Source organism: Ranitomeya variabilis, chromosome 2 (assembly GCF_051348905.1).
Source record: "Ranitomeya variabilis isolate aRanVar5 chromosome 2, aRanVar5.hap1, whole genome shotgun sequence".
In the NCBI taxonomy this organism is placed as follows: Eukaryota; Metazoa; Chordata; class Amphibia; order Anura; family Dendrobatidae; genus Ranitomeya; species Ranitomeya variabilis.
The window spans coordinates 361,858,462-361,930,550 of NC_135233.1; the positions used below are offsets into that span (position 1 = coordinate 361,858,462).

General features: G+C 42.5%; 1 protein-coding gene across 2 annotated transcripts; it reads right to left on the reverse strand.

Annotated features, from left to right (window-relative positions):
* Positions 1-40,394: 40,394 nt before the first annotated feature.
* LOC143805943 (homeobox protein otx5) lies at positions 40,395-54,653 on the reverse strand. Of its 2 annotated transcripts, XM_077285708.1 has the most exons (5): positions 54,383-54,653; positions 50,668-50,716; positions 43,638-43,863; positions 42,829-42,980; positions 40,395-42,125 (listed from the first exon to the last, which is right to left on the reverse strand). In XM_077285708.1, the coding sequence occupies exons 3-5, from the start codon at positions 43,732-43,734 to the stop codon at positions 41,502-41,504; spliced, it is 873 nt and encodes a 290-aa protein (XP_077141823.1). In that variant the 5' UTR covers positions 43,735-43,863; positions 50,668-50,716; positions 54,383-54,653; the 3' UTR covers positions 40,395-41,501. The 2 variants fall into 2 exon arrangements, with proteins under 2 accessions (XP_077141823.1, XP_077141824.1); XM_077285709.1 differs by lacking the exons at positions 50,668-50,716; positions 54,383-54,653 and having other exon boundaries at positions 43,638-43,934.
* Positions 54,654-72,089: the final 17,436 nt, after the last annotated feature.

Here is a 72,089-nt window from a genome sequence, read left to right on the forward strand (position 1 = left end):
GCAGAATTCCCAAAAATACCATTCGCACCCACAGGATGGAGCCCAAGAACGGAATTCACAACAGTTTGCACCTTCTTAAAGGTGCTCTCTACTGGTTTTACAAAGAAGAGCTTTTTGAAGAAACTGTTCCTGATGACAGCATGAAAGTTCTTGTTGTTTTACAAGATAATAACTGACTTGCAAGTTGATTGTTTGCACTACCTCAGAAAGGACTTGGTTTCCTCTTAAAGGGAACCTGTCACCTGAATTTGGCGGGACCGGTTTTGGGTCATATGGGCGGGGTTTTCGGGTGTTTGATTCACCCTTTCCTTACCCGCTGGCTGCATGCTGGCCGCAATAATGGATTGAAGTTAATTCCCTGTCCTCCGGAGTACACGCCAGCGCAAGGCAATATTGCCTTGCGCTGGCGTGTACTCCGGAGGACAGAGAATGAACTTCAATCTAATATTGTGGCCAGCATGCAGCCAACGGGTAAGGAAAGGGTGAATCAAACACCCAAAAACCCCGCCCATATGACCCAAAACTGGTCCCGCCAAATTCAGGTGACAGGTTCCCTTTAAAGGGGATGCTAGTTGTTGCACTTCGCTTAAAAGTGATAATGTTGCCTAAAATAGATAGATAGTAATAATTTTTTACATAGTAATAGTATGTAGTTAGCAAGCTAGTGATAAGAAATGTTTGATAATGTTGAAAGTAAAATGTTTACTGATGTACTTTAAATAAAATGGAGGACAAGAGAAAGTTGAAAGCTGAATTTCAATAAAGTGAACCTGTAGGGGTTAGTGAGTCCTCTAGAGAGCCATAGATAGATGGTTGATAGACTTTGTACTTAGAGAAAGAAAAATGTTAAATTATTGTTATAGCACTTAGTAGATAGAATACCTGTACGGGTAATTGGTTCCATAGATAGATAATAACTGTTTTCAATTTGCTTATGCACAATGTAAATATGTTCTTGTTTGTAACGTTCAAGTGTCCTCACCTCCCATAAAGGGAAGCACTGTTAAATTAATTTGTTTACAGCATTCCAAAAATTTTGTATGTCTTTTGCTAACATATATTGTTGTTCTTCTTTTCCCAGTCCCGGAGTACTGGATTTAACAGGGGGGAGGGGGGAGTGCAGCGCCCCAGAGTCCTGGTTGCTGCAGTAATGTCGCTCTCCCACCAGGGAAGTGATATTACGTCTGATGGTACTAAAGGAGTTCACCTGACCAGGTATCACAAGTCACACACTACACTTCACACTCCAGTCCACCAGGGGGAGCCTTGCTTCTATCTATTAGGGCACTCCTCACACATGGGTAAAACTGGTGGGTTGGATAGGAAGTTAGTCAGAAACTACCTGGGTTTGACCCAGAGAGGACCTGTCAGGCAGACAGGGGGAGAAGGAGGAACATCTGAGCTGCAGACAGAGGGTCCATCTTCAGCTTGGTGAGTGCCCAATTACAGTTCCCCTCCAGCTCCTTTTTTCTCCTGTGCTTCTCCCCTCTCACACTTGCTATCAATGTAACCCTTCTTTTTTTTACGTTTTATCGCGGTTTTTGTTTCCAGGTTTTCATGCGTTTTTTTCATCCATCCAAATGCAATTCTATAGCGGCAAAATCGCTGATTTTCCGCAAACTTAATGAACATGCTGCGTTTTTTCCCCAATGCGTTAACGCCGCGGAAAAAAACACAACATGGGCACAACAATTGCAGAATGCCATTAAAAATAATGGGATGCTTTATGTACGGGTTTTTTAAGCGTTTCCGCAGCGGAACAAATGCCGCAAAAACGCTAAAAAAGTTCAACGTGGGCACATAGCCTTAGATGTCGTCTGAGTGCGGTCCGATTGTTTTTTTTTTCACAGACCCATTGACTTGCATGTCCAATTTTGATCCGACATTCCCATCAAAATCAGACATGTGTCAGTGATTTTCCGGGAACCAAGAAATCAGGGTCTTGTGAATGGCCCCATAGACTATCACAGGTACAAGGTCTATCTGTGAAAATCGGACGTGTGGGTGAAATCTTAGGCTGGATTCACACATATGTATTTTGTGGTCCATGTACAGCACGGACCGACCCAGGTCTCCTGTCCCAAAACTTAATAGCCTCACATAAACCTAAACATGGAAATGTGAATCCAGCCAGGTCCCGTTCAGATGAGCTAATTATACGTATGTGCAGCGCCCCTGAGTCCTGGTCGTTGCAGTACTGATGCTCCACCGCTAAGGGGGCCTATGGTAAGTCTGATGGCACTGAAGGAGTTCACCTGACCAGGTATCACAGACACCAATACACTTCACAGTCTGGCCTCCAGGGGGGGCTAAGGGTGCTATGTATTAGGCCACTCCTCACAATCTGGTAAAACTGGGGGTTAGGTAGGAAGTTAGTCAGAAGCTGACTGGGTTGGAACCAGGCAACATCCTGTGGCAGAGGGTGTTGCAGGGGAAGATTCAGGGGGGTCCCTGTCAGGGGTGGGATCCTGACAGAGGCCTAGCGAACAGGAAAGAACGTTATGGGTCCGCACCTGCACTTCATCGCGGCGGTACCCCAAGAAAGGACAAGAAGCGAGGTTTATTGTGCTGAGTGAGAAACGAGATCAACGCAACAAGGAGAAACACCAGTAGGAGTCGTGCTGTAAGACGAGGCAACATCCTACTGAGGCGCGTAGCCGGTGGCCGGAAACGCCGAGTATTAAGCTCCAGGCCTTACTTCAAACCTACGGCAGGACAGTCAGTTATAGGCGGGCTGTCTCACTCAAATCACCTAAGAAGACATAGGGGGCAACAGTTGGAGAGGGGCGACACTAGGGTCCCGGAAGAGCTCCGAGCCTACCCGTCATACGGGTGCGTCCTAGCCATATCATCTGGGGGGACGAAGAAGAACATCAAAATCGAGTTGTGAGGGAACTTCAGAAACAGACACAACAGTTGTGGGGACTATCCCGTAAGCACAGCAGGGGAGGACCACAACACACAAGCGCTAGAAGGTAGGCACAGATTTCCACCTGCAAAGGGAACTCTGGAGGTGCCATCGGACCGGCCGGACTCACGCAGCCCGGTTAACCGTATTCCGGACTGAGGATCCTGAAGCCTTCAGTAAAGAGGTAAAGAGACTGCAACCTGGTGTCCTCGTTATTTACTGCGACCTGCACCGCACCACAATCTCATCACATTCTCAACTTTCACTGGACGCCCCTCAGCAGGGTCACGGACCGGGCCCAGCCACTGTGACAACCCCAGAACCGAGACGTAGAGGCCCGGTACCGGGTGCCCCTCGGCCCTGCGGCAGTGGGGGCGCTCCAATTTGGCGTCACGAACAGGATCTACTTAAGCCTGAAGAATCAGGTCATGTGTGCCTTGGAACTGTGACTTATTGTAAAGACTGTGTATTGCCACTTGCCACCAGAAGTTCCCGCCAAAACCGCCGCCATTACAGCGCTGAGGAGAGCGCAGGAGAAGAAGAGGGGCGTGGAGTAGGCGTGGACAAGCTGAAGAGCGCGAAAGACAATGGCCGCCCAGTCTAAATATGTCGACCCTTTGAGGACGTGTCCGTCAGCAGCCGAGATCCGCCTCCTGATCCTCAATGGTGGGCAGAGACAAAGAAAGCGAAACCGCCCACGAAGGAGAGAGCGGGAAAAGGACCAGGAAGAAGGAGTCAGCGACATGGAGGACGCCATGGCGAGCCACCCGGAGTCGGAGCGTGGGGTAGGAGCAGAGGACTCCCCCAGCTACCCGGAGGGGCTCCACAACCAGGCCTCCACCGCTGATATTGACTTCCTGCAGGCCGGAGTAGATGAGCTCGGCGACCAACTCCGGCAGACGCAGCTGAGCACTGAGGCCGGGTGGAAGAAGACCTTCATCGGGAGCCTCATCAGACGTCTGTTGGCAGCCTCGTCTGGTCCGGAGCAAGAAAGAAGCTCCAGCGCTTTGAAGCCAGAAAGCAAGGCCCTGCCGGAAAGCGAGGTGCTGCAAACGGGGATGACAACGCCGCAGCGCAAGGCCCTACAACTAGCGTTCCAGACCCCAGCAGAGACGGAGCAGATCGGCACCGGAGGGACCGCATCTGATGCAGGTATGAAGAACAACCCTGCCTCGCCGGCAGAGGACTTGCTGGTAGGCCCCGTCGCGGTACCCCCTCTCCCTGGGACCTATAGACTCCGGCTCATTACACCCTGGGATCGGGCCACGGGTATGGAGCACTTCTTAAAGGCCCCGATCTCGCCGATCACCTTGCCGAGTGAGGTCTATGCAGAGCTACGGCTGCCAGAGCGAGAGTAAACCTCGATGCCATGGATATGTAAATAGTTAACTGCTTGTTTCCCTGCTTTTTGCTGCTTTAAACCGGACTAGGGTTATTCTTAAAGGGATCCCTTCGTTTACCCGGGATCCCTATTGCTTTAATTTTTGCTTTTATTTTCCTTTTTGCTCCCTGTTCACCCATTATATAAAGACTACCGAATCATGGACGGTGAATGATTCACAAACTGTTTTGTAAATAGTTTGCACCTTCTTAAAGGTGCCCTCTACTGGTTTTACAAAGAAAAGGACTCTTTGCGAAGAAACTGTTCTTGGAAACAGCACTGGAGTCCTTGCTGTATACGGACTTGCAGCTTGAGAAGTTGCACTACCTCATAGAGACTTGGTCCCCTCTTAAAGGGAACGTTCATCAATAGCACTTAAAGAATGATGATGCTTTAAAAGGAAGTACTAATAATGCTTACATATAAAAGTTTTATGTAGTGAGCTTGTTAATTGTGAGAAATGTTTAATGATGTTGCTAGAAGAATGAGGACAGGAAGTGAACCCGTATGGGGTTAGTCGGTGAGTCCTCCTAGGAGCCATACCGAGATGGCTCAGTGATCTTGAACTGAGAGAAGGTTGATAAGTTCTATACTGTGTATAGTAGCAGAAAGGCAGTAGGCCCGGGCGGAAAGGGGCGGTCCTGCAACAGAACGAGAGGCAGTAGGCCTGGGGCAGATAGACAGGCGGTCCTGCAGCTGTAAGGATGGAAAATGAAGAAAAAGTTGATTAGCCTTATAGTGTTTTATAAGAAGGTCTTTAGTGGATTCAGTGTGTACGTCCTTAAAGGCAACGTTAAATTATTGTTCAAAAATTTGCACTTAGTAGAATACCCGGTTGGGTAAGAAAAGTTATTTATAGTATGTTATTTAAAGTATTTAACCATGTTTGTAACGTTCAAGTGTCCTCACCTCCCATAAAGGGAAGCTCTGTTCAAATTTGCTTATTGTTATTGCATTTCAAAATTGTATGTCTTTTTGCTGACATGTATTGTTGTTTTCTTCCCAGTCCAGGAGTACTGGATTTAACCGGGGGGAGTGCATCGCCCCAGAGTCCTGGTCGTTGCAGTACTGATGCTCCGCCGCTAAGGGGGGCTATGGTACGTCTGATGGCACTGAAGGAGTTCACCTGACCAGGTATCACAGACACCAATACACTTCACAGTCTGGCCTCCAGGGGGAGCTAAGGGTGCTATGTATTAGGCCACTCCTCACAATCTGGTAAAACTGGGGGTTAGGTAGGAAGTTAGTCAGAAGCTGACTGGGTTGGAACCAGGCAACATCCTGTGGCAGAGGGTGTTGCAGGGGAAGATTCAGGGGGGTCGCTGTCAGGGGTGGGATCCTGACAGAGGCCTAGCGAACAGGAAAGAACGTTACGGGACCGCGCCTGCACTTCATCGCGACGGTACCCCAAGAAAGGACAAGAAGCGAGGTTTATTGTGCTGAGTGAGAAACGAGATCAACGCAACAAGGAGAAACACCAGTAGGAGTCGTGCTGTAAGACGAGGCAACATCCTACTGAGGCGCGTAGCCGGTGGCCGGAAACGCCGAGGAAGTATTGAGCTCCAGGCCTTACTTCAAACCTACGGCAGGACAGTCAGTTATAGGCGGACTGTCTCACTCAAATCACCTAAGAAGACATAGGGGGCAACAGTTGGAGAGGGGCGACACTAGGGTCCCGGAAGAGCTCCGAGCCTACCCGTCATACGGGTGCGTCCTAGCCATATCATCTGGGGGGACGAAGAAGAACATCAAAATCGAGTTGTGAGGGAACTTCAGAAACAGACACAACAGTTGTGGGGACTATCCCGTAAGCACAGCAGGGGAGGACCACAACACACAAGCGCTAGAAGGTAGGCACAGATTTCCACCTGCAAAGGGAACTCTGGAGGTGCCATCGGACCGGCCAGACTCACGCAGCCCGGTTAACCGTATTCCGGACTGAGGATCCTGAAGCCTTCAGTAAAGAGGTAAAGAGACTGCAACCTGGTGTCCTCGTTATTTACTGCGACCTGCACCGCACCACAATCTCATCACATTCTCAACTTTCACTGGACGCCCCTCAGCAGGGTCACGGACCGGGCCCAGCCACCGTGACAACCCCAGAACCGAGACGTAGAGGCCCGGTACCGGGTGCCCCTCGGCCCTGCGGCAGTGGGGGCGCTCCATATGTATGTTAATATCAGATACCACATTGACTGATGTCATTTAGTCAGGAATCAGATGTTCAGATGAGATTATTTTTTACATGGACCAAAAAAAATTTCAGCATGCACTAGTGTCTTCTGTTTTTTTAGATAACGCTCAACCTTTCAAGCCTATGTGTGCATGAGAAAAAAAAACCTATATGGATCATAATGCTTAAAAACAGATCCTGTATGTGCAGCGCCCCAGAGTCCTGGTTGCTGCAGTAATGTCACTCTCCCACCAGGGGAGTGATATTACGTCTGATGGTACTAAAGGAGTTCACCTGACCAGGTATCACAAGTCACACACTACACTTCACACTCCAGTCCACCAGGGGGAGCCTTGCTTCTATCTATTAGGGCACTCCTCACACACGGGTAAAACTGGTGGGTTGGATAGGAAGTTAGTCAGAAGCTACCTGGGTTTGACCCAGAGAGGACCTGTCAGGCAGACAGGGGGAGAAGGAGGAACATCTGAGCTGCAGACAGAGGGTCCCTGTCAGGGGTGGGATCCTGACAGAGGCCAAGCACGAGATAGAACGTTACGGAGCTGCGCCTGCACCCATTGCGGCAGCTGTTATGATCCTTAGTGGTTGAGGATCACAAATTACTCCAGCTAAGTAACAAACATAGGACAAGCTCTAGGGAGGTGGCAAACTGGACTGACCGCAAATCTGAACCTATCCAAACACACTAGAAGTAGCCGGTGAACGTGCCTAAAAATCCTAGACGTCTCGAGCCAGCCTGAGGAACTAACTACCCCTAGAGTGAAAGAAAGAAAGACCTCTCTTGCCTCCAGAGAAATAATCCCCAAAGATATAGAAGCCCCCAACAGATAATAACGGTGAGGTAAGAGGAAGGCACATACACAGGGGTGAAAGCAGATTCAGCAAATGAGGCCCACTAATACTAGATAGCAGAAAATAGAAAAGGGAATCTATGCGGTCAGTAAAAAACCCTTACAAAATATCCACTCTGAGATTTCAAGAACCCCCACACCAACTAACGGTGTGGGGGGAGAAACTCAGTCCCCTAGAGCAACCAGCAAGCGAGGAAATCACATTTTAGCGAGCTGGACTAAAAACATAATGAACACTGATAATCAAAAAATGATCAAACAAAAACTTAGCTTGTCTTGGAGAGACTGGGAGCAAGGTAGCCACAAGGAATCTGAAGAGCACTGAATACATTGATAGCAGGCAAGGAACTGAGTCTCCAGGTGAGCTAAATAGGAAACCAAGGATAATGAACCAGCTGATGCAGCCAACCTGCAGAAAGACAACACTACACAGTACCACTTGTGACCACTAGAGGGAGCCCAAAAATAGAATTCACAACAGGCAGCATCCTAAGAAAGGACTCGAAGAGAAGTATATTGTGGAGAGTGAGAAACAAAGTCACAGCACAGGGAGATAATACCAGGAGGAGTTCTGCCCCAAGATCGTCAGCCTCCTTCTGAGGCGTGGAGCCGGTGGCCGGAACACTGAGGCAGTAATTGACTCTACGTATTACTTGAGAGACCGGCAGGACAGTCAATTCCAAGTTGGTTGCCCGACCTTAATACCTAAGAAGACACGGAAGCAAATTGTGGGAGAGGGGCGTCACTGTGTCACTAGGGTCCCTATAAATAAGCTCCAGGCCTACCCCGTCATACGGGTTGTCCTATCCATACCATCTGGGGGACAGAGAGAGGGAAGATCAGAAACATCCACGAAAGTTGTGAGGACTATCCCGTGGTGCTCAGCAGGGAGGTACTACAACACACAGGCGCTAGTAGGAAGGCAACAAAAAACAACAACCTATATAGAAAGAAACACCAGTAGCTAGTAGGAAGGCTACTGATTTCCACCTGGATAAGGGAACTCTGGATGTGCCTTCGGACCGGCCGGACTCTGCTTGCCCTGTGAACGGTACTCTGGATTGCGGACCCTGAAGTCTTCAGTAAAAGGTAAAGAGACTGCAACCTTTGTGTCCTCGTTATTCATTGCGCCTTACATCGTCCACCATCACTACACATCTGGGAAGCCCTGGGGACATACTTCGCCTCTTCTGTCAAACACTTTAAATGCCGCGGTTGCTATCGAACTTTGGTGCCAGCAGTTATGGCTGAAACCTGAGTGCTCGGAAGATCATCATGACGAATATATCCATGATGGTGTGGAAAATAGCACCCCACTCATGATGGAAATATCTGTCACTGGGTGATAAGGGGTTCACATAATACAACATCAAAAATAACTGCGATCGGGCCTATTGTAATACAAAGTCACACTTCCTGGTGGATCGCCCCCGTAGGGCAGTGGGGTACTCAGTACCGGTCCCTTCGGTTCTCAAGGGGGATGTCACGGTGGCTGACCCGGTCCGTGGCCCTCGGGAGGTCCGTTGTAAATGGGGGAAAGGTCTTTAAAGGGATATTGTTCGTGACGCCACCTGTGGTAATCGGTCAGGGTGACCGACGCTGCTTAGGGGTCCGCTGGGGTGATGTGATGGCAGCTAGATGGTATACCTTCCCACAGGTGAAGTGTGTCCCCAGGGCTTCCCAGAGTGTAGATGGTGGATGGTGTGAGGCGCAGTGAAGAACGAGGACACAAGGTTGCAGTCTCTTTACCTTTACTGAAGACTTCAGCATCCACAGTCAGAGCACCAGATCACAGGGCAGGCAGAGTCCGGCCGGTCTGCAGGCAAATCCAGAGTCCCCTTATCCAGGTGGAAATCAGTAGCCTTCCTCTAGCGCCTGAGTGTTGTAGTACCTCCCTGCTAAGCTTCTCGATAAGGTCCTCACAACTGTTGTAGGTGTTCTAGATGTTATGTCTCTCTCTGTCCCCCTGATGGATAGGACAAACCTGTATGACTGGTGGCGTGAGGCTTTTTACAGGGACTCTAGCACGCCCCGGCCCCCACAAGTTGCCATAGTGCCTCCTGGGTATAGGTTGGGCAGGTAATATGGAATTAGCTGTCCTGCCGGTCTCTGGAGCAAGGCTTGGAGACGATTGCTCCCTCGGTGTTCCGGCTACCGTATCCTGCGCCTCAGAAGGAGGCAGCCTGTGTAGGGCAGAACTCCTTCTGGTTTCCTCTCCTTTTGCTATAACTTCGTTTCTCACCCTCTACAATACAATCCGCTGTTCTTGACTCTTTCTTAGGATGCTGCCGCACGTGGGGCAGGCGCAGCTCCGTGGCCTTCTGTCTAGGCCTCTGACAGGATCCCACCCCTGTCAGGGACCTACTACCTGAGCGGAGCTCAGATAGCAGCTCACTGGGTGAAGCCCAGCCAGCTTCTGCCTAACTTCCTATCCAGACCACCAGTTTTACCTAATTGTGAAGAGTGCCCTAATAAATAGGAGCATAGCTCCCCCTGGTGGACTGGAGTGTGAAGTGTGTTGTGTGGTTTGTGATACCTTGTAAAGAGATTAAAGAGATCTCCTTTATTGCCTTCGGATGTAACATCACTCCCCCTGGTGGAAGAATGACTTTCCTGCAACGACCAGGACCCTGGGGCGCTGCACTGGTATTTATAGGGGTTTTCCAGGACTAAATAAAAGGATAGATGGACACAAAAAAGTGAGTCCTAGCTATACCAGTCACATAGCAGCTATTCGTAGGCAGAGCTTGTGTAAAGCCTCATCTAGGACACCACAAATTTCCCCAAATCTGAATAATTGTGATAGTCAGGACAGTTCGCATGTATGCAGTCATTGGGGTTCATCCCAACATCGATGAGGGTGTGAGAGTCCCCACGGGGTCACCACTATCCACGGATTCTTGGGTCTCGTACATGGTAGATAAAAGTCGGCTACATCCGGCAGTTTTGGCAGAAGCGGTCGACCGTTTGATGTTTCGGGGGACAGTGGGATCAGGCAGGTGGTATTCTCCTCTTTCCCCATTGAAAACACATGAACGCTTGGCCGAGCTGAGTACCAACGTGTATGTAGGAGTGGGGAGAGGTAGCTGTCTGCCGTCCGTCCTTTATGGCCACCTCTAGGTTTTCTTTTGTGACCTTCATTAAATATTATTGCTTTATATTTTATTTTTCTGATTTGAATGAATTGGACAAGTCGTGATTTGCTCCACATCACAGAATTATTCTAGTATTATGTGGGGGGTTCATAGACCCTGTTCTGCTCAGAACCAGGAGTTATGCACCTTCTGTGTATTTTGAGTATTTTTCATCTCCATGTTCTACCCACGATTTTCAGGCATCTTTCGGTCGTCTCTTTGCCGCCAGCAGTTTTCTTTTTTTTATCACTTTTATGTATAAAATGTTGAGAGACTTCCAAGTGGAAACTACATGAAGAATGGACTGGTCACTTCTTAACATCTTTGAAAACATTAAGTGGTTTAAAGAAGCTCCTTCAGTGCATACAGTGGCATGCAAAAGTTTGGGCACCCCTGGTCAAATTTACTGTTATTGTGAACAGTTAAGCAAGTTGAAGATAAAATGATCTCTGAACCGCCTAAAGTTAAAAATACAGGAAAGAAATATATCTTGGTACTGTGTTAGCCAGTAGATAGAAAAATATTTAGAATTAAAGTTAAAAATGACACATTTCCTTTGGATTTTATGGAGAAAAAAAATTATATATATATATATATATATATATATATATATATATATATATATATATATATTTACAAAAAAATTATGAAAAGGAAAAGGAGCTGATGCAAAAGTTTGGGCACCCTGAACTCACTATATACAACAGTTCATGTTATGTTTCCCGCCTATCTACTATTCCTCCATTGTGGAGAAATTACACATAGTATCCACTAGATGGCGACGCAAAATAAGTAATTTCTTCTACTGTGATCTAAAAAAATGAGCAATGGCGATTTGGAATTATCTAAACGGTTTCTCCAGTGCTCTTCATTGGTCAGTGTAGAAGTAACCCTTTAAACATGCATATATGAAAGCATGGTATGCGGTAATCAGGTATTAACTTAAAGCGTTATTTCCATCTTCATAAATTGGTACTGTTGGATAGAGCTTGTATATATAAACAATTTTTCAATTTACTGCTTTGTAAAATTTTTAGCCGTTCTTGAGATATTAACACTTTTCTTTTGTTTACTGCTTCATCAGAACAAGCGCAGTGCTTACAAGATCTTTTCTACTGAGATTGTAAGCACTGTTTTGAAACTGAAACTTGCTGTTATTTATTGTTATCTATCAAATAAAAGAGAGTCCAATATATCAAGATAATTGTTACAGAATAGGGAGCAAATTTTTAATTGTATTTAAATTATTCTTTGTGGTCTTAAAAAAAATTGAAAAAAGAGACTTACTTCCTTTATATTATCGAGGTTGCCTAATATCATTAAAAAAAATTGGAATATGGCAGTAATAAAAAATGAAGCTCCCGTTTGTCACGAAAAAAAGACGTAAAAATGACTTGGATATCTGAGTGAGAAAAATGAAAAACTGGGAAAATGCGCTCGGTCAGGAATGGGTGTAACTAACTCGGTCTTGAACTGGTTAAACCAAATTATAAAGTGCAGTACATCAGTGGTGACACTAGATGGCGATGCATTTCCAGGTTGAAAAAAAGAGTGCCAGGCCACATGGCGTCATTTTATGTAATTTACTGCAGAATTTTATAACCTGCGAAACGCTTGTATAAGCAAAAAACCGTAGGCGCTAGATGTGGAGAGCGTGTACAGTATATACAGTAGTATAGACCACGTGTGATACAGGTACTATGGGCTATCTGGGGTACAGTTCTGTGGTGGGAACATGTGGCACAAGTCTAAGGGGACATATGGTAACAATCTGGGGGACATGATCCGGTTGCAGTTTGCCCGCACACTTGTCTCTGCAGATGCACCGTGCCCTCAATGTATCTCATTGTAGCCCGAAAAGCCACATAGGCAAGATGACGCCGGGCCCGGCTTTCCCAGCATTCTATTGATTTTTTAAAGGATCAATAACACGGCCAGCATTCATCTTACATCTGGACTCGGATCCTGGCGTCAGGTTATAGAGAGTGGGTGGCATCGGCCTCGCTTCCCCCACGTGGTATGGTAATGAAAACATGCACTGGTGAGTCCTGGAAGCAGAGGAACGGGGAGCTGTTTAGTAAGGTCCTCACATTGTAGAGCTTTGGTCTTCTCATAGCGAAGGTCATTGGGACTTGCAAGAAGATACATGGGAAAGGGTCATAAAAAAGGCACAGAGGGTGAAACAAACAACCTTCTTTCCCGAGTGGCAAAAGCTGCCTCTGATATCCATTTATGAGGCTTGGTTTCATCTTTTGCATTGGAACCCCCCCCCCCCCCACTACGTATATGAGGTCCCATGAATCAGGACCCAAACTAATTGCCAACTTCTTTTGGGTGAAGCAGAGTGCTCCTGCGTAGAGCTCTCAATGTGGTGGTCCGCCCTTGGACAACAGAGTCCCAATGGGCCCTCTTCGCCTTTTGATTTTTCCTCCTCACATTCCAAGAGCTAGAGCTTTCTTTATTTTTCAATAGAATGTATTTCGAGTTACAAACTGTAGTTTTCGTATTGTTTTTATTTTTGGGTCCATACAACTTTCTGTTCTTTTTGGGAGGAAAAATGATTTTTAAAAAACAGCAATTCTGCATTTTTTTTTTTCATTTCATTTCGGCATTTACCCAGTGTAATAAATCTCATGATCATTTATTTTGAATAGTTACGCACGCAGCGATATCGAATATGTTCACTGTTTATATATATATATATATATATATATATATATATATATATATATATATATATATAGTGGTGATACGCTACCTGAGTGTGTTGGGGGACACTCGCTTGGCATAGGATTCAAGCACTCAGGCACCGTACCTCACACAAATCTGGTCAAATCTGGTTTATTAAACTTCATAAACCACATGACATACAGTCTATTTCATTATGTCCATGAACTTATCACAACCACCAGTCTGTTCATGCATTAGATAAACTTCTCTGCCATATATTACAATCCCCTTGTCCGGGGTTACCTTTCAGGAGTTCCACTCCTCATGCTGACATGCACAACATGGTGAACGCTCAAGTTGCTTTCTAATCGGGTGTCAGCTACACAGGTTTTATTTAACACACCACTACCAGTCATCTTGGGGTACATGTCAGGTGACATCATGTCAGTAAGTTGGGCAGACGAACACTTCACACTGGTCACCCCGATGTCTGACCCGTCAATTCTGGGATGTATTACTGACTTAATGTATGCCCCTGCAACAGTAATGAGACTTCCATCCTCGTGCTGCGGAGGAACGCCCTCCTCCCACAAGTCTGAGAATAACTTACAGTCCTGGCCTACTATCACCGGACAAGATAGGTTAGGGACTATGGTGGCCTCCAGACTTGTATGGCTCATGACCGTCTCGAGTTGCACCAAGGCCACCGAATAAACCTTAGTGTCCCCATGGATGCATGTGACCTCAATCTTCCTTTCAGACATTACAAATTTATCTTCTACAGCCCTTACCAGGGTCACTGGGCTCACCGAATCAACCAGACCAAAAACGTCCTCTACATCTGCGTTCAACTCTAGAACACACCCATGCAGCTTCTTACCAGGAGGGTAGTTCACATGGCAAATTGGACACACATAGTACCATTGTCTCTGGCAACAGTCTGTTTCTGCTACCTTTTTAGTTTCAGCAGGCTCCACCCCCTTTTGGGCCTCTGCCCCCTTTAGGGTCACCACCCCCTTAAGGGACTCCACCCCCTTTTGGACACCATCTCCCTTTTTGGCTGCCGCCCCTTTTTGGGACTCCGCATCCTTTTGGGCAACCAGTTCGCACAGTACACCAATGTGACTCTGGCCTTGCACTAGCCCTTTAAGAGTCTGCACGCTCTGGACCAGCAATGTCTTTTTTTTTTCTCCTTCTCTTTGCTGCAACTGCAGCTACACTTCACAAGGCTCTGCACCGCAGACTTCGTGAACCCGCCGATCCACAGCAAGATGCTTGTCCCCTTCGTGACCCCGCCGAGCCACAGCAAGACGCTTTTCACCTTCGTGACCCTGCTGAGCCACAGCAAACTTTGTGACCCCACCAAGCCACAGCAAACTTCATGACCTCACCGAGCCACAGAAAGCTGACTTGAGAAAAAAAAATTTCACAGTCTCTCACTGACCCCCGTCAGCATAGCACAGACTCCTGTCTGTTACACACGGTTGTCAGACCGTTTACTCCTCTGGCTCAAATCAGCCAGCGCTGCAACATGTGCTTCTTGGACCGTTGCCCGCATTCGAAACACCAAATGTGGTGATACGCTACCTGAGTGTGTTGGGGGACACTCGCTTGGCATAGGATTCAAGCACTCAGGCACGGTACCTTGCACAAATCTGGTCAAATCTGGTTTATTAAACTTCATAAACCACATGACATACAGTCTATTTCATTATGTCCATGAACTTATCACGACCACCAGTCTGTTCATGCAGCAGATAAACTTCTCTGCCATATATTACAATCCCCTTGTCTGGGGTTACCTTTCAGGAGTTCCACTCCTCATGCTGACTTCACGTCAATCCCAGGTCCTCAACACAGAACGACCAGGTCTACGGTCTCTAGGTGCTTCCAGGATGACTCCACTCCCAGGAGTCTCCAACACTGACCGTCCAGGTCTACGGTCTCTAGGTGCTTCCAGGATGACTCCACTCCCAGGAGTCTCCAACACTGACCGTCCAGGTCTATGGTCTCTAGGTGCTTCCAGGATGACTCCACTCCCAGGAGCCTCCAACACTGACCATCCAGGACCTACAGCACACAGGCCACTCTGCAGTGTCCAGCCAGGACACATGGAAGTATGTCCACCCTGACAAACTCCCAAAATACTCACACCATGTGCTACACACACCTCCTTTACATAGGTCATGTGAGCGTGACATCACCACAGGTCCTTAAAACACAAAACCATCTTAGGTGTTCAGACACGCCTCTTTGGGTGGGTTTGTAGGTGACTGGACCCACCCATCTCTCCAATCACCTGGAAGCCTTCCCAATGTAAACAAAACCCTCAGCAGTAGATCTTTTTGAGCAAAAACATACACAGGCTTCCATCACAGGGCCACCCACCTCTGCGATACATACCGGCCATTCACAACACTGCCAGGCACTGTTTCATCACAATTATGCTTCCAAGTGCATCTTGAAGAGCACAGACAGCGCCCCCTGGCTGTAACATTGGTCACTGCACCACTATATATATATATATATATATATATATATATATATATATATATAAATATATACACTCACCGGCCACTTTATTAGGTACACCATGCTAGTAACGGGTTGGACCCCCTTTTGCCTTCAGAACTGCCTCAATTCTTCGTGGCATAGATTCAACAAGGTGCTGGAAGCATTCCTCAGAGATTTTGGTCCATATTGACATGATGGCATCACACAGTTGCCGCAGATTTGTTGGCTGCACATCCCAAAGATGCTCCATACAAGGCAGGATGGATCCATGCTTTCATGTTGTTTACGCCAAATTCTGACCCTACCATCCGAATGTCGCAGCAGAAATCGAGACTCATCAGACCAAGCAACGTTTTTCCAATCTTCTACTGTCCAATTTCGATGAGCTTGTACAAATTGTAGTCTCAGTTTCCTGTTCTTAGCTGAAAGGAGTGGTACCCGGTGTGGTCTTCTGCTGCTGTAGCCCATCTGCCTCAAAGTTCGACGCACTGTGCGTTCAGAGATGCTCTTAGGCCTACCTTGGTTGTAACGGGTGGCGATTTGAGTCACTGTTGCCTTTCTATCAGCTCGAACCAGTCTGCCCATTCTCCTCTGACCTCTGGCATCAACAAGGCATTTCCGCCCACAGAACTGCCGCTCACTGAATTTTTTTTCTTTTTCGGACCATTCTCTGTAAACCCTAGAGATGGTTGTGCGTGAAAATCCCAGTAGATCAGCAGTTTCTGAAATACTCAGACCAGCCCTTCTGGCACCAACAACCATGCCAGGTTCAAAGGCACTCAAATCACCTTTCTTCCCCATACTGATGCTCGGTTTGAACTGCAGGAGATTGTCTTGACCATGTCTACATGCCTAAATGCACTGAGTTGCCGCCATGTGATTGGCTGATTAGAAATTAAGTGTTAACAAGAAGTTGGACAGGTGTACCTAATAAAGTGGCCGGTCAGTGTATATATACACAGTACAGACCAAAAGTTTGGACACACCTTCTCATTTGAAGATTTTTCTGTATTGTCATGACTATGAAAATTGCACATTCACACTGAAGGCATCAAAGCTATGAATTAACACATGATGTGGAATTATATACTTAACAAAAAAGTGTGAAACAACTGAAATTATGTCTTATATTCTAGGTTATTCAAAGTAGCCACCTTTTGCTTTGATGACTGCTTTGCACACTCTTGGCATTCTCTTGATGAGCTTCAAGAGCTAGTCACCGGAAATGGTTTTCACTTCACAGGTGTGCCCTGTCAGGTTTAATAAGTGGAATTTCTTGCCTTATAAATGGTGTTGGGACTATCAGTTGTGTTGAGCAGAAGTCTGGTGGATACACAGCTGATAGTCCTACTGAATAGACTGTTAGAATTTGTATTATGGCAAGAAAAAAGCAGCTAAGTAAAGAAAAACGAGTGGCCATCATTACTTTAAGAAATGAAGGTCAGTCAGTCTGAAAAATTGGGAAAACTTTGAAAGTGTCCCCAAGTGCAGTTGCAAAAACCATCAAGCGCTACAAAGAAACTGGCTCACATGAGGACCGCCCCAGGAAAGGAAGACCAAGAGTCACTTCTGCTTCTGAGGATAAGTTTATCCGAGTCACCAGCCTCAGAACTCGCAGGTTAACAGCAGCTCAGATTAGAGACCAGGTCAATGCCACACAGAGTTCTAGCAGCAGACACATCTCTACAACAACTGTTAAGAGGAGACTTTGTGCAGCAGGCCTTCATGGTAAAATAGCTGCTAGGAAACCACTGCTAAGGACAGGCAACAAGCAGAAGAGACTTGTTTGGGCTAAAGAACACAAGGAATGGACATTAGACCAGAGGAAATCTGTGCTTTGGTCTGATGAGTCCAAATTTGAGATCTTTGGTTCCAACCACTGTGTCTTTGTGCGACGCAGAAAAGGTGAACGGATGGACTCTACATGCCTGGTTCCCACCGTGAAGCATGGAGGAGGAGGTGTGATGGTGTGGGGGTGCTTTGCTGGTGACACTGTTGGGGATTTATTCAAAATTGAAGGCATACTGAACCAGCATGGCTACCACAGCATCTTGCAGCGGCATTCTATTCCATCCGGTTTGCGTTTAGTTGGACCATCATTTATTTTTCAACAGGACAATGACCCCAAACACACCTCCAGGCTGTGTAAGGGCTATTTGACCAAGAAGGAGAGTGATGGGGTGCTACGCCAGATGACCTGGCCTCCACAGTCACCAGACCTGAACACAATCGAGATGGTTTGGGGTGAGCTGGACCGCAGAGTGAAGGCAAAAGGGTCAACAAGTGCTAAGCATCTCTGGGAACTCCTTCAAGATTATTGGAAGACCATTTCCGGTGACTACCTCTTGAAGCTCATCAAGAGAATGCCAAGAGTGTGTAAAGCAGTCATCAAAGCAAAAGGTGGCTACTTTGAAGAACCTAGAATATAAGACATAATTTCAGTTGTTTCACACTTTTTTGTTAAGTTTATAATTCCACATGTGTTAATTCATAGTTTTGATGCCTTCAGTGTGAATTTACAGTTTTCATAGTCATGAAAATATAGAAAAATCTTTAAACTTTTGGTCTGTACTGTACTGTATATATATATATATATATATATATATATATACAGTCAGGGCTTCTCAGGGTTAATAATATTGCCAACATTTGAGGTTTTCAGTGGGGTCCATGTTAAAAGACAATGCTATCGCCAACCCACAGGATGGAGAGGAGTTGATGGATGTAAGAACTTGAAGGATCGTGTTCCCTTATTTCCACCCTCTTAAATATCGGTGTCGCGATTGCCCGCGGCATCTAACTGCTGCGATGATAGCTAGCTCGGTTTTCAGCGGGTAGACTCAGGTAACACAGCTCTGAACGCCTCTTCTACATAGGACATACATGTACGGCGGTTGTCGAAAGTTGAAACCAGCTGGCCCCCCCATGTATCGTTTGCCCGGATCATGTCGCTAGCCCTGGGCTGGGAAATGTTTCCCCTGGAGATAAGAGAGGATCATTCTCTACAGAAAAGAACTAAAGAATGCAAAATAATGCATGCTCCCGTTAAATCTCATAGACCGAAGTTGTGATATTCGACTGCGGTAACTTTTCCATTCCACCCATCTGCCTGTGAGCACCGCTCATGAGCTTCCTTCCAATAACACACTGTAAACCAGGCTTATCCCCGCTGCCCCGGCACCCCTCCCTTGGGGATTATAAAGCCAGCGTCTTGCTACACCTCCTCAAGGTTTCCCTGTTCATGGCTCCATCTGTCCCCGGGGATAATAAAAGATTACATATCCCAATCTGTCCTCCTGCCCTGCACCAGTTTTAAACTTGCTGACAGGTTCAAAGATTAGTTCTACCTCCTCCCCACCTGTCCACCGCCAGCTTCCTGTCCTCACCGCCATGTCGGGTAACACACTGCAACAATACAGCCTCGTTTATAATAATTTTCCTAACATGTGGCATAAAAGCTCATATATTCATGTGTGTATCATGTGTGTCTTATTGAAGACCACCCGCTGGCCCCGGGTGTAGGGGGGGTATCATTTCTGTTATATGGGGAGAGAACTTTAATCCATCGATATAAATATCTCACTGGGATTATATTATAAAGTACAATGAACTCAAAGAGCCTTCATGACACCACCGTGGTGACAGAATAGCCCCGGAAATTCTCCATTACTAGTATACGGCCACACGGAGCGGCAGCAATATGCGCTGCCATACACTTGTTACCGTAAATCAGCTTTGGTTTTGCATGTACAGATAAGTCCAGAAATATTTGGACAGGGACACAATTTTTGACATTTTAGCTATTTACCGAAACATATTCAAGATACTGTTATATAATCAATTTGGGTTTAAATTGCAGACTCTCAGCTTCAATTTGAGGGTATTCATATCCTAATTGGAGTAAGGGTTTATGAATTTCAGCTCTTTTATATGGAGCTGCCTCTTTTCAAAGGGAATAAAAGTAATTGGGCAATTATCTGAAAACTCTTTAATAGGCTATTTTATCATATAATCCATTGTCAAGTTAAGCAGGTAAAAGGTCTGGAGCTGATTCCAGTTGTGGCATTTGCATTTCAAAGCTGTTGCTTTGAACCCACAATAGGAAGACAAAGAAGTTTTCAATGGAAGAGAAATAGACCACCATTAGGATGAAAAAAGGAGAAATCTATCAGAGATATAGCAGAAATGTTAGGAGTGACCAAATCAACAGTGTGGTACATTATGCAAAAAACAGAGCACACTGGTGAACTTGAGTAGTAAAAATGGCCTGGACATCCAAAAAAGACAACAGTGGTGGATGATCACAGATTCCTTTCCATAGTGAAGAAAACCCCTTTCATAACATCCACCCAAGTGAAGAACTCTCTCCAGGAAATCAGTGTTTCAAGTCTTCTATAAAGAGAAGACTTCATGAGAGCAAATACTGAGGGTTCACCACAAGGGGAAAACCATTAATCGGCCTTAAAATAGAAAGGCCAGATTAGATGTCATGCTTGTGGATTGTGTGTCCACTGTGCCACTGACTGGGTACAGCCTGGAGGAGCGTAACTTAGCGACCACCTGGGTTTTTACTAGAGCCCCTGATGATGTGGTTAGATTTGAGCTACAAGTGTGCGCTAGGTGGTACTCCAGGACAGATCCCACAGTAGCTGACCCCTGGGTCAGGTCAAAGGACACAGAGTCGAAGGCAGGACTGGATTCTTGTAGAACAGTAATTAGAGCTGGTTCAGATGGAAAAAGGACAGCACAGGTATTGGATCGGGTACCACTGAGCAGTTTCAGGTTCAGGTACCGCCAGAGCTGTTTCAGGTTCAGGTACCACCGGAGCTGTTTCAGGTTCAGGTACCATCGGAGCAGTTTCAGGTTCAGGTACCACAGGTGGGGTTTCAAGATCAAAGTACAGATTCAGACTAGCCTGGCTCAGGTACATAGGATTGGTACAGGTTTAACTGGACAGGTACAGCGACCTGACAACAGGATAGCAGCTTGCAGACTAACAAAGCACTATTGTTGCTCAGGCACCTCCCAACAAGTGGAGGTGCTTTAAGTACTAACTGCCTCCCAGCTATTGGCTGGGAACTCATTAGGAGTGAGCGTGCTGTGTTGTGAATTTGCTTTTTGCTCCCTCTAGTGGTTACTAGTTTTTTGACTCTGGTTTTTCTGTCATTCCTTTTATCCGCACCTGGGTCGTTAGTTAGGGGTGTTGCTATATAAGCTCCCTGGACCTTCAGTTCTATGCCTGGCAACGTAGTTATCAGAGCTAGTCTGCTGTGCTCTTGTCTACTGATCCTGGTTCCAGTGATATCAGCTAAGTCTGCCTTTTGCTTTTTGCTATTTGTTTTGGTTTTGTATTTTTGTCCAGCTTGTTCCAAATCTATATCCTGACCTTTGCTGGAAGCTCTAGGGGGCTGGTGTTCTCCCCCCGGACCGTTAGACGGTTCGGGGGTTCTTGAATTTCCAGTGTGGATTTTGATAGGGTTTTTGTTGACCATATAAGTTACCTTTCTTTATTCTGCTATCAGTAAGCGGGCCTCTCTGTGCTAAACCTGGTTCATTTCTGTGTTTGTCATTTCCTCTTACCTCACCGTCATTATTTGTGGGGGGCTTCTATCCAGCTTTGGGGTCCCCTTCTCTGGAGGCAAGAAAGGTCTTTGTTTTCCTCTACTAGGGGTAGCTAGATTCTCCGGCTGGCGCGTGTCATCTAGAATCAACGTAGGAATGATCCCCGGCTACTTCTAGTGTTGGCGTTAGGAGTAGATATATGGTCAACCCAGTTACCACTGCCCTATGAGCTGGATTTTTGTATTCTGCAGACTTCCACGTTCCTCTGAGACCCTCGCCATTGGGGTCATAACAGTTTGCCAGGCCAGTATTAAATGTTTAATGCATTGCAGAAGAGGGATTATAAGAAAGAAGATTCTGAGTTTTTTTTTTCTCCTTCCCCTTTACCTCAGAGTGGCTATGCTTGCTGCAGACATGAATGTCCAGACCTTGATTACAAGTGTGGACCAGCTGGCTACTCGTGTGCAGGGCATACAAGACTATGTTATCAGAAATCCTAGGTCAGAACCTAAAATACCGATTCCTGAACTGTTTTCCGGAGACAGGTTTAAGTTTAGGAATTTCGTGAATAATTGTAAATTGTTTTTGTCCCTGAGACCCTGTTCATCAGGAGATTCTGCTCAGCAAGTAAAAATTGTTATTTCGTTCTTACGGGGCGACCCTCAGGATTGGGCTTTTTCGCTGGCGCCAGGAGATCCGGCATTGGCTGATCTTGATGCGTTTTTTCTGGCGCTCGGTTTACTTTATGAGGAACCCAATCTTGAGATTCAGGCAGAAAAGGCCTTGCTGTCTATGTCTCAGGGGCAGGACGAGGCGGAAGTGGTTCGTTTGCACGGCATCCCTGAGAATATTGTGTCAGACAGAGGATCCCAGTTCGTTTCCAGGTTCTGGCGATCCTTTTGTAGTAGGATGGGCATTGATTTGTCGTTTTCGTCTGCTTTCCATCCTCAGACTAATGGACAGACGGAGCGAACCAATCAGACTTTGGAGGCTTATTTGAGGTGTTTAGTCTCTGCTGATCAGGACGATTGGGTGACATTCTTGCTGTTGGCTGAGTTTGCCCTTAATAATCGGGCTAGTTCCGCCACCTTGGTTTCGCCTTTTTTCTGCAACTCTGGTTTCCATCCTCGCTTTTCTTCGGGTCATGTGGAGCCTTCTGACTGTCCTGGGGTGGATTCTGTGGTGGATAGGTTGCAGCAGATCTGGAATCATGTGGTGGACAACTTGAAGTTGTCACAGGAGAAGGCTCAGCGCTTTGCCAACCGCCGCCGCGGTGTGGGTCCCCGACTACGCGTTGGGGATTTGGTGTGGCTTTCTTCCCGCTTTGTTCCTATGAAGGTCTCCTCTCCCAAATTTAAACCTCGTTTTATTGGGCCTTACAAGATATTGGAAATCCTTAATCCTGTATCTTTTCGTCTGGATCTTCCTGTGTCGTTTGCTATTCACAATGTATTTCATAGGTCCTTGTTGCGGCGGTACATTGTGCCTGTAGTTCCTTCTGCTGAGCCTCCTGCTCCGGTGTTGGTTGAGGGCGAGTTGGAGTACGTGGTGGAGAAGATCTTGGATTCTCGCCTCTCCAGGCGGAGGCTTCAGTACCTGGTCAAGTGGAAGGGCTATGGTCAGGAGGATAATTCCTGGGTGGTCGCCTCTGATGTTCATGCGGCCGATTTAGTTCGTGCCTTTCATGCCGCTCATCCTGATCGCCCTGGTGGTCATGGTGAGGGTTCGGTGACCCCTCACTAAGGGGGGGGTACTGTTGTGAATTTGCTTTTTGCTCCCTCTAGTGGTTACTAGTTTTTTGACTCTGGTTTTTCTGTCATTCCTTTTATCCGCACCTGGGTCGTTAGTTAGGGGTGTTGCTATATAAGCTCCCTGGACCTTCAGTTCTATGCCTGGCAACGTAGTTATCAGAGCTAGTCTGCTGTGCTCTTGTCTACTGATCCTGGTTCCAGTGATATCAGCTAAGTCTGCCTTTTGCTTTTTGCTATTTGTTTTGGTTTTGTATTTTTGTCCAGCTTGTTCCAAATCTATATCCTGACCTTTGCTGGAAGCTCTAGGGGGCTGGTGTTCTCCCCCCGGACCGTTAGACGGTTCGGGGGTTCTTGAATTTCCAGTGTGGATTTTGATAGGGTTTTTGTTGACCATATAAGTTACCTTTCTTTATTCTGCTATCAGTAAGCGGGCCTCTCTGTGCTAAACCTGGTTCATTTCTGTGTTTGTCATTTCCTCTTACCTCACCGTCATTATTTGTGGGGGGCTTCTATCCAGCTTTGGGGTCCCCTTCTCTGGAGGCAAGAAAGGTCTTTGTTTTCCTCTACTAGGGGTAGCTAGATTCTCCGGCTGGCGCGTGTCATCTAGAATCAACGTAGGAATGATCCCCGGCTACTTCTAGTGTTGGCGTTAGGAGTAGATATATGGTCAACCCAGTTACCACTGCCCTATGAGCTGGATTTTTGTATTCTGCAGACTTCCACGTTCCTCTGAGACCCTCGCCATTGGGGTCATAACAGTGCTGTCTCTTTAAGAGCCCGGAGTGCTCACATTCATGCTCTAAGCGTGTTGCCAGGGGACCTGCGAGGCGTGAGTAGGCCCTGGTACACATAATCTGGAGCAGGGAACTTGGCAGGGTGTCCTGGGCAGTGAGGAAGTTGACGTTCCTGCCGTGAGGGAGGAGCAGAGGCATGCAGGGATGCTGGCATTTCATTGGACTTTGCAAAAAGACATTTAAAGAAGCCGCTAAATTCTGGAAAAGCATTCTTTGAACATATGAAACTAAGGTCTGCCATCACTATATTCCTCACCAACAGTTACACCGATGCCTCTACCCTGTGCCAGTCATTACACTGGTTACCCATCCACTCCAGAATCCAGTACAAAACTATTACCCTCATTCACAAAGCACTCCATGGCTCAGCACTACCCTACATCTCCTCCCTGGTTACAGTCTACCACCCTACCCGTGCTCTCCATTCTGCTAATGACCTGAGGTTAGCATCCGCAATAATCAGAACCTCCCACTTCCGTCTCCAAAACTCTTCACGTGCTTCACCAATTCTTGGAATGCACTACCCAGGTTAATATGATTAATCCCCAATCTCCACAGTTTTTAGCGTGCCCTAAAAACACATTTTTTCAGACTGGCCTACAACCTCAATGCATTAACCTAACTATCCCTGTGTGGCCCATTCTTACACTATGGCTGGTCCGAAAAACGAAAGCAATTGTTACCATCCACCTCTCGTGTCTCCCCCTTTTCCTCATAGTTTGTAACTTGCGAGCAGGGCCCTCATTCCTCCTGGTATCTATTTTGAACTGTGATTTTTTGTTATGCTGTAATGTCTATTGTCTGTACAAATCCCCTCTATAATTTGTAAAGCGCTGCGGAATATGTTGGCGCTATATAAATAACATTTTTATTATTATTATTAAGGTCAACCTGTACCAGAATGGCGGGAAGAAGAAAGTATGGAGTAAACTATGGTGGAGGCAATGTGATGGTGCGGGAATGCACGGCTTCCAATGGCCCTGGTACACTAGTGTTTACTGATGATGTGACTGAAGACAGAAGCAGCTGGATGAATTCTGAAGTGTACATGGCGATACTTTTGCAAAATCAGCTCAGGAGTTTTTGAAAGCAGAGAAGTGAAATATTCTGTAGTCAATCACCAAATCTCAACCCCATCGAGCAGCATTTCACATGCTTAAGACGAAATGTAAGGCAGAAAGACTCATAGACAAGCAATAACTAAGGTCAGCTGCAGTAAAGGCTAGCTGCAATAAAGTCATCACAAAGGTGGAAACTCAACGTTTGATGTCGTCCATGGTTTCCAAACTTCAGGCAGCCATTGCTTGCAAAGGATTCTTTACAAAGTATTAAAATGTACATTTTTTATGGTAAAGTTAATTTGTCCAATTATTTTTAACAGGGTTGCCACAAGGAATTTCAGGGCCCAATACCGGTAAAATATTTGGACCCCCTTGAGACTCCAACCAGGCTCTACCCCAGCTCCGCCTCCAACCCTCGAACCTTGCACAGTCCCATCGCCTACTCTTGGAAATGCTCCACTTTTGCAGTTTCCTCATGAATCACATATTAACAGTTCCTATCAAACACCAGGTCACATACATAGCCAGCAGCTTTTGTTTTGTCCCAAAAAAATTTTAAGCCGCCACCACCGCGACAAGGTAGACTCTTTTGGCAGGGCTTCACTCCACTCTAGCCTATCAAACATTTCTAAAAATATCCAATCTTTTTAGATATAGTTTCATTTATTTTTCGTTAAGGGAATGTGTTACATACATTTTTGAAAATGACCAATAATACCACATTCAAGGGACAAATACGTCACACCATGGCCAGACCACATATTAACACCACATAGTGACCGAATAATACCACATATAAGGAAGAAATACCAAGACACCATAACCAGATTACGTATTACCACCACATAGTGACTGAATAATACCACAAACAAGAAACAAATACCGCCACACCATGACCAGAACACATATTACCACCACATAGTGACTGAATAATAATACATACAAGGAACAAATACTGCCACAACATGACCAGACCACATATTACCACCACATAGTGACCTAATAATACCACATTGATGAAACAAATGTCATCACACCATGACCAGACCATATATTACCACCACATACTAACTGAATAATACCACATAGAAGGAACAAATACCGCTGCACCATGATCAAACCACATATTACCACCACATAGTGACTGAATAATACCACACACAAGGAACAAATACCGCCACAACATGACCAGACCACATATTACCACCACATAGTGACCTAATAATACCACATTGATGGAACAAATGCCATCACACCATGACCAGACCATATATTACCACCACATACTAACTGAATAATACCACATACAAGGAACAAATGCCGCCACACCATGATCAGACCACATACTACCACCACATAGTGACCGAATAATACCACATACAAGGAGCAAATACCGCCACACCATGACCAGGCCACTGGCTTCTTGCACGGCAATAGATTTCAACTGAACATGTGTCCGAGGCTGCACATTCAGTTACTGAATCATGCCCTTGAAGCCCGATGAACAGAAGCAAAAATAGGGGGGTCCGGACCGTGCCCCCCTCCTTGCTTCTGCTCACCGGGCCACATACAGCAGTAAGGGCAGTATTGCCCTGATGGCGACCCTTACTTTTGAGCCCCTGAAATGAATAAGCTTTGTAGAAAAATGGTTGCAATTCCTAAATGCTTCACACAATATTTTTGTTCCACCCCTTTAATTAAACCTAAAAGTTTCCACTTCAGTTGCATCTCAGTTGTTTTATTTTAAATCCAAAATGGTGGCCTGCAGAGCTGACATCACAAAGATTGTCTGGACCTAACTGTAAACTGTGTGGTAGAGTTGGCGCAAATCAATTTGCAGGACCCAGACCAACGTCTGCATCATTAATCTGTGGCCTCTGAACTGGAGCCCTGAGAACTGCTTCCGATGTCCCGCAATTGGTGGTTCCTTTTGTTAGTCGGTCTGGGGCAAGGTCATTGTTGCGTCATGATCCACCAGGGAGATATGAGGCAGTTCTCAGTCAGACCTAGCCTAGGGATTACGGTATGTCCTGCACATCGATTTGCATCAACCCCACCGTACGACCACTAAGAATACATAAAGAAGTACATTTTTATTGCACCGATTTGCAGTATCATCATATGATTTGCAGCGGCCACCCACTCACCGCCACTATGTGACTACTAACTCACACTACCCCACCACTCAGCTCATCCACTAAAAAAATTTTATAAAAAGTTACGGGTCTCAGAAAATAGGGACACAAACCAATTTTTTTTACACATTTCTGAATTTCTGTTTTCGCAACTAAAATAATAATCTAAAAACCTACAGAAAAAGTTATACAAGTTTGATATCTCTGTATGCTCTCATCCATACCAAGGCCAAAATTTCCCCAAATCAGTGAAATACCACTATTTGTCAGTAAACCAGGATTCAACGGCTGTGGATGAATTTACCTTTATAGGGGAACTCCTATGCATTTGGGGGATTACACCAAATCTTCCTGCTCGTTATCACCCTCACAGATATTAATTTACACCTCCATTTGCTACTCATACCCAGATCTGTAAGATATCTTTTTTTAAAAACATTTTTAAAGTCCATAGCCTGGAGAGGGACAATGGGACAAGACTTCTGTTCATTAGGATGTCTATTAGTCTACGTTCACATTTGCGGTCTGCGCCGCAGCGTCGCCGCATGCGTCATGCGCCCCTATATTTAACATGGGGGCGCATGGACATGCGTCGCACTTGCGTTTTGCGCCGCATGCGTCACTGCGGCGCACGCGTCCGGGCGCAGAGGACGCAGCAAGTTGCATTTTTGCTGCGTCCAAAATCAATCAAAAAAAGGACGCATGCGGCGCAAAACGCAGCGTTGTGCATGCGTTTTGCTGCGTTTTTGTTTGCGTTGTGCGTTGCGGCGCCGACGCTGCGGCGCACAACGCAAATGTGAACGTAGCCTTAGAAGACTTTTTAACCAGTGATGTGAGTGTTATTGTGCCCGAAGAACCTGTGCCCAGGATGCATCTGCTTTCACTAGTTTCTTTGTACTAGTACCGCTCCATACCTCTACTGATTTCTCCCTCTGAGAAATCATACAAGAACAAAACACCATAGAAAGATAATGTAACAGAAATTTATTGAGAACATACCAAATAGACAATTACAAGAAATAAAATAGGGATTTGACAGGGAGAACCATGAGTGGATGGCACCACAGAAAAGCAGGACCCAAGCAGGCTAAGCATATAATATTGACAATATGCTCTGAGATTCCCAAATAGTCATGCAAGGTCACAGACAGTAAAGGTATATAGGGAGGGCTGTAAACCATCCCAAAACCAAAGAGCAAACAAAAACCAGTTGGTCATAAGTAATAGAATTATGTTACCTGAAGGGGTGCCGAGATTCTGCGATGCCACCCTCCCCAACGCGCGTTTCGGCGCTATATGCCTTCTTCCGGGGGAAGGCATATAGCGCCGAAACGCGCGTTGGGGAGGGTGGCATCGCAGAATCTCGGCACCCCTTCAGGTAACATAATTCTATTACTTATGACCAACTGGTTTTTGTTTGCTCTTTGGTTTTGGGATGGTTTACAGCCCTCCCTATATACCTTTACTGTCTGTGACCTTGCATGACTATTTGGGAATCTCAGAGCATATTGTCAATATTATATGCTTAGCCTGCTTGGGTCCTGCTTTTCTGTGGTGCCATCCACTCATGGTTCTCCCTGTCAAATCCCTATTTTATTTCTTGTAATTGTCTATTTGGTATGTTCTCAATAAATTTCTGTTACATTATCTTTCTATGGTGTTTTGTTCTTGTATGATTTCTTGCTAATTTCTGGCACCTAATGTGATTATTTTCTGCACCGCCCTGGGATATTTTGGGGTGCAGGTCGTGTATTTTCTGATTGATTTCTCCCTCTACAGCCCGCATGTCATCACTTCTCCCTTGTGCTGACAGACATTGATGCTGAGGAGTGTATAATTCTGCCCCATACAGTCTACTGTGAGTTCTCTCCACACTGTTCACGATACGCTGTTTGTGTGATTCACCCTCTCTCCCCCCATGTGCTTTCTTCCCTATCTACAGCCTCTGTGACCTGCACTGTTACGTAGGTTGAATAAAGACCTAGGTCCATCAAATTCAACCTTTCTCCACCAATTGTACATTTCGTCACTAACCTAGCTATAAACTGCAATCTTATGTGTATCAAGGAAATCATCCAGCCCTTTTTTAAAAGCTGTTATAGTGTCTGCCATTACTACCTCCTGTGGTTGGCATTCCACAGTCTGACTGCTCTAACTGTAAAGAACCCTTTCATATTTAGCTGTCAGAATCGCCTTTCTTCCACCCGTAATGAGTGCCACCTAGACCTCAGTACAGTCCTTGGAAGGAATAAGTCATGTGCCTGTGTTTTGTTCTGACCACACATATATTTATACATGTAAATGAGATCTCCTCTGAGGCTTTTTTTTCTAAGTTAAACAAGCCCAACTTTTCCAACCTCTCCTCATATGAGAGGTCTTCCATCCCTTTTAAGAATCTAGTTGCCCGTCGTTGAACTGATTCTGACTTCTGAATGTCCCTTTTACAATGTGGAGCCTAAAACTGGATCCAATATTCTAGATGTGGCCTCTCCAGTGATTTATAGAGGGGTAATAATACCCTGGGATCGCGGGATTTTATCTGTTTTTATACATCCTAAAATCTTGTTTGCTTTTGCAGCTGCTGCTTGCAGAATATCCAAGTCCTTCTCCTGTTCTGTAGTCCCAAGTATACATATATATTTCTACATAAATGTATACAAATATATTTCTGCAGGTCATCTCTTCTAATGCCCTCAAAAATTTTGCACACTACTGATGTCAGGCTTATCGGATGGAAGTTGCCCCGATCCACCTTCTTACCTTTGGTACCACGTGAGCCAGCCTCCAATACTGTGGCACCACCCCTGTTACAAGAGAGTCTAAGAGTATGAGATACAGCGGTCTGTCAATTATTGAGCTCAATTCCCTCAGTATCCATGGATGAATGCCATCTGGACCGGGGGATTTGTCAATGTTTAAATTGCTCAGACGTAAATTCACTTTTTTGTGTTAACCTAGTTATATCAGGTTGTGAATTTTGATTTTTGCCTTGTTGAATTATCCCTGTAACAGACAGTTCATTGGTGAACACGGATTATAAGTGCCTGTTTAACATCTCTGACTTTTCTTTGTCATGGTCAAAAATGTTCCAGAAAATGAAGTATTTCTCTCAAAAAATTCTTGCAATTACACGTGTTTTTTTATACGCATGTTTATTTCATTTGTGTATATTGGATCAACACAAAAAAAATCCAGAGGAAAAAAAGCAAATTGGACATAATTTCACACAAAACCCCAAAAATGGTCTGGACAAAATTGTTGACACCTTTCCAAAATATGGCAAAAAGCATATTTCAAGCACGTGATGCTCGTTCAAATTCACCTGTGGCAAGGAACTGAACAATATGAAAATCACACCTGAAGCCAGGTAAAAAAGGGAGAAGTTGACACAATCTTCGCATTGTGTGTCTATGTGTGCCACACTAAGCATGGAGAGCATAAAGAGGAAAGGAGAGCTATGTGAGGACTTGAGATCCAACACTGTTGAAAAATATCAACAATCTCAAGGTTACAAGTCCATCTCCAGAGATCTTGATGTTCCTTTGTCCAGGGTGTGCAACATAATCAAGAAGTTTACAATCCATGGCACTGTAGCTAATCTCCCTGGACATGGACGGCAGAGAAAAATTGATGCGCATCTCACCACCTGTGCACTTGACCCGGTCCCTTCCCACTTCATCCCAAACCTCGCCACAGTCTTCATCCCAACTCTAACCCATCTCTTCAACCTATCACTAACAACTGGCGTTCTCCCCTCAAGCTTTAAATATGCCTCAATCACACCTATCCTCAAAAAGCCCTGTCTTGACCCATCCTCTGTATCTAGCTATCGCCCTATATCACTTCTCCCCTATGCCTCAAAACTACTGGAACAACACGTCCATCTTGAACTGTCCTCCCATCTATCTTCCTGCTCCCTCTTCGACCGCTTACAATCAGGCTTCCGGTCACACCACTCCACTGAAACTGCCCTACCTAAGGTCACCAATGACCTATTAACCACCAAGAGCAAGTGACACTACTCTATCCTCCTCCTCCTGGACCTGTCCTCTGCCTATTGTTTGAAAAAACTGACCGTCACATCCAAACATAGATCAAGTGTGAACAGGTGCTGAACCTTAGAGTCACCAACTCCTATACAGTCAAGCAAAAAAGGCAGCACACTGTAGCGCTAACACATGAAAACATGAAACACAGAAATTGAACTGCATTACTGCACTAAAAATATGAAAAATGAGAGCGTTTAGCGCATAAAAAAGGCCAATTTTATGTGTACCTGGTAGCCACTTTACGGCATCTCTCTTATACCAGGTCCTACGCTTTCCTTCCTCGCTGAGAATAAACGTCTCCATGTGAATGGGTACCTATGAAAACCTCTCATGAGACTAACATTCTCTTTCTCTGTGGAGGGGTACTGGACCTGCTGCAATTAAGACACCTGTGACTAGGAGGCGGAGTGCTCGGTCAGAAGGCTAGACAATACATTTGAAAAAACTGACCGTCACATCCAAACATAGATCAAGTGTGAACAGGTGCTGAACCTTAGAGTCACCAACTCCTATACAGTCAAGCGAAAAAGGCAGCACACTGCAGCGCTAACACATGCAAACATGAAACACAGAAATTGAACTGCATTACTGCACTAAAAATATGAAAAATGACAGCGTTTAGCGCATAAAAAAGGCCAAAAAAGGCCATATTTTTAGTGCAGTAATGCAGTTCAATTTCTGTGTTTCATGTTTGCCTGTCCTCTGCCTATGACACAGTGGACCATTCCCTATTACTACAGACCCTCTCATCCCTTGGCATCACAGACTTGGCCCTATCCTGGATCTCGTCATACCTAACAGACCGGACATTCAGCGTCTCCCACTTGCACACCACCTCCTCACCTCACCCCCTATCTGTCGGAGTCCCGCAAGGTTCAGTTCTAGGGCCCCAGCTCTTCTCCATTTACACTTTTGGCCTGGGACAGCTCATAGAATCTCACGGTTTTCAGTATCATCTCTATGCTGATGATACACAGATCTACATCTCTGGACCAGATATCACCACCCTACTAACCAGAATCCCTCAATGTCGGTCCGCTATTTCATCCTTCTTCTCCGCTAGATTTCTAAAACTTAACATGGACAAAACAGAATTCATTGTCTTTCCCCATCTCACGCGACCCCCCCCCCCCAACGAACCTATCCATTACAGTAAACGGCTGCCCACTCTCCCCAGTCCCACAAGCTCGCTGCCTCGGGGTAATCCTTGACACTGATCTCTCCTTCAAACCGCATATCCAAGCCCTTTCCATTTCCTGCCGCCTTCAACTCAAAAATATTTAATGGATCCGTACATTCCTAAACCAAGAATCTGCAAAAACCCTAGTCCATGCCCTCATCATCTCCCGCCTCGACTACTGTAACCTCCTGATCTGTGGCCTCCCCTCTAACACTCTCGCACGACTCCAATCTATTCTAAACTCAGCTGCCCAACTAATCCACCTGTCCCCCTGCTATTCCCCGGCCTCTCCCCTCTGTCAATCCCTTCACTGGCTCTCCATTACCCAGAGACTCCAGTGCAAAAGCCTAACCATGACATACAAAGCCATCCACAACCTGTCTCCTCCATACATCTGTGACCTCGTCTCCCGGTACTTTCCTGCACTCAACCTCTGATCCTCACAAGCTCCACTTCTCTACTCCCCTCTTATCTCCTCTTCCCACAATCACATACAAGATTTCTCTCGCGCATCACCCCTACTCTGGAACTCTCTACCACAACATATCAGACTTTCACCTACCATCGAAACCTTCAAAAAGAACCTGAAGACCTACCTCTTCCGGCAAGCCTACAACCTGCAGTAACCACCGATCAACCAAACCACTGCACGACCAGCTCTATCCTCACCTACCGTATCCTCACCCATCCCTTGTAGATTGTGAGCCCTCGCGGGCAGGGTCCTCTCTGCTCCTGTACCAGCTGTGACTTGTATTGTTCAAGATTATTGTACCTGTTTTTATTATGTATACCCCTACTCACATGTAAAGCACCATGGAATAAATGGCACTATTATAATAAATAATAATAATAATAATAATGATGATGAAAGATAGCAACGCAGGATAGTTCGGATGGTGGTTAAGTAGCCCCATCAAGTTCCAAAGAAATTCAAGCTGTCCTGCCTTCTTAGGTTGCATCAGTGTCAGCGCAAATTATCCGTTGACAATTGAATTAAATGAAACGCTATGGCAGGAGACTCAGGAGGACCTCACTGCTGACAGACATAAAAAGCTAGACTGCAGTTTGCCAAAATGTATGTGAGTAAGCCAAAACTCTTCTGGGAAAGTGTCTTGTGGACAGATGAGACCAAGATAGAGTTTTTTGGTAAAGCACATCATTCTACTGTTCGCCAAAAACAGAATGAGGGCTACAAAGAAAAGAACACCATACTTACAGTCAAATATGGTGGGGGTTCAAAGATGTTTTGAGGTTGCTCTGCTGCTCTGGCACTGGGTGCCTTGACTGTGTGCAAGGCATCATGAAATCTGAAGATTACCAAAAGATTTTGGGTCACAATGAAGTGCCTAGTGTCAGACAGCTGGGATTGTGTCCTAGTTCATGGGTCTTTCAGCAGGACAATGACCACAAACATCTTCAAGAAGCACCCAGAAATGGATGGGGTTTTGTGTGAAATTATGTCCAATTTGCCTTCTTTTCTCTGTTTTTTTTTGCTTTGTTCCAGTACACACAAAGGAAATAAACATGAATATAGCAAAACATGTATAATCGCAATAATTTCTGGAATAAATATTTCATTTTCTGGTGCAATTTCGAGGGTGCCAATACTTTTGGCCATAACTGTATACATGCGCCCAACACTGTCCAAAATATTCTATATTCTTTCGTGATTTGGGCACTTTTGATTCATCCCATGATGTTTTTGCCTTTGCAGCAGCTGCCTGATATTGGTTGCAAAAGCTAAGTTTACTTTCCAGCAATATACCCAAGCCTCTGGTTTGTTAATTATTAGACATTCACTAATGATCCTCATCCATTGTAATAATTCCTATTGAATGTGGTTATGATCTGAAAGGGGGGGGGGAAGCTTTTGTTTTGCTGCCCAATTTGGATGTAGGAGAAGAATGTAATTAATTGAAGGTTTTCCGTGATTTAAAAAAAAGAACGCCATAAACAAACTGTTATTTTCCTATTTTCAAGAGTTTGTTCCTTAATTAAAAGTGGTTACCCAGAATCCCCTGCATATCCCGGGCATCTGTCATCCTTTATTGCAGAACCTATTTGTCATGTTGCCGGGATAGGTAATCCCTCCTAATTCAGTTACCAATCTGCTGGGGGAGCACAGAGCGTAAGAGGATTGAGACATTTGCTAAATTAGATAAGTCAAACTAACGTATAGGGACAGAGGGGTTCAGGGGGGTCCAGGGCAGCGCCAGCGTGTAATTCTGACCGGCAACAAGTCCAAAAAGACAGCGGGGTATATTTCATTGGTTGTGTTATCATTGTGTTGCCAAGTAAAGCACACGTGCCGTAAGTCATGTCGTATATAGCAATTATGTGAAATTTTACATTGCAGCCCCCACAAGCCCCCTAACCACCTAGGGTCTTTCTATGTAGTGCCATGTCCGTTCCATATATGCCAATAGGGTTATTTCTGCAGCCGGTGAATGACTTAAAAACCCTAAAAGTGCGAGATCGTATAAATAGGACGTGCGCTGTGCAGTTTTTGATGGGATAGTACACCGACTGCGAAGTGACCCATGTTATTCCATGGGACTGTTCAGATGAACGATTTTTGTGACTCGCACATTCAAGTCTATGGGTGCGTAAATAAAAATCAGATCCCAAAAAGAACACCAATTTTTTTACAGATACATTGCGATTATTAATCTAGAAAACTGTATTCGGTCACATACATATTTTTTTTTAATGAAGATTTACAAGACAGTTCGCACTGGGATGTAAAGAAGAAACATGGATGAAAATCGTCCGAATTTTCTGGATGAAACTAGGATGATTTGTCCTAATCTCGTCTGCAAAATGTAATTTTTCTAACAGATTTCTGGAGCAAACTGGTGAATCGGTGCTAAAGCCCAATGTTTTGTCTTTCAAAGTCTGTAAATGTGTCTGGAGTTCCTTACAACCAGTCTCCTCCACCCAAGGCTGTGGAGTTGGAGTCGTGGAGTCGGAGCCCATTTTGGTGGAGTCGGTGTCATGGAAATTGAGGAGTTGGAGTCAGAATTGGAGGTTTGGCTTACCGACTCTGGCAGGGCTGCGGAGTCGGGGTCATGGAGTCGGAGCCCATTTTGGTGGAGTCAGAGTCGGAGTCGGTGTCATGGAAATTGAGGAGTCGGAGTTGGAGGTTTGGCTTACCGACTCCACAGCCCTGCTTCCACCACATCTGCCCTTCTATGTGTCCTTCACTATGCCGCAGTGCAACGTTCCAGACCATAACCCTGCCACTACATCATAGTCCAGCTCTGCTCATTTTTCCTTCCAACGAATTATCTCCTTAGTATGTTCTTGTCACTGGTTTTAATGTTATGGCTGGTCGTCATATACCGTAGTGGCGTTATATAATGTTTTCCTGTTCGATCGGGGCCTTGGCTGTTGACGCCGTTTAATAGTCAGTTTATGTGACCGGCCCATTCACCTTTGTTTTCACAGCAATTGCACAATCATCTTAAACCCGGTAATCCTAAGCAGCTGATTTCCCCTAATTCTTATTTTCTTCCGAAAAACAACCGTGTTTACTGCACCGACCAGGAATCTGACAAATATCTGCACAGCTAATTGGAAGTCAACCAAATTTTGGAGGAAAGGACATTAAATTAGGAGCGGTTGATAGGAGCTGCTCAGAATAGTAGCTTAGCCGAGCCCTGTGCCATGTACTTACTGCCTATGGAATCACATGCCGCTGACGAGGAGAGGCAATGTACAACCCATAGACAACATGGCGTATACCAATATGTAAAACGAGACACGAACGGCATCATCATATCATTCCACAAATTGTCCATCAAATTTGAGGACATCGTCCTTTATAAGAGAGATGGATGGATGTATGAGTGGATCAATGGATGGATGAGTGTATGAGTTAGTGAGTGGATGGTTGGTTTGGGCGAGTGGATGAGTGGGTGGATGGATGGGTCTATGAGTGAGTGAGTGGATGGATGGGTTGATATGCTGATGAGTGAATGGATGGGTGTATGGGTGAGTGAGTGGATGGATGGGTTGGTATGCAGGTGAGCGGATGAGTGGATGGATGGGTGTATGGGTGAATGAGTGTATGGATGGGTCGGTGTGTGTATGACTGCATGGATGGGTGGGTAGATGGATGGATGGGTGGGTGTATGGGTGAGTGAGGGGAAGGATGGGTCTGTGTGTGGGTGAGTGGCTGAGTGGATAGATAAGTGTATGAGTGAGTGAATGGTTGGATAGGTCTGAATGTAGGTAAGTGGATGAGTGGATGGATGGATGGATAGATGAGTGGACGGGTATATGAGTGGATGAATGAGTGGGTGGATGGGTGCGCCACTGGATGGATAGGTCTGTGTGGGTGAGTTGATGGGTGAATAGATAGATAAATATGAACTACATAGATATGAAATGGATAAACAGATCGATACATAGATGGATAAATAGAAGGATATAAAAATTAGCCTCATGTATATTGGAGCTTCCTGACTTTCCCCCAACCCACAGAATTCTGGGAAATGGGAGTTCAAACATCTAATCTTTTGTTCCCAATGATAAATGTGTGGCAGCAGCTTATCCATCTTGGTCCAGATATACTGACCGATAATCGGCAAACGAGTATTCACAAGAACGCTTGTTCCTGATTGTCAGCCCATGCTGTCAATCAACAGGCAAAAGAGCAACACACTCATCTGTCAGCCGATCAGGGCTATTTAATCTTTTTTGTCGGAAAGTTGTATGTCAATGATCTTCAAACTGTGGCACTCCATGCCTTGACAGCCAACAGCTGAAAAGCTACAAATTGGAGTCTACTTCTGAATGGGGACAGAACAGTCCTATTATCGGTCAGTCTTACCCATACATTTTTGTCAGCTCGGGTGAACAGGGCCATAAATGAGCACGGATCCACTATCGTATAGTCAATTATCGCTTATGTACGGGAAGCAATGGGCCATAACATGCGCTGAGCGTGTAGACTTATGATCGATTTTGGAAACATAGCCTTGGGTCAAAGAAGCCTTTGAGGATATTAAAAAAAAGTAATATAGGATTACAGAAGAAAGCTAAGCCTTCCTCATCTCCAGATAAAAAACATTACTTGGTTCAACGACTGATCTCCAGAAATCTACTAGACCCAACTTTATTATTACACCCAAGAAACACATCTAGGAAGCCATGACATGAATGTACCATGGCATCTTCATCTGGCACAGAATCCCTAGTCTAACTACTTTTATAGTAAAGAATCCCACCGACATAGAAACCTTCTTCCCTCTAGATGTAGAAGATGTCCCCATTTTATACAGTAGTTACAATCCTGTGTATAATGATTCCTGAGTAAAATCTCTGTATCCAGATTTTATATATTTATAGATATTTGCTAGAGCAGCCTACTGTGAATCTCTTCTAGCTTTAGTAGGTGCAGGAAGAAGGTACAGCAGACCTTTGTATAAGAGATGAAGCTATCATTGAGTCACCGAGTCACCCAGGCTCTACAGAATCCCCAAAACCTATCTATGTACAGATAGTAAAAACAGATAAGATAGTAATATAGTATTTAAGACTTGAAAAAAAAAAGCTTCTGCAATGTTGATCCAGAAAAAGGCAAAAACATCCATGAAGCAACAGACATTTTCCTTAAAAATATCATCATGGTTCCAGATTATGGGATCAATGACTGATCTCCGGAAATCTAGTAATGTATTAGTATTCCCAATAAACAGATCCTGACAGCTCCTTACCTCTTTTTAGTGAATTCACCATGACAAATTTGTCTGGTACTGCTTTAACAGTAAATAATCTAATCTATGATTATTTAGAAAACTTCTTCCCTAAGGGTGTAGGAGATGTCCCCCTGTCCTAGATATAAATAATGGAGACCTCTTTATTCGCATTTTATATTTTTAAGCATCATTACTAGATCAGCGCCCTGAGCCATATTTTTTTCCTAAGTTAGAAAACACTCATTTTGATTGTCTTTCTTGGCACTGTAGTGCGCCCGTTTCATTACCATAGGGTACCACAGGGCTCTGTCCTGGGCCCTGTGTTGTTCAACTTCTTTATCAATGATTTAGATGAAGGAATTGAGGGTAAACTGATTAAATTTGCTGATGACACAAAGCTAGGCGGGATAGCTATTACTGGAGAAGAGATGATTCAAAAAGATCTAAACAAAGTGGGGCAGCAACTAACAGAATGGTTTTTAACACGGAGAAATGCAAAGTCTTACATCTGGGCATGAAAAATGAGAAAATCATATACAGAATAGGAGGAATAGAACTAAGCAACAGCACGTGTGGAAAAGAATTGGGTATACTAATAGATCACAGACTGCACATGAGTTAACAGTGTGATGCAGCAGCAAAAAAAGGCAAACACAGTTCTAGAATGTATTAAGAGAAGCACAGAGTCTAGATCTCGTCAAGTAATTATCCCCCCTCTCCTTGGTCAGGCCGCATCTGGAATACTGTGTCCAGTTCTGGGCACCACATTTTAAAAAAAAGACAAGAAAAAACTGGAGCAAGTTCAGAGAAGAGCTACCAGGATGGCGGGCGGGCTGCAAAGTATGTCCTACGAGGAACGGTTAAAGGATCTGGGAATGTTTAGCTTGCAAAAAAGGCTATGAGGAGACTTAATAGCTGTCTACAAATATCTGAAGGGCTGTCACAGTGTAGAGGGATCAGCATTATTCTCATTGGCACATGGAAACACGAGAAGCAATGGGATGAAACTGAAAGGGAGAAGATACAGATTAGATATTAGAAAAAAACATTTTGACAGTGACACTGGCTGCTACATTTAAAGGACTTATGTCCCATCATGACATGTTTTTCCCATTTAGCAGGTAATCTTTGCCACGTGTGGGCATTATTACTATTGTTTTGTTTAACAGTCATGCCTGATGAACATGTGAATGGCTTATCACAGTGAATTTGCAAAGGTAAATGACCCTTAAGGGAATGTCTTATTTGGAAAACTCGCTTTTAGGGAATTCTGAAGGGTTCCTCTGTAAAGGTACAGTTACACTAAATGACTTATCAACGATCACGACCAGCGATACGACCTGGCCGTGATCGTTGGTAAGTCGTTGTGTGGTCGCTGGGGAGCTGTCACACAGACAGCTCTCTCCAGCGACCAACGATCAGGGGAACGACTTCGGCATCGTTGAAACTGTCTTCAACGATGCCGAAGTCCCCCTGCAGCACCCGGGTAACCAGGGTAAACATCGGGTTACTAAGCGCAGGGCCGCGCTTAGTAACCCGATATTTACCCTGGTTACCATTGTAAAAGTAAAAAAAAAAAAACACTACATACTCACATTCTGATGTCTGTCACGTCCCCCGCCGGCGTCCACCGGCGTGCACTGAATGTGTCAGCGCCGGCAGTAACAGCGGTGACGTCACCGCTGTGCTCTGCATTTCGGCCGGCGCTGACACAGTCAGTGCAGGGAAGCTCTCAGCAGCAGCGCGTGCATATTAGCAGCGCTCTTGCCGAAAGCAGTTTTAACCCTGTGGACGCCGGGGGACGTGACAGACATCAGAATGTGAGTATGTACTGTTTTTTTTTTTACTTTTACAATGGTAACCAGGGTAAATATCGGGTTACTAAGCGCGGCCCTGCGCTGAGTAACCCGATTTTTACCCTGGTTACAAGTGAACACATCGCTGGATTGGCGTCACACACGCCGATCCAGCGATGACAGCGGGTGATCAGCGACCAAAAAAAGGTCCTGATCATTCCCATCGACCAACGATCTCCCAGCAGGGGCCTGATCGTTGGTCGCTGTCACACATAACGAGATCGTTAGCGGGATCGTTGGCTACGTCACCAAAAGCGTGACGTTGCAAAGATATCATTAACGATATCGTTATGTGTGACTCAGCCTTTAGAGTCATCTATTTAGGATTGTCATCTCTTGGCCAAAGTGTACAGTGGTTACAAACAACGTCTCTCGTGCTGGAGGGTCCTTCTTGTCCTACTTTACACAGACAGCCCATTTTTTTGAAAGGTCACTGTGTAATGCTTTGTTTTTCCTATGGTGGCGCTGTAAGGTGATTGCAAAATCCTGATGAAACGACCATTCACACACCAACCGTCCATGGCGTTTGCCTTTTATTAAAAATGCACACGGATAAGACTTGTGCCAGCCACACACATTCATGTAGTGCACCACGCCGGCATACAGCCTATTAGTGACTATTATAACCTTGGTCATTTCCTGTAGACAAGAACACACACAGACTGGTTTGACATATTTTAATAATATCGCACACAGGTTTTTTTTTTTTTTTTGTCCTTTCCAAATAACAATAGTTAATATTAATATAACAGTTCTATGGGGGGAAAGGGGAACTCTTCTCTTAGGAAAACTGGGCGAGAGTCGACACACGAGCTATTACATAGCACTAAGATAAAAAAGAACAATTAAAAAAAAAAGAAAGCTGGATACACAGAGACACGTTTCTTCCAGTGGAACGTTTTCAAATGGGCCGTGGTCATTTTTATTTATTTTTTTATAAAATAAATTAATGTTCAATTAAACATAATATTAGGTAACAAAACACGTTAGGCTTGTGTCACGCGACTTGGCTCTTTTGTCGTGACCACAGCAAGTCTGGCATTTTAGACTAAGGGGAAAGGGCGTAAAGATCAATGAACACAGGATAGTTTCAGTTTATGGATCATGGCAATATGAAGTAACCGGTTTGCCAAAAGTATTGCCATAATTGCCAACTATGGAAATAGGAGGTGCCAAGGCGTGTGGTCCACGTACTGATTGCTTGGGGTGACACCAACATACCAGTCGGCCTTGGTTAGATACAAGGCTAGGATGGAAAAATGAGCCTAGCTAAGGTTTTGCAAACCAAATGTCGTAATAGGTATATTAACTGCAGCATTAGACATTTTCTAGTTTGCTGAAATAGAATTAATGTGATTTTAGAGAAAGTTTGCTTTAAACTCTTTGCAGAACCAAGTTTGGTGAAATTTATTCTCTGGGAGTGAAATTAAGGTAGCCATGTACTGCTCTTGTATGTCATAATGCTTAATAGTCAAAAACAAAGCAAAAGAAAAAAAACCTAGCAAACAATAACCAGAAGCTATGATTACCCTAATTCAAAGTGCTTTTATATCTCCGATCATAGTCTATTACCGAAGAACGTGATCTGCAACCAGAGAGGAGAGCGATACAAGTCCATTTCTAGGTGCAAACTCTCAGTCCGTAGTTTGTTTGTTTTTCTTTCGCCAACGATGAGACTTTGACTTTTTCAAAGTTTGTGCATTCTGGTTTCTTCCCACGGTTGTACTTTTAGACTTAGGGCTGGTAAAGTCCTCAAACTGCTTTACAAGACCTGAAATTTCCATGAACTTTGGTCCTTATAATCAAGGCAGTCAGTGGCATTGAAATTAAGCTTCCAAGAAGCAGTTTGGTCCTTGTAGTCTAAGCAATCCACTGAAGTGAACCCAAGGCTGGAAGCTCCATATCCCTGGGCAGAGAGAGATGCGGGTGACTGGCTGAGGTGGCTACCCATTGTTGGAGTGGCAATGGGGCTCAGTGTGGCTCCTGGAGCAGATAGCTGTGGGTGCATGGGTGATAGGTAGGAGCTACAGTCCAGGCCAGTGAAGTAAGATGCGGATCCTCCATAGCTCTGGGTGTAGGCTGGAGCTTGACTGTAGGTCATGGGATATCCAGCTGATCTTTGCATACAGGGAGTGGTGGCAGCAGATAAGGGATCTGGAATGGGAGATATTGAAGCTGGACTCCATATGGAGACTGTGGCACTAGCTGAAGAGCTTGGGGTCACTGCTGTGCCAGGTGGTGGAGGACTATACTGTCCATTGGTGCTGGCCTCCGAGTTAGTCTCTCTTGCTGGAGAAGTCTTCTTCTTAGCAGGACGTGGTTTGGCCTGTCCACTGCTCTGCTGCTGTTGCTGGCGACATTTGGCTCTTCTGTTCTTAAACCACACCTTCAGAAATAAACAAATAAACAAAAATTGCAATAATGTATAGAAAGTTGTGCCAAAATCATAGCATGAGTAATCGGTCAAGCATCATCAATTGACTTGGGTTCAAGGACAATCTTGTGCCAGTCAAAGGGTCCTCATGCATGACTAGTCATGGGTCAACTAAGATTTGGGTTTCTTTGGACAAAGACAATCTTGTGCCAGTCTAAATGACCCCATACAAATAAACTAATGTTGGCTGAACCCGCCGATGGGTTTGGCCAAAGTTCTACTGTGTATGAGGGCATCGGCCTACTCATGGTTGGGAGAGATGCTGATCACTCCTGTGCGATTCAGGACTGTAGATCACACTGTTCTACCTTAGATAAGCCCTGAGCGCTCGGATGACTGAGTGCTTCTGTGTATGGCAGTGTCAGCTGAAATGGCTGTTGGCCGAATGATCGGCTGAAGCATCATTTCACTGACTGTCATCTAATGTGTATGGCTTGCCTAAGGGTTCACATGTGTGAATAGTCATGACGAGTCAATTAAAACTTGCGTTTCATCTACTGGAAGATTAAAGGCCAATGGATGTAAAAAGATGTAGGAAAATCCAAGAGGACCATACTGGGTGCAACAATGGGACCCAGATATCCTTATACTTGACCAAAGTTCTTGCAGAATCAATATTAATTCATCAACACTAGTATGTAATAAATGTTTTTACCTGTACTCGGGATTCTGGGAGATTTATCTTTAAGGCCACCTCTTCCCTCATGAAGATATCAGGATAGCGAGTCTTTGCAAACAAAGCTTCCAAAATATCCAGCTGTGCCCTTGTAAATGTAGTCCTCTCCCTTCTCTGTTTCCTTGGAGTGGCTGATGATAGAAAATACAGAGGTAGAACCAAAGCAAAATTCATCTAACGAGCTCATATTACTGAGAAGTACAAAAAAAATCCCCTCAAAAAATAACGCATTAAAGCAACTATAATAAACATCCAACGAAAAATATTTTAAAAAATAAGTGTATGTTCGAAACTATTTCCCTGCAGGCCGGGTATTTGCTAGCACTCTTGATAAGACCTGTCGCTACAGGCTACATTTATGGCAAAATGTAATATCGAAAATGTGACTTGCCCAATTGAAGATACATAAAATAAGTAAATAATTAAAAAAAATTATTTGCCATGGTTTTAATGTGCTTTGTGGTTGCTTTTTTATGGATCAACTCGGCTTTTAAGTGTAAAATATTACACTCAATTGAGTTTTATAATTTTTTTTTAACTCTTTCAATGTTAGACAAAATTAGAATAATTAGGATAAAAGGATAATATATCAGCTAAATAAGTAGATATAAGCTTATCGTTTCTACTTTATCAACATTTTTAATACAGATATATTTGTAAATCAGCTATGGTAATAATTAAAAAAAGTCTAAAAAATATTAGCTTAAAATATTTTTAGTTAAAAAAAGTCATAATATATATAAAGTAGGTACTAAAGAATAAAAACAAAACAGAAAAAAACAACTTACTTGGATATCCCACAGCGGAGTGTAATAAATCCATTCCCGTTCCAGCAAGCGTCAGCCCATTGACTGCGTAATGTGGCTGTTTAATGTAGGACATCATCGCAGTACTTCAGGGTCCGGAGACCGGAGCTACTCTGGAGAAAGTTTGGTCTTGAAGACAAGACCCTTTATAGATCCTTCACTTTGGAAATATCTTGGGTGAACAAAAGTTCTTTTTTTTTAGATGATCCTAAAAATCAGAAGTATGAAAGATGAAGTTGTCTTCTCCAGAAGTCCACAAAGCGAGTCTAAACTCCTACATCCAAGACCAAGCCTTCTAAGCGCAGGTGAGGCCAATGTTTGCTTTAAAAGCTCCCCCTCCAGACCACTAACTAATTAAATCAAAGATTTGAAGGGACTCTCCACCCACTGCCCACCTCCCCCCGTTGCTCTCCAACACAAAGTTTGGGTGGAGACTTTGCAAGAATTTGGGAAACCAAGAATCGACGACCAAGGCATTAAAATATATAGTAATTAGATAGTTTGCTTTTTTCTTCTGTTTGGCCAATATTTATTGGGCTGTCAAAGGTCTCAAATTAAAATATCACCTCGAAGATAAGGTCTACCTATCAACAATCTACATGGGGTCCTTCTACGTGAACCTAACGCCCAATGTTTTTTATCTTTTTGTTTTGCAAAAATAGGGTAAGGTACGTGTTCTTGATAAATAATATGTAAAGTTAGGTATTTGTGGTCTCCAAGAACATGACCAGACTTTCTACAAAAGAATCCCCATTGTCCATAATGCATTATAGAGTAGAATACAACAAATGCTAAAAAGACCCAATGAGGCCAAAGCCATTGATAGTCTAATGCCCCTCCTTACAGAGCGTTCCCCAGGGGGGTAATGACATAGGACAATGGTCTCACATAGAGGTCTTGCTGATACAAAGGGATTTATTTAACATGGGGAAAATAGGTGAGGTGTCCCCAGCTAATATCCTATTACACTTTTTTGTTTGGCCTTCAATGACAATCTCGGAGGGTGTGTTAATACTGTGCTAATTGGGTAAACACAGATTGAGAGATCTGTAGGCCAACTTCATCAGAATCACATCTGGTAGAGAATATTCCTAAATGATTCCTCCGACCACCTATGGGCATGTCCCCCCGGGGAGTCTGTAGCTATATTTAGGCAGATAGGAATAATAGCCGAGGAGATCTGTGTATATCCACAAGTTAATAGGACTGCAATAAACTACTCAACGGGTGTCAATGATACTTATTAACTGTCTCAAGATCCTCACAACCAGCGCTTTTCGCTATCGGATCTACAGCATTGTCTTAGTCATTAGTGTATTAGGCAATGTTTAATGATTGTGGGAAATTACAAGGTTTTTGGATCACTTTAAACTTTGATTAATGGTTTTCCCTATTTTAAATATCATATACATGAATAAGATAAAAGCACATATGCACCCAACAAACAGAACTATATAAAAATGCAATAAAAAATTTTAAATTAATATTTGGTACATGGAAGACATGAATAGCTATAATTAGGATATAGCCCCGTGTCTATTAGTGGAGTTTGTTTAAGATAGATAGATAATAGATAGATAATAGATAGATAGTTAATAGATAGATAATTGATAGATAGATAATAGATAGCTAGATATAGGTGATAGATAGATAGATAGATAGATAGATAGATAGATAGATAGATAGATAGACAGATGATAATAGATAGATGATAATAGATAGATAGATATGGGATAGATAGATATAGGTGATAGCTAGATAGAAAATAGATAGTTAATAGATAGATAACACTGGTCAACAGCATTTTTGGTGCCAAAGATATTTCATCGAATTTAGGGTATTTTTGGGGTGCTGATTCTGAATATGTCATCAGTTTTGCCAGATTGGCTCAAGTTTTTGAGATTTTTGGTATCTTATTTATAGCACTTGTTGGTAAATGCGACGCATCATCTCATTAATTTCTTTGGATTAGTACTTGAACTGAGCAGTTCTCAATATAGTTTTGTGTTAATTAGTGTTCTAAAAGTTTGTTCATAGCTTGATTTTTGCACTAACTTTATGTTGTTGTCTGTTTTCCAGTGAAAAGCATGAACTCATCAAGAAGAAGTTGTCTTAACGATCCAGACTCATTCTGTTACATTTGTGGTGAATACACACTGCCAAAACATAGAAGAAACATAACAGACTTCGTAAAAAAAGTGTATTTTGCCTATTTTGGGGTTATGCTTGGGGACCAAGACAAGTTTTCGGCACCACACATAGTGTGCAAAGCATGTATCGAATTATTACGAAAATGGAGCAAAGGACAAAGAAAAAGCTTCAAATTTGGTGTTCCAATGGTGTGGAGAGAGCCAAAAAATCATCATGATGACTGTTATTTATGGTAAACACAGGTACAGGCACATCTTCACAATGAGGGACAGGCCTTCTTGCAGATTCCATGTTACTCCCATTTTCGTTTCTTATGCTTATTGAATCCTTGCACTTGCACTGCACAGAAATAACAGTCATCATGATGATTTTTTGGCTCTCTCCACACCATTGGAACACCAAATTTGAAGCTTTTTCTTTGTCCTTTGCTCCATTTTCGGAATAATTCGATACATGCTTTGCACACTATGTGTGGTGCCCAAAACTTGTCTTGGTCCCCAAGCATAACCCCAAAATAGGCAAAATACACTTTTTTTACGAAGTCTGTTATGTTTCTTCTATGTTTTGGCAGTGTGTATTCACCACAAATGTAACAGAATGAGTCTGGATCGTTAAGACAACTTCTTCTTGATGAGTTCATGCTTTTCACTGGAAAACAGACAACAACATAAAGTTAGTGCAAAAATCAAGCTATGAACAAACTTTTAGAACACTAATTAACACAAAACTATATTGAGAACTGCTCAGTTCAAGTACTAATCCAAAGAAATTAATGAGATGATGCGTCGCATTTACCAACAAGTGCTATAAATAAGATACCAAAAATCTCAAAAACTTGAGCCAATCTGGCAAAACTGATAGCATATTCAGAATCAGCACCCCAAAAATACCCCAAATTCATTAAAATATTTTGGACACCAGAAAAAAATTTTTTTTTTGTTGACCTGTGTAATGGATAGTTAATAGATAGATAATAGATGGATATAGGTAATAGATAGATGATAGATAATAGATAGATAGATCTATAGATAGATAGATTATAGATAGATAATAGAAAGATAGAAGATAGATAATATATAGATAATAGATAGATGATAGATAATAAATAGATAATTATAGATAGATGATAAATAATTATAGATAGATATTTAATAGATAAATAGACAGATATGAGATAGATCGCTTTGATATTAATAAATATATGAGATATGACAAAGATGGATGATCCATAGATGTGGGACCTCGCTCCTTTCTAACCTGCATATTTCAGTATAACCGTATGAGAGGCGGTGACCCTACAGGTATCAGCCTTGGTTCCTCAGACCTGATTGATCAGTGTGGTCCCATCAGATCTATTCGCTCAGGTAGCGTCCAGGAGATTCACTTACGCCCTCATTAACACCTCCACTTAGGTAATTACTTCCAGGGAATGGTTGTGTGCAGCAATCTCATCAGGATATCCAGGTGATGGACAATGATGTCCTATTACATCCCAATCAGTGACATGAGGGGCAGGAGGAGCCGCTAATGATGACTGCGCCATTTCAGTCAGATTGACTATAGGTACAATATACAATGTTTGTGAAGTGCTCGTGGTACAATCATGTCCAGAAGAAGGACTGTGATAAAATATATCCTCTATGAAGCCTGGGGCATAGCAAAAGGAGGGGGGTCAAAAATGCGGCACGCTACCCTGCTCAGGATATATAGATAAAGGGTTAGGAAAACTATTGCCGGATATCTATAGTTATCTGCAATCTTTGGTTCTCCAGCCATTGTGCAACTACTACTCCCAGCATTCCCTAACCTACCACTGCTGTAAATGCCTATCATCATAGACTATTAGTATATCTGACCAACACCAGATACTTATAATAAATCTGTGGCTTAATATATTCTGCAATTAGTCTAGATGGGACGGGATTTCTATGGGAGGATCAGTAAAGATCATCTGCTGTACGATCGCTGCTCCTAGGCCCCGACCGGCCTGTGGTCAGATGTAGATGGCGATGGTCGGACGGCACTTAAACAAATAAATAAAAATAAATTGTGTCCTCCTCCCTATCTGCTGTAACGAGGCCATGTTTTGGGTTCCTGTAAATCCTCACTTAGCAGGAGAACATTCCACTAGTCACCCATCAACACAACATTTTTATAGGAGATTAACTTAGTGTCTCTGGGAGGAGTAGGGCGAAATGACAGACAAAAGACCATCCCAAATTATTACACTGAGCGGTGTGTCCCTCATAATTAGAGAGAATTACCCAACCCCAAGTGCTACAGCAACGACAGCCACATATCTGTGTGTCCGGAGGCGTGCGTCTGTCAGTGTGCTGTCACCTAATGGAGCAGAAAGATAGAGAGATAGATAGATAGATAGATAGATAGATAGATAGATAGATGATAGATAGATAGATAATAGATAGATGGATGAGAGATAGATAGATAGAGAGATAATAGATGAGAGATAGATAGATAGATGATAGACAGATAATAGATAGATGATAGATAGATAGATAGATAGATAGATAGATAGATAGATAGATAATAGATAGATGATAGATGGATGAGAGATAGATAGATAGATAGATAGATAGATAGATAGATAGATAGATGATAGATAGATAGATAGATAGATAGATAGATAGATAGATAGATAGATAATAGATAGGCTTGATAAAGGCTCAGTTTGAGCTGAAACGTCGCCCGGCTATGTGGGTCGATTAAACCTGCCACATGTTTCACCATGAGTATGGAATGCTGCCTCTTTTTTGAGTCTCTGTAATAGATAGATGAGAGATAATAGATAGATGATAGATAGATGACAGATAGCTAGATAGATAGATGATAGATAGTAGATAGATAATAGATATATAGATAATAGAAGACAGATGATAGATAGATAGATAGATAGATAGATAGATAGATAGATAGATAGATAGATAATAGATAGATGATAGATGGATGAGAGATAGATAGAGAGATAATAGATAGATAATAGATAGATAATAGTTAGATGATAGATAATAGATAGATAATAGATAGATGATTGATAGATAGATAGATAGATAGATAGATAGATAGATGATAGATAGATGATAGATAGATAGATAGATAATAGATAGATGATAGATAATAGATAGATAATAGATAGATGATAGATAATAGATAGATAATAGATAAATGATAGATAATAGATAGATGACAGATAGATAATAGATAGATGGATGATAGATAATAGATAGATAATAGATAGATACATCATAAATAGATAATAGATAGATGATAGATAGATAGAAGATAGATAGATAATCGATAGGTAATAGATAATAGATAGATAATAGATAGATGATAGATAGATAGATAGATAGATAGATAATCAATAGGTAATAGATAATAGATAGATGATAGATAGATAATAGATAGATAGATAATATATAGATGATAGATAATAGATAGATAATAGATAGATGAGAGATAGATAATAGATAGATAGATAATAGATAATAGATAGATGATAGATAGATAGATAATAGATAGATAATAGATAGATGATAGATAGATAATAGATAGATAATAGATAGATGAGAGATAGATAATAGATAGATAGATAATAGGTAGATGATAGATAATAGATAGATACATAATAAATAGATAATAGATAGATGATAGATAGATAATCGATAGGTAATAGATAATAGATAGATAATAGATAGATGACAGATGATAGATAGATAATATATATAGATGATAGATAATAGATAGGTAATAGATAATATATAGATGATAGATAGATAATAGTTAGATAATATATAGATGATAGATAATAGATAGATGATAGATAGATAATAGATAGATAGATAATAGATAGATAATAGATAGATGAGAGATAGATAATAGATAGATAGATAATAGATAGATGATAGATACTGTAGATAATAGATGATAGATAGATTTGTGTGGGTTTCCTCCTGGTTCTCCGGTTTCCTCCCACATTCCAAAGACATACTGATTTTAATTTAGATTGTGAGCCCCATCGAGGACAGTGATGATAATGTGTGCAAAATTGTAAAGCGCTGCGAATATGTTAGCGCTATATAAAAATAAAGATTATTATATTATGTTATATTATTAGATGATAGATGGATAACAGCTAGATAGATAGATAATAAATAGAGAGATAGATAATAGATTAAATAGATAGATAGATAATATATAGATAATACATAGATAGATAATAGATAGATAATAGAAAGAGAGATAGATAGATAATAGATAGATAGATAATAGATGATAGATAGATAATAGATAGATAATGCACAGATAATAAACAGATAGCAGATAGACAGATAGATAGATAGATAGATAGATAGATAGATAGATAACAGATAGATAGATAACAGATAGATAGATAGATAGATAGATAGATAGATAGATAGATAGATAGATAGATAAATAGATGTAAATAGATGGATGGAAAGAAAGAAAAAGAAAGTAAACGGAAATTAAATGGAAAGATAGACAGATCGATAGATAATAGATAGATAGACAGATAAATTCATCAATAGAAAGAAAGAAAAAAAGAAAGAGGGAAAGAAAAAAAATGGAAATTTGGATGGAATTTGGATGGAAAGACAGATAGATCCCATGATAATAATGCAGTACTTTCAGAGATACAATATATGTTAGTTCACTTCTCTCAAACATTATGAGGATATAATTCAAAAGGAAAATAGAAGTAAATGATGTAACATAGGTATAGTTCAGTTTAATAAAATCTAGATCCTATATGCAAGTTAAGTGTGTAAAAGGTAAACAATAGATAAATAGACAGATAGATAGATAGATACATTCTATATACCTTTTTCCAATTCCTCAGTAGTGAATATATTGAAGTCACTTCTTGCTTTCTGAAAAATATATAAAATAGAGAATATTCTATGAGTTTCATGTTGTAACATCTGTGTTAACTTTCTCTATGCTGGATATGGAGAAGGGGGTGACTGTCACCTGCTCTTTCAGGGTTAATGGCCTGAATAACACAGATCACATTGGGATTAATATGTTGGCATAAATGCGCCTTGTCCTGTGAGTCAGGGCAAATTAACCCTTTAACTGTTCCTAAGTTCTGCTGATGTACTATGTTTTGCATTTCTCGTACAGTGGAAATTCAGCTCTGCTACATCGGCATTCGTATCCATATATGTATTTATACCTCTCACATCTATCTATCTATCTATCTATCTATCTATCTATCTATCTATCTATCTATTATCTATCTATCTATCTATCTATTATCTATCTCTCTATCTATCATCTATCTATTATCTATCTATCTTTCTATCTATCTATCTATCTATCTATCTATCTATCTATCTATTATCTATCATCTATCTATTATCTATCTATCTATCTATCTATCTATCTATCATCTATCTATCTATCTATCTATCTATCTATTATCTATCTATCTATCTATCTATCTATCTATCTAACTATCATCTATCTATCTATTATCTATCTACTATCTATCTACCTATTATCTATCTATCTATCTATCTATCTATCTATCTATCTATCTATCTATCTCTCTATCTATCATCTATCTATCTATTATCTATCTACTATCTATCTACTATCTATCTACCTATTATCTATCTATCTATCTATCTATCATCTATCTATGTTTCTAGCTATATATCACTCTTATATTTGTCTCTATTTTTTCCTATCTCTGATCTATCCATGTATTTATGTATTTATTGCTCTTCTGTAGATTTATCTGTCTACTTAATATGCCGTATCTATCTGATATTTATCTACCATTTTTCTTATTCTATTTATATGTTATCTTACAACTATTTCTACTATATATATATATATTTCATATATCATTAAATACTGTCAGGCTGAAATCTGTAATATACTTCTAACTGTAGTATAGGAATGCACATATGTAGCAGAGCTGAATATGTAATTAATATGATTAATCATTAGTTATATCTCACGGAGCTAAGACAGTGCATCACTATGAAACAGACATGAAGTTGTGACAGCGGCCGCTCACATCACAGACACATCTCCGCCATATCCGCACATAGTTTACTTACAATTAAAATCAGTCACTTCCTCACATATAAAGGCCACTGATCCCCGGCATGTGCGAGGAGCGAACAGTCGCCGGCCGGGAGGTGAAGGTAGAGGAAGGGCCGGCCTCTAAGGGAGCGCATGGTGGAAGTCAGAGAAATTCCCTTAGTGGGAGTGTGTGTCTCAGTGAAAGATTTGGTACCACGGGCAATGTCTTCTTAGAAAACACACCAGAGCCTTTGTTAAAAACAAGTTAGAACCTCGGCGAGTGAAAGAGGAAAATACAAAAATTCCAATAAAACTCCTGATGATGGGATGGGGCAAGTCAGAGCGATGAAAATAATTATGAGGCCCACAATTTACAATTAATGCCTTCAACCATACAGTGCGTGTAGACAAGTGGGTGTCTGACGTGTGTATACAGTGCATGAGTCTATCATACATACACCTACTTGGACAGCCATCCATTCATCAACCCATTTTCTTTCTGTTTATCCATTCATCCATCTAATAACTTTTGGGTGAACTTCTATTTGAGTTTATCAAGTGTAAATCCATGGCTTTCAACTTTCTTCTTGCAGGGAACTGAGGAATATGCATCTGTCTATCTATCTATCTATCTATCTATCTATCTATCTATTATCTATCTATCTATCTATCTATTATCTATCTATCTATCTATCTATCTATCTATCTATCTATCTATCTATCTATCATCTATCTATTATCTATCTATTATCTATCTATCTATCTATCTATCTATCTATCTATCTATCTATCATCTATCATCTGCCTATGCATCTATCTATAAATCTTTCATCTACTGTATCTATCTAGCAGTCAAGAAATGGAAAGCAGCACTCCAAATTGTTTCAAATAAGGTGGACTTTATTGGGTCCACATGGCGTGGCGACGTTTCAGCTCCAAGCCTTTTTCAAGCACATGGGCTAATAAATCACATCTATTTTTTCTATTGGAGTGCTGCCTTCTTTTTTTTGGATTATGCCATGAGGTTTGGTACATACCTGGAAGGATTTTTTGCACCCTTCATTTTCTTTTGATGCTGCTTTTTGTTTTCTTTTTATCTATCTATCTATCTATCTATCTATCTATCTATCTATCTATCTCTCTATCTCTCTATCATCTATCTATCTATCTATCTATCTATCTATCTATCTATCTATCTATCTATTATCTATCTGTCTGCCATTCATCGATATATATGTATCTAGAGTGCAGGTCGGTGTACAGTATCTATTCATCCATTTCCCTTTCTGTCTATTTCTCTGTAATTCTAACATCCATATCTAGTTGAATGCTATTCTATAAAGAGATGTGTCCCAATAAAGAGACACACGAGTCTCTATCTAGTAAAGTATTGATCTATCCAAAGTATCCGCCCAAAGCATCTTTCCATCCTTCCCACTTTTCTGTCTAGTTCTCTTTCAGTCTTTAAAGTCTAAGTCCATGTCTTCCAACTTTTTTTCTTGCTTGGCGCTGAGAAATATGTGAATGGTATTTTGAAAAGTTATGTATCTATTTATCTACCCATTTGTCTAACAAACTATCTATTGAAAAAGTATCTTTCCATCTTTATAACTTTTTGTCTACTCCTCTTTGCATTTAGGAAGTATAAGTCCATGTCTTCTAACTTTCATGTTCCATAGAACTATCTATGTATGAAATATTCTATCTATCTATCTATCTATCTATCTATCTATCTATCTATCTATCTATCTATCTATCTATCATCTATCTATCTATTATCTATGTATTATCTATCTATTATCTATCTATCATCTATTATCTATCTATTATCTATCTATCTATCTATTTATCTATCTAATAATTTATCTATTCAGAATATCTACATAATATATATACACATCTTTTTCACTTTCTGTCTAGTTCTCTTTGAGTTTTTTGAGGATAAGTCCATGTCTTCCAACTTTCTTCTTGCATAGAACTATCTATCTGTAAAATATCATATGTTCTCTATCTATCTATTTTTCTATCTATCTATCTATCTATCTATCTATCTATCTATCTATCTATCTATCTATTATCTATCTGTCTATCTATCTATCTATCTATCTATCTATCTATGTAAGGATTTATCTATTCAGAGTATCTACGTAAAGTATCTATCCATCCGTCTCACATTCTCTCTAGATCTCTTTGAGTTTATGAAGCATAAGTCCATGTCTTCTAACTTTCTTCTTGCAGGGCACGGAGGAATAAAGTGAATGTTCTCCTGAAAAGAGATGTGTCTGGATAAAGAGACCCTTGTGTTGTGTTTATTTCCCGTGCTGTTGACCCCAACATAAAGAAGTTAATCTAGATCAGAGGAGCCGAGCTGTATTATCGGGGTAAGAACTTTAAATCATTAGTCATAATTTTATCAGGATGGCTAAACCTCTCTATTTTAAATCTGGATCAGATATCCTGCGGATAGAAAACTGGAAGAGGAATGAGATTCAGAGCCTTACCTCGGAGCCCTGCGGACCAGGAGCCAGGAACGCAGGTAGATATGGGAGCTTGGCACAGGAGATGCCACTGAAGGAAGCTGCAAGATGAGGGCATCAGGACCAAGTAAGGATCACTAAGGATAGTTGGGTGACCATCTTTAAGCCGGAGGGGTGGTGATGTCATGGAGCATTGTGTGAATTTCACTGGTTAATGTGAGGAGTGTGGCATTGGGTTGGGGGGTAAGAAGGAGGTGGACTGGCAAAGGGGAGGGCGAGAGGTCTGGTATGGAGGTGACATTGCTTCAATGCCCACCCTGGCTCGTGTTCGCTGTGTGTTGAGTTAATCCCAAAATGACATGCCGGGACCAATTAGTGTTTATCTCCCTAGACAGGATGCTGACATGTAGACTCCCTTCTGGGGCCTTGGGCAGATGTCCCTGTGGACAGATCTGGTCCCCTTTCTGGTAGGACGTTGGGGGGCAGGTGGTGGCTACTTGGAACGGGTGGGCGCCCATATGGCCCAGATCGTTGTCACTGTACCATGGGGTCTTTTTTGTGTGTGCGTTGTCTTTGATGTGGTGTCGACCTCCTTTATTTCACCCTAGTATATAAAATAATACAAATATTATATACATGGATGTAGACGAGCTGAACTACTCCTTTTAGGATAACACGGCAGATGTACACGCAGTCCTGCAGAAAACGGCACAATATTAGTTATTAGTCCTGAGGAGTTGAACCAAGTGACAAACTCAGCTCTGCTCAATCTGCATTGAGATTACTTAACCTCCTAATTTCCAGGTCATTATTTTTTCTATTTTATTCATTTTTTCCTCTTCTTCTAAGAGCAGTAACTCTTTATTTTTTCCCGTTGACACAGCCATACAAGGGCTTTCTTGTTTTTTGGGGTTTATTTTGCCAGACAAGTTGTAGTTTTGAATTACACCACTTGACACCACTTTATCCAGAAAAGCGGGAAAAAAATTCCAAGTGTGGAGTAATTGAAGAGAAACTGAAATTTCACTATTGTTTTTTTTCAGTATTCACTTTGCAATAAAACCAATAAAAATGGCCCTATACTTTTATTCTACGAGTCAGTAGAGCTACGGCGATACACAATTTATATACATTTTTTTTTTACCTAATTAAAAACTTGCAAAAAAAAAAAAAAATTGGCCTCAGTTGCCAAAAGAGCCTTTTTATGTTATGGAAGATAGCATTTTTTAAGGGCTTTTTTTTTTTCACGGAAAGAGCCGTAGTCTTTATTGTTACCAATTTGGAGTGAATACGACTTTCTGATCTCTTTTTATTCCATTTTTGTGGGGATCTGAACTAACAAAAAAAAGTGACTTTGCCAGTGTGATTTTCTTTTTCCATTTCAGCATTCATCGTATGGGACATATATTTTAATATATTAGTAATGTGGACAATTACATGATACCAAATATGTAAAAAATATATAATTTAGATTTCATTTTGTGTTTCGAGAAAACTGACTTAAACTTGTCTGTATATATATATATATATATATATATATATATATATATATATATATACTGTATATATAATATAATATTTTTTATATATAAATATATATATATAATATTAATATATAATGTGTATAAGATATATTCAGAAAACAATCAATCCAGTGGTTTCAACCCTATCGCTCTCCAATCATGTTTAACAACAACTCCCAGCATGCCCTTGTAGCCAAAAATTGTGGTTTTGCAGCAGTTGGAAACCACAGGGCTAGAAGAACATTAACATTATAAACTTTCATTGGGATCAGCAACAAATAGGAGCGAAATCTGCTAAATTCCTTTGTTACTTTCCTAAATTCGGCGTGCCCTATGCTGCACTGCCTGTATATGAACTCTCTGCGCTGCTCTCCAGGACTGGAATGTTTGTCAGAGGGTTTTCCTACTGAGATACAAAAACATGGTGACTGTAACGTAGACTTTGCACAATTATCCTTGTCTTGTTTGCATTGGTTCTTAAGCCCCTGAAAGACGGACAGATAATTCAGTCACTAGGACTAATAGTTATAGCTTATTTTCTATTATGGGGGAGGCCGCCGGGGGGATATGGCAATCTGTGAGATAAATGTGACATCAATTATAAATTTTTAAAAAATACATAGGTGGACATCATATAGGGGTTGTACACGCTGTGAGGATTCTCCGATACCTGCGCCGGGTGGTCATGTAACCACAGATATGCATTTTGCATACTTCTGGACACAATCCGACTAGACGTTTCCGGCATTGCTCAATATATGTCTAGTCTGCATATGACAGGATGCCAAAGAATCCTCACATGTCTACAGTCACATAGAGTGACTTGTACGCCAAGGCTGGACAACCCCTTTAAATTGATAGGTATTAGATAATTATGAGATCAGTATTCTGACCATCAGCATTCCAAAATTAAGTGGCAAAAAATAGCAGTGGTTTATTTGGGAGCTGTACCATCCTATGTCACATGGGTGTGTACTACACTGCTATTTTTTTACTACCGTAATTTGTAGCGCTGCCGTATTTGGGGATTATATACAGGAGGATACAGAGTCAGTAACCAGATTGATTGATATTCAGTGATGATCTGCAGTCAAACATTTTCCTTAAAAAAAAAAAAAAAAAATCTTCATTTTATGATTGTTTCACACCTTGACACAGCGTCTCCGGGCTCCGAATGCCTCCAAGATGTCCCCAATGATGAGCTGGAGCTAATCTTCAGTCAAAAATGTCCTTATGTAACTGGAATGAGAGGCCATGAATATTTCTGCACAGTACAGTGTAAAGTCTATTAGTCTGCTTTTTGTTGAGGTTTTTAAAGCCCCCATACACATAAGACAAAGGTGGGGACCAGTCGGACGACCCATCGTTCATCGGCAATAAAAAAAAAAAGGATCCCAAGCCACATCAGCCTCGTTGTATTTTTTAGGCCAGTGGGGTTTTTTAGGCTTGTGCTCTATTGTTCATTTTTTATAGTATCATTCTTTATCGTATCTTATTTTTCATCATTGTGCTTTATCGTATTAGTTTTTTAGGCTTGTTCTTTATAGTTCGTTTTAGCAATTCAGCCGACTTTTTTACATCATGGTCAAAATCGTCCAACCTTTCTCTGATGTGTACGGCGACCTTATTGTCGAAAGATTTCTTCATAAAAGTTCATAGAAAGGGAGAAGTGAGAATTCTCCCAATCGGTTTAATGTCTATTTTGGTAGGAATCATAATCTCCAGGGAGATAAGGACGACTCAGGGGTGTAACAAGAACGTGAAAAGAGAGAGGCGGCTGCAGAGGAGAAAATGGAGGTCCCTAAGGGATTATGTGGAACTATTTGGAATTGTTGTAGCTAAAGGGGTGTAAAGATAGAAGCAGTGCAAGGTGCCTGAGAGGCGCCAAAAACATATCTGTAACATGAAAACAAAATGCAGATGTATAGATAGATAGATAATAAATAGATAGATAATAACTAGATAATAGATAAATAATAAATAGATAATAGATAGATAATAAATAGATAATACATAGATAAATAATAAATAGATAATAGATAGATAATAGATAGATAATAGATAGATATAGATAGTTAAATGATAGATAGATAGATAGATAGATAGATAGATAGATAGATAGATAGATAGATAGATAGATAGATAGAGTTGTGCTCAAAAGTTTACATCCCCCTTCAGAATTTTTGCTTTCTTGGCTTTCTTTTCAGAGAATATGAATTATAACACCAAAGCTTTTTTCCAGTCATGGTTAGTGGTTGGGTGAAGCCATTTATTGTCAAACTACTGTGTTTTCTCTTTTTGAATCCTAATGACAACCCAAATCATCCAAATGACCCTGATCAAAAGTTCACATACCCACTTTCTTAATACCGTGTATTGCCCCCTCTAACCTCTAACATCAATGACAGCTTGAAGTCTTTTGTGGTAATTGTGGATGAGGTTCTTTATTTTCTCAGATGGTAAAGCTGCCCACTCTTCTTGGCAAAAAGCCTCCAGTTCCTGTAAATTCCTGGGTTGTCTAGCATGAACTGAGCACTTGAGATCTCCCCAGAGTGGCTCAATGATATTGCGGTCAGGAGACTGAGATGGCCACTCCAGAACCTTCACTTTGTTCTGTTGTAGCCAATGACAGGTCGACTTGGCCTTGTGTTTTGGATCGTTATCATGTTTGAACGTCTAAGTACGTTCCATGCGCAGCTTCCGGGCTAATGAGTGCAAATTTGCCTCCAGTATTTGCTGATAACGTGCTGCATGCATCTTTCCTTCAACTTTGACCAAGTTCACTGCATATTTGTAGCCCACACATCCCCAAAACATCAGCAATCCACCTCCGTGCTTTACAGTAGGAATGGTGTTCCTTTCATCACAGGCCTCTCTCCTAATGTCACATTTATGGTTGTGGCCAAAAAGTAAAATTTTGGTATCATCACTCCAAATTACTTTGTTCGAGAAGTCTCTGGTCTCTGTGCTGTTTTGTGTATTGTAGGCTTTCTTTTGGCGACTCAACCATGCAACCCATTTTTCTTCAAGTGCCTCCTTATTGTGCATCGTGAAACAGCCACACCGCTAGTTTTTAGAGAGTCCAGTAATTCAGCTGATGTTATCACTCAGCTTTTATGCACACACTGATTACAAGCAAACAGGTCACAGGTGAGGATGTTACCTTTAGTAGCCATTCACACCCATTTGTTTCAACTTCTGTGCATGTTATCAGGCCAAACTCACCAGGGTATGTGAGCTTTTGATCAGGGTCATTTGGATGTTTTGGGTTGTCATTATAATTTATAAAGAAAAAACACAGTAGTTTGACAATAAATGGCTTCACCCAACCTCTAACCATAAGTGGAGGAAAAGTTTTGATGTTATCATTCATATTCTCTGAAAAAAAAGCCAAGAAAGCAAAAATTCTGCCGGGGTATGTAAACTTTTAAGCACAACTGTAGATGATAGCTACATGTAGATAGATAGATAATAGATAGGTAATAGATAGGTAATAGATAGATAGATAGATAGATAGATAGATAGTAAGCTTGAGAAAGGTCCTCAATGGGCGATTACTGTGTGTGTGTAATGATACCATTGCCCCCTGCACACATGGATAATGATAAGTTCGATAAGGACGAGTCTTTAGCTTGAAGTGGATGGAACATGCGGGAACGATTCTGGTCTCTATTATTGCCATTAGTGAATGGAAACATTCTATTTTTTTCTATCTATACACCGTATAGACGCTGAAACACGTCCTGATCCTTTCCGCATTCTCAGTGAACACACATATCAGACAGATTTGTTGCAGATATGTTCTACATCTGTCCCGTTTCTCTGGGCTTGCAGAAATAATAGCACCTGCTGCAGAATGCAGAATACGGACATGTATGCAGGGCCGTATCTGCCACTAGGCACGTGAGGGCACGTGCCTAGGGCGGGGACAATGCAGGGGGCGGCACCTGAGCAAGGGTTGTTGTTTTGTTTGTTTTTTTAAAAGCTGGGTCACCTCCCGACCAACCCCCCCAAACCCCCCCTCGCCCCCCCCCCCCCTGCCCGGCCGCCCACCTCCCACCCACCCTCCTTGAAGACGATACTCACCCTGCTCCTGTGATGCCTGGTCTCGGCTTCTGCAGCGCTCCTGAATGAGCGGTTACGTGGTACCGCTCATTAAGGTCATGAATATGCACATATTCATGACCTTAATGAGCGGTATCACATGACCGCTCATGCAGGAAGAAGGTGCTGCGCCGGGAGTCGGGACAGAGCCAGAGGGATGTCGGCGCGGCCGCGCGGTGATGAACAGGTAAGTATGAGGGACAGGGGGGATTAAGGAGGACGGTAAGCCGCGCCATTCAAGATGGGAACGGGGGGGTGGGGTGGAGAGATGAGCCATGCATACAGGTTGGGGGTAAATATGAGCCATGCATACAGGGGGGGAATATGAGCCATGCATACAGGGGGGGAATATGAGCCATGGATATAGGGGGGGGAAATATGAACCATGCATACATGGGAGGGAATATGAGCCATGCATGCAGGAGGGGGAAATATGAGCCATGCATACAGGAGGGGGAAATATGAGCCATGCATACAGGGGGGGAATATGAGCCATGCATACAGGAGGGGGGGAATATGAGCCATGCATACAGGAGGGGGAATATGAGCCATGCATACAGGGGGGGAATATGAGCCATGCATACAGGAGGGGGGGAATATGAGCCATGCATACAGGAGGGGGAATATGAGCCATGCATACAGGAGGGGGAATATGAGCCATGCATACAGGGGGGGAATATGAGCCATGCATACAGGAGGGGGGGTCATTATACAGTATTAAGCATCATGTGGGATCATTATACAGTATGGAGAATTGTGTGGCCATTATACAGTATTGAGCATCATGTGTGGCCGTTATACAGTATGGAGCATCATGTGTGGCCAATGGCCATTATACAGTATGGAGCATCATGTGTGGCCGTTATACAGTATGGAGCATCATGTGTGGCCATTATACAGTATTGAGCATCATGTGGGATCATTATACAGTATGGAGAACTGTGTGCGGCCATTATACAGTATGGAACACTATGTGTGGCCATTATACAGTATGGAGCACTATGTGTGGCCATTATACAGTATGGAGCACTGTGTGGCCATTATACATTATGAAGCATCATGTGTGGCCATTATACACTATGGAGCATCATGTGTGGCCATTATACAGTATTGAGCATCATGTGTGGCCATTATACAGTATGGAGAACTGTGTGTGGCCATTATACAGTATGGAGCATCATGTGTGGTGGCCGTTATACAGTATTGAGCATCATGTGTGGCCATTATACAGTATTGAGCATCATGTGGGGCCATTATACAGTATAGAGCATCATGTGTGGCCATTATACAGTATTGAGCATCATGTGTGGCCATTATACAGTATGGAGCACTGTGGCCATATTTTTTTTTTGTTTACAATTATTGTATATAAAACAGTGTGATTAGCAGTGCTAAATGGCTGTGGTTGGGACGTGGATATGGGTGTGACTAGTTGTGAAATGGGTGTGGTCAGAGGCGTGGCCTAAAATTTGCAGCGGCGCACTACGCGCGCCGCAAACTTTATACCTCCTTCCCTTCTTCAAAAGTTGGGAGGTATGGTACCGCATTTGCCACATCATGGCAAGTGCCGCAAATCCCATAGGGAATGAATGAGGCCGAACGCAGTGTTGCCGTAAGTGATCCGTTACGCGGCAGATGCAGAAAAACTGCCCGATCTGCTGCAAAAGGCGACTTTCACATCAGCGATTCTTGCCAAAGTCACTGCCGATAGTGTCATACTCACCAAAGGGGGAGGCAGCACTAAAAGTGCCTAGGGCAGCAGAAACTCTAAATACGGCCCTGCATGTATGCGATAGATTCATGAATACACTGACGCTCCTGCATCGCTGCAGGATGAATAATGACTTGTAAGCCTCTGGATGCAATCAGCAGTATTTCCATTCCCTTACAGCAAGTAGAGATCTGGTGAATGGTAAAGAATAGAAACAGAATAACTTATACTGTGATGGAAAAGGTGTGTAAGTTATCCCTTATCTGTAGAATGGGGGAGATGTTATTGATTTCTGGGGGACCGACTGCTAAGACCCCCACCAATCCTGAGAACAGGATGGAGAAATGCATGCGCACCCCCGCTCCCTTCATTCTCTTGCTGCCATTTATATTTGGGGGAGGCTATTGCTGCCATGTTGAAGCTTTCTAAATACAGTTGTCAGCATCTTTTAAGAGGTTTATCTAGATATTCTCCGACATTACACTATTTGATAACATGAAACTTTTGTTTTCTTTTTCTGATCATTTTTCATCCCTCTTCTGTGACTCTCAGATGCCCGGGAGACAGTGAGTTAACGAGCCACATCCCCGCATTCTCCGCTGCATTTGGTGCAGTTGGTGGAAGGAACGTGTTCCCAGTTCCCTAATCCCAGAACCCAACAGCACACGCGCTTTTAATTAAGGAAACAGATTAGCCCCATCTGTCCATCAAGATAAATTCTGCTTCAAACTGGGGCAACCTCTAACAACGAGGCTCTTCATTAGACGACCTTCCCTTACTGGACTTCAGAGCCTGCGATCATAGCGTTCCTGTGTTTCCAACATGTCTCCGTCAGATCCGGGCTCGTACTGAATGATAGATAATGATAAATAAGTAAAATAAGTCGATTGATAAAAAATATATAGCTAATAGATAGAGAAATAAATAGGTAAAACATTTTAGCAAGATAGAAAAATAAATGTGAGATACTTAATAAATAGATACATAGTTGATAGATAGAAATAAATAGATAAAATATTCATTTTAACTAGATGGAAAGTTAGTTGTGAGATAGATATTAAATTATATAGTATTGTAGATAGATAATATATAGATAATAGATATTGGATAGATAAAAGATAAATAATAGATAATAGATAGATAGATAGATAGATAGATAGATAGATAGATAGATAGATAGATAGATAATAGCTAGCTAGATTGATGACAGATAGATAATAAATAGATTAATAGATAGATAGATAGATAGATAAACAACAGATAGTTGATAGATAGATAATAGCTAACTAGATAGATAATAGATAGATAATAGACAGATAGATAATAGATAGATAGATAGATAGATAAATACACTGCTCAAAAAAATAAAGGGAACACTTAAACAACAGAATATAACTCCAAGTAAATCAAACTTCTGTAAAATCAAACTGTCCACTTAGGAAGCAACACTGATTGACAATCAAATTCATATGCTGTTGTGCAAATGGAATAGACAACAGATGGAAATTAATGCCAATTATCAAGACACCCTCATTAAAGGAGTGGTTCTGCAGGTGGGGACCACAGACCACATCTCAGTACCAATGCTTTCTGGCTGATGTTTTGGTCACTTTTGAATGTTGGTTGTACTTTCACCCTCATGGTAGCATGAGACGGACTCTACAACCCACAAAAGTGGCTCAGGTAGTGCAGCCCATCCAGGATGGCACATCAATGCGAGCTGTGGCAAGTAGGTTTGCTGTGTCTGTCAGCGTAGTGTCCAGAGGCTGGAGACTGGCCGGTACACCAGGAGACGTGGAGGGGGCCGTAGGAGGGCAACAACCCAGCAGCAGGACCACTACCTCCACCTTTGTGCAAGGAGGAACAGGAGGAGCACTGCCAGAGCCCTGCAAAATGACCAGCAGACCACAAATGTGCATGTGTCTGCACAAATGGTTAGAAACTGACTCCAAGAGGATGGTCTGAGTGCCCGACGTCCACAGATGGGGGTTGTGCTCACAGCCCAACACCGTGCAGGACGCTTGGCATTTGCCACAGAACACCAGGATTGGCAAATTTGTCACTGGTGCCCTGTGCTCTTCACAGATGAAAGCAGGTTCACACTGAGAACATGTGACAGACGTGACAGAGTCTGAAGACGCCGTGGAGAGCGATCTGCTGCCTGCAACTTCCTTCAGTGTGACCAGTTTGGCAGTGAGTCAGTAATGGTGTGGGGAGGCCTTTCTTTGGAGGGCCGCACAGCCCTCCATGTGCTCGCCAGAGGAAGCCTGACTGCCATTAGGTACCGAGATGAGATCCTCAGACCCATTGTGAGACCATATGCTGGTGCAGTTGGCCCTGGGTTCCTTCTAATGCATGACAATGCTAGGCCTCATGTGGCTGAAGTGTGTCTGCTAGGCCTCATGTCGCTGAAGTGTGTCAGCAGTTCCTGCATGATGAAGACATTGAAACTATGGACTAGCCTGCCAGTTACCCCAGCACTGAATCCAATCGAGTACATCTGGGACATCATGTCTCGTTCCATCCACCAACGCCACATTGCACCACAGACTGTCCAGGAGTTGACTGATGCCTTAATTCAGGTCTGGGAGGAAATCGCTCACAATAACATCCACCACCTCATCAGAACAATGCCCAGGCATTGTAGGGAGATCATACACGCATGTGGAGGCCACACACACTACTGAGCATAATTTCCTTGTCTTAGACATTTCCACTGAAGTTGAATCAGCCTGCAATTTGATTTTCCACTTTGATTTTAAGCATTATGACTACTCCAGACCTCCATGGGATATTAGTTGTGATTTACATTCATCATTTTTAGGTTTTATTGTTCTCAACACATTCCACTATGTAATGAATAAAGATTTGCTACCGGAATATTTCATTCAGTGATATCCAGGATGTGGGATTTTAGTGTTTCCTTTATTTTTTTGAGCAGTATAGATAAAAGATAGATAATAGATAGATAGATTGATAGATTGATAATATATTGATAGATAATAGATAGATGATCGATAGATTTGTAATATATGAGATAGATACGGTCCTGCTCATTGTTTTTAGCATCCATGAAGTGTAAGTACATAATGTGGAATATCTCCTGAAAAAAATGAATCAGGTTTTTTTGTATAGAGGACTCGTGTTAAGTACAAAAGAGCAAATGATAAACAATAATGTAAAACAAAAAACATTGCATTAGTATGGATACACATTTTTACTCACCTGTGGTACATCAGAAATGAGAATCACCTGTGATTAATTGTCTATGCCCATGTGACATGAATTAGTCAATAAATGATGACTTCGGTGTTTTAAAAAGCCACACGATAGGCCACGGTCCTTTGTCACAATGGTGAAGACAAAGGAGCTGTCTGAGGACATCAGAACTGCTATTATTAGCAAACACAAGACTGCCAAGCGGTATAAGGCCATCTCCAAAGACCTTGGCATCCCAGTTTGAACAGTGCGCAATGTTATTAAGAAGTTTGGCAAGCATTACCATCAAGAACTTCTCTGGATGTGGGGGAAAGAGGAAAATTGACAAGAGATGACTTCGAAAGTTGGTGTGAATGGTGGAAAAAACACCTTGTTAAGCATCCAAAGACCTAAAGGCCAATCTGGGACAGTTTGGGTTCACGGTTTCAACAAGTACCATATGCCACATACTAAACCAAGCAGAGCTTTATGGGTAAATTCAAGGAAGAAACCATTACTGAAGAAAAGACATAAAAATAAACTACTGCTCTTTGCCAAAGAATCCCTTGACAAGCCACAATCCTTCTGTGAAAATGTTCTGTGGACAGATGAAACAAAAATAGAGTTTTCTGGCAGTACAAAGCAACTGTTTGTTTACAAACAGCGCAATGCAACTTATAAGGAAAAGAACACCCTACCAACAGTTAAGCATGGTGGAGAATCCATAATGCTGTGGGGTTGCTTTGCTGCGTCTGGTACTGGAGGCCTTAGCCGTAACACAGGAATCACAAAATCAGAGAATTATCAAGAGATTTTAGAGCAAAATGTTCTACCCAGTGTAAGAAAACGTGGTTTTAGTTGAAGATCATGGGTCCTCCAGAAAGACAATGAGCCAAAGCACATATCCAAAAGTACACAGGAATGGTTGAAAAAGAAAAAATGGACTGTTTTACAATGGCCAGTAATAAGTCCTGACCTCAATCCCATTGAAAATCTTTGGAGTGAGCGGAAATCTGCCATTGGGAAAAAGAACCCTGCAAACATTAAAGAGATTGAACAAACTGCAAAGGCAGAATGGGATAAAATACCTGCTGAGGCGTGCAAGAAGCTTATGGAAGGCTACAAGAAATGTTTGGAGGCTGTCATCAATGCCAAAGGGTGATCAATCCAGTATTAGCAAGTATGGAGGAAGTTCAGAGAAGAGCTACCAGGATGATGAGCGGACTGCAAAGTATGTCCTACGAGGAACTGTTAAAGGATCTGGGAATGTTTAGCTTGCAAAAAAGAAGGCTAAAAGGTGACCTAATAGCTGTCTACAAATATCTGAAGGGCTGTCACAGTGTAAAGGGATCATCATTATTCTCATTTGCACATGAAAACACGAGAAGCAATGGGATGAAACTGAAAGGGAGAAGATACAGATTAGATGTTCGAAAAAACTTTTGGGCAGTGAGGGTGATCAATGAGTGGAACAGTCTGCCACGGGAGGTGGTGAGTTCTCCTTTAATGGAAGTCTTCAAAACAGAGGCTGGACAGAAATCTGCCTGAGAGGGTTTAGTGAATCCTGCATTGAGCAGGGCGGTTGGTACACGATGACCCTGGAGGTCCCGTCCAACTCTAACATTCTAGGATTCTATAATTAATTAGGGGTGCCTGTATTGCAGCACATTCTAATTATTCTTCTTTGAAATTGAAACATGTAAGCTGAAAAACAATGTTTTATTGTTGTATTACTTTGGACCACTAATTAAAAAATCCGGAGGATATAACTTTGGTACATTTCCATTTATTTCTGAAGATATTGTACAGTCTATGGACAAAATAAAGGGGTGCTAATAATGGCGAGGAGCACTGTAGATAGAAAGAAAGACAATAATGGAGGCAGCACACACCAATGGAAAACTTAGCGAGAAGGCTGACTTTTAATCCATTGTGGTGACGTTACAGTTCCCACTATGAACCGAAATGTCACCATAATGGGCTGTTAAAAGTCAGCCTTCTTGCTAAGTTTTCAATTTGTCTGCCAAAGCACGTTCATATGGGTAACGTACAAAACAGGGAGACAAACACCTGAATCTGACAGGTCACTGTTCACACTAGAAAAAGCCCTTCTCTGACACTTGTCTGTCCCTGCCTGACCATGGAGTTTGGTAACCTAAGATAACTCAATGGCGCCCCTACTCGATGGCGGCTTATTCTGAATGTTCCTAGCAAGCTCCTAGGATCAGTAGAGTAACAGATTACTAAGGAATAAAGGGATCACACACACAACTACTACAACCAACACAAAGTACAGCAAAGTGAATGAAGTCTATCACCAACAGGAAACAAAAGTAGGGAAAAGTATATAAAGCTGCACCCGAAAGGTGATAGGACAGACAAACAGAGTAAAGGAAAATCACCCGTTACCCAAAACCGACAGAAACAAAGATAACACAACTAAAACGCCCATAGAAGAGACGCCAATCACAGAACTCAGAATCAAAGGTTCAAATCCAAAAGCATGAAAGAACCCTTCTTTCAAGGAGGGGCCACTGGGCCCACCAAGATACCCAACTGCTGACTCACTAGGTGATCGGCATGTAGGTCTTTAGAATCCACCCAGGAGTTATCCTGCGGACCAAGACCCTTCCACTTAACAAGAAACTGAAGTCACCGCCTGACACATCTTTATTTTAAGACTAATTCCACCTCTTACTCATTGTCTCTTCCGAGTCTACCTCAATACTATCCTGAAGACCTGGCGTCTCTTCAAACTTTTTAAGAATAGAGACATGGAAGGAATTATTAATCCTCCATGCAACCGGGAGTTGGAGCTTCACCATCACCGGATTAATGACCCCGATTATTTTATACGGTCCAACAAATTTAGAAGCAAATTTTCAGGATGGAACTTTAAGATGGAGATTTTGAGATGATAGCTAGACAAAATCTCCCACCTTAAAGACAACAGCTCTCCTACGTCTGCGGTTGGCAGTTCTCCTGGTCAGATCGCAATTTATAAAAAGACCTCTTTTAACTTCTCTCCAAACCTTAACCAAACAAGAAGAAAATCTTTCGTCCTCTGGAACTGCAGACTGCAAACCAGAAAAACCTCCAAAAACCAGATGAAAACTCTCACAACAACAAAAAAAGGTCAAGTATCGGTAGCAGTAGAGGTGTGGTTATTAAGTGCGAACTCAGCCAGAGGAAGAAAATCCACCCAATCCTCTTGATTCAACTAGACAAAACATGTTAATATTGTTCCAATTCCTGGTTCATTCTCTCTACCTCAATACTGTCATGAGAACCTGGCATCCCTTCAAAATTTTTAAGAAGAGAGACATGGAATCGGGAGTTGGCGCTTCACCATCACTGGATTAATGATCCTGATTATTTTATACGGTCCAACAAATTTAGGAGTCAATTTTCCAGATGGAACTTTAAGATGGAGAATCCAGAAGCAAGAGATTGACATCTTTAAGAACAATCCCATAGAGAAGAGTTGAGGGCAACACCCTCTTGGCTAACAAGACTAGATTTATATACAGGAAAGAGGCGGCCTTATCTCAGGAACGAAGAGGAGCAGGAAGAAAAGAAAAACATCGCCGGATTCAGGAGAACAGTGGCATTTACACAAGGTAAAAAAAATTACATATTTATGACAAATGAGGGGATTTAGCATCTCAAAACATGAAGATATACCGCTAGAATGTGGCATTACAACCCCTTCTCCTGTGCCCCTAGCCACATACAGACAAGCATTTCTGTGCCCACATTGTTGGGGGCTGCACATTGCTTGGGGGTGCAGAGGTAGCAGTCCTTCCAGGCTCAGATATCTAAGGAGGCCTCATACACACATACTTGACAACAGTCCTGGATTTGCCGGCACTGTACTGATTTTTAAGAAAGAGTTGAAAAATCGGAAATGCTCCGTACTCAAAAATGAGAGCATTTACCTCAAATCCCACCACAAAATCGTCCGATCCAGGAGAACTTAGAGTCTGAACAATAGATGGAGCCTAAAAATATCCCAAAATTGCTTTCATCCATGCTGGTCCATATGTATACAGCAACCTGTCTGCTGTTCATCAGTCTGCAGGGAAAGCATGGGAATTTTCACATTATGTGATTCAGTTATATGATTATTTTTTTTTATTGTAAGTCATTTTATTATTTTATGTAATATTCTTGCATCCTACACGTTCTTAAAGGGGTTGTCCTCTTTCAGAAAATTCTAGTACCGCGGGTATAGCTTGTTATATATATATATATATATATATATATATAAAATAAATAAATGCGCATTACTCATCATCCCCAGGTCCAATGTTGAGTCTCCGCCCCTGCTTCCAGTGCAGTGGCCAATCAGTGAGCTCAGTGGCTCCGCCCATGTAGATGGAATGCCCTGCTCAGAGCTGTGGAGCTCACCGATTGGCTGCCAAGCTGTCAGCGTTGCAGGCAATACCAGACACCGGGAGACTCAGCACTGGACCCGGGGAGGTTGAGTAAAGAACAGTTTGCTTTTTTTAACCAAACCAAGATTTTCTGAAAGGAGACAACCCCTTTAACCATTATGTCTCTTACTAGCTTACTCCACCCTCTCAGTGTGACCAGTCGCTCTGGTGTAGCGTCTCTCGTCCGTAGATATAATGCCCTCATTATATTCCGCCGATCAGGGTTTTGGTGTTAGCAGTCACGAGAAATTTTTCTCAAAATGGCAAACTCTCCGGGGTGAGATAAAATCGGCTTCAGTTTCATAATTGTTCCTGGGGAAAATGAACACAGAGATAGTGTGCTTGTTAATCCTGTACCGATAACAGCCACGTGCTCCTTAATTACATGGCCGCCGAGCTCCGCAGCCCCCTTCCCTCCATCCACCTTAATTAGAATGCACAAGGGGATTAAGCGCCCCCTCCGTGCACCAGGCATTTCATCTGCAGTCCTTCCCTCCTCATTAGGCAAATGGAGAGCGAGAGACACAGTGTAAGTCCTCTTAATTAGAAATCCCTTGTCTTGGAATACGACAGAGATTAAATGCCATATTATTTCTACAAGTGGCGGCTGATAAATAGGCGCTCAGTCGCTCGGACGGCTCCCTACCCCAACACACCTGTTACTGGTGCACGCTCCCGTCATGACCGTCTACAACCGGTCATTATAAAACATTATACTTGCTATAATAAATGCAGAATTGTCAGAATTATATAGAATTACTGTGGTTTGCAAAAGTATTCACCCCCTTTGGCTTTTTTTGTGTCTTACTACCTCACATCCTCAAATCTCACTGTTTTCTTCGAGGATTTGCATCAGCTCAGGTAAAGATCACACCTACAACTGGGAACATTTGTTTCTCTTTTTATTGTCTTGTTGGAAGGTGAACCTCCATCCCAGTCTCAAATCACAGACTGAAACAGGTTTTGCTCAAGAATATCCCTATATTTAACACCACTCATTTTTCCCTCGACTTGGACTGTTTTTTCCTGTCCCTACTGCAGAAAAACATCCACACAGTATGATGCTGCAACCACCATATTTCACTGTGGGCATGGTGTTCTTGGTGTGATGAGCAGTGTTGGGTTGGCACCAGACATAGCGCTTACCTTGGTGGCCAAAAAGTTACATTTCAGTCTCATCTGACCACAGAACCTTTCTCCATACATTTGGGAAGTCTCCCACATGTTTGGCAAACTCTAAATGAGCCTTACAATTTTTGTATGTAAGTAAAGGCATTTTTCTGCCCACTCTTCCATAAAGGCCACCTCTATGGAGTGTACAGTTTATTGTGGTCATATGGACAGATGCTCCAGTCTCTGCAGCTACTTCAGGGTTACCTTTGGTCTCTGTGATGCCTCTCTTTAATAATGCCCTCATTGCCCAAGCTGATAGTTTTGGTGTGCGGCCCTCTCTTGGCAGGTTTGTTGTGGTACCATGTTCTTCCCATCTGATGATAAAGGATTTGATGGTGCTTGGGGGATCATCAGAGATTGGAATACTTTTTTATAACCCAACCCTGACTTGTTCTTCTCAACAACTTTGTCCCTGACTTGTTTGGAGATCTCTTTGGTCTTCGTGGTGTTGTTTGGAGATCTCCTTGGTCTTCGTGGTGTTGTTTGGAGCTCTCCTTGGTCTTCATGGTGGTGTTTTGAGATCTCCTTGGTCTTCTTGGTGGTGTTTGGTTAGTGGTGCCTCTTGTTAATGGTGTTGCAGACTCTGTGGCCTTTCAGAAAGGTAAAGTGTATATAGTGACAGACATATGACACTTAGGTTGCACACAGGGGGACGTCCTGTCGCTAACCATGTGACTTGTGATGGGGAATTTCTTGTAACCTAAATTTTTGGAGACTTCATAGCAAAAGGGGTGAATACATATGCATGTGTTATCAAAATAAGTAAAAAGCCAAGGGGCTGAATACTTTCACCAGCCACTATATTAAAAAAAAATAAATCCTCCAAACCAACCACAATGATAAAACACAGTGGATTCCATTTCAAAAGTACAGTACAATTTGTAAAAACCTAACTGACGTGTAGCGGATTTTTGTTCTTCAGATTTGAGGGCATGCTGCAAGTGGTGAGAAACGATGCGGTGGAAACATTTCCATTTTGCAAAAGATGAAATATTGCGTAAAAATCTCTGCCAAATCCAGGAAGAATAGATCCGAACTATGCTCTCAACAGAGCTTGGGAATGATGCCGAAGGCCCCGTACACATTAGACTAATGTCGGCTGAACCTGCCAATATCAACGCGATCAGCCGAAGGTCTAATGTGTATGGAGGAGCTGAACGACTGATGGTCTTGAGAGGTGTTGGACGGGCATGTCTGATTTCAGATTGCTGATGGCAATGTCCTCCCGGAGATAAGCTGCTAGTCGATGTGTCTTTCAGCAGCTTTCTCATAGGGAACACACACCAGCTCTGGTCTATGGAAGTGTCAGCTTAGATGGTTGTAGTCTGAACAAATTGCCCAAGCATCGTTCGACCGACAACCATCTGTGTACTGCCAGCCCTAATCATGAGATTTGTGTGGCTGATTACATCTTACATTGAATCCGTCCATGACAGCCTTATATGCATTGTCGTTGTACCGAGAGTCCATTTCAGGGGGAAAAGAAGGATTGGACATGAGGTAATGATTGATTGCCTCCAGGCCTACATTATGCCGGATGCTGTTATATAGGCCCTCAACATCTATTGAGGCCAAGATTGTATCTG

Excerpts from the sequence above, each read along its gene's own strand:
- LOC143805943 (XM_077285708.1), bottom strand. The coding sequence starts at position 43,734 with ATGATGTCCTACATTAAACAGCCACATTACGCAGTCAATGGGCTGACG. Across the intron at positions 42,981-43,637 it reads CTCCGCTGTGGGATATCCAA|CCACTCCAAGGAAACAGAGA; the intron begins GTAAGTTGTTTT and ends TTCTATCATCAG. Across the intron at positions 42,126-42,828 it reads TCCCAGAATCCCGAGTACAG|GTGTGGTTTAAGAACAGAAG; the intron begins GTAAAAACATTT and ends TTATTTCTGAAG.